The sequence below is a fragment of the Musa acuminata genome, chromosome BXJ2-4 (assembly GCF_036884655.1).
Source record: "Musa acuminata AAA Group cultivar baxijiao chromosome BXJ2-4, Cavendish_Baxijiao_AAA, whole genome shotgun sequence".
NCBI classification, from domain to species: Eukaryota; Viridiplantae; Streptophyta; class Magnoliopsida; order Zingiberales; family Musaceae; genus Musa; species Musa acuminata.
The window spans coordinates 23,642,620-23,714,708 of NC_088341.1; the positions used below are offsets into that span (position 1 = coordinate 23,642,620).

Here is a 72,089-nt window from a genome sequence, read left to right on the forward strand (position 1 = left end):
TGAACAAGTTTTTACATTTTCTTGACATTTCAAGCTAGCAATTATCGGTGATGTTCAAGATGGCAATTTCTTCTCTTTTGAGAAGTGTAATTTTTTTTTTTTTTACCTTTTTCTTGAATTGTTCTAGCAATCTATCTCCCCCTTTGTCATTGTCAAAAAGAAGGGAAAAACCCTTTACATCAATTTCTAAATCATGACAAAGGTAAGTAATCATTCTTATTTGTGCATCATTATAGTTTCAATGCACAAATTCATTAACATTACATTTCATTTTTTTTATGCACGATACCGAAAAATTAATCATCATCATGAGCATATCAAACATGATATTCAAGCATTCATGATATATCATTTTGGCAACATGATCATAGATATTCAAATGATGGTATCTAAATGTCAGAATTCATTACATCCTATTATGCATGATCATTAACTCCTCATTTGTATTTCATGCATTATTTCATTTCATCTCATAAGGAATATCAAGAAGAGTTATTGGATGATGAGATAAATATTTTATGAATACACGGAATTGTATAAAAATCATATCATAAGTGTTTCATGTATTCATATTATCACATGAAGCATATTATCATTTTTAAGATTCATAACATAAATAACGTTATTACTATTTCATCAAAATCAATTTCGAGATTCACACAATATCATGAAATCATTAATCTCGATAAGATGGGAAAAGCATTTTCTTTTTAAGTGATTCTTTTAACACATCATAAAAACTCATTCATAATTCAAGTGATTTACAAGATATCATAAATGAATTTATCACTTGTATTTCATCAAAATCGAGAACTCTAGAGATAGAAAATGATTGAAGCATTTAACATGATTGAAGCATGATTCATATTTAAAGTGTATCTTATGTCGTAAATACGAATCAAGCATTTGTCAAATCTGAAATCATCCTCAAAATTACATTCAATAAATTCAAATATGACAAGCATAGATTTATTGAAAAATCAATAAGATAGAGGATTACATTTCAAGTGTTTATCAATTGTAGCATTTCATCACATGGTAAGATATCAATGCGTAAAATTATGATACAAGTTCTTGATATCTTAACGCATGGTGCAACCATGGCATAATGCAAATTTGACAATCATAGCATCAATTCATATAAGCATTGCAAATATGGCAATCATATCAATTCATATATCTCTTGATGATGTAAGCATGGGATAATCATAGCATAGTGTTTATAGCATCAATTCATATATTTCTCTCCTTTTTTAAGTGTTTCATCTTAAGTGATCGATTTCATGTTAGCATGCCTTTTCATTTATATCAAATGAAAACATGCATCAATTTTTAATGCCACTGTTATTATCATGAAAATCGATAATCCATAATTATCAAGAATCATCATACATAATTTCAAAAATATATACTCATAACTTCAAATTAAACATGATTTAATATACTCAAAATCGAGAAATAACAATAGACATCAACATGACACACATTATTACTTCTTAACCATGATTTCATATTTTCAATTAAAATCATTTTGTTTATTTATTATAAAATATGTAATATTATCATTTTCGAAATTACTAGCATGATCATAATATATATATATTTTTAAAAAATATTAATTCTAAACTAAAAAAGAAAATACATCATGAAAGCATCAAGTAATTTTAAAGTAAATTAGGAGGATTTCGATTACCTCATCATTGAAAGTGGTTAAGGCGTAGTTTGCCACTTCGCCTTTCTTTTTCTCCTCGTCTTCGGAGGAACTCGATTCATCCCAGTTTGTGTTCTTCTTCTTTGGCCTCTTCCTTCGTTCAAGTTTATTGTTTATTTTAGATTTTTGTTTAATAAACTTATTAAGATTTAGTGTTCGAAGTTCAAGTTCATCATTGTCCTCATCACTTGAGTCATCGCTCAAGTGGCATTCATTTGTCCGGAGTTCCAAATCCTTCCTGTTCTTTGGAAGGTGATTGTGTTCAACATGTTCATCATGTGCATTGTGCACCATTTCATATATCATCAATGAACCAATTAGTTCTTCAAGTGGTAAGTTGTTTAGGTTTTTAGCTTCTTGTATTGCAGTTACTTTTGAATCTCACTTCTTAGAAAGAGAACGCAAAATCTTGTTTACGAGTTCAAAATCCGAAAAACATTTTCCAAGAGCTCTTAAACTATTGACGATATCCGTGAAACGGGTGTACATGTCGCCTGTAGTCTCGCTTGGTTGCATTCGAAAAAGCTCAAAATCATGCAATAAAATGTTAACTTTCGAGTCTTTGACTCTACTAGTTCCCTCGTGCGTGATTTCAAGTGTTCGCCAAATGTCAAAAGTCATTTCGCACGAAGAAATCCGATTGAACTCATTTTTGTCCAAAGCGCAAAATAAGGCATTCATAGCCTTTGCGTTTAAAGAAAAATACTTCTTCTCCAAATCCGACCATTTGTTCATCGGTTTAGAGGGAAGTTGAAAACCGTTTTCAATGATATTCCATAAATCCAGATTCATAGAAATCAAGAAAACTCTCATTCGAGTTTTCCAATAAGTGTAGTCCAATCCGTTAAACAACGGTGGACGAACAACCGATAAGCCCTCTTGAAGAGCCATTTCTCTCGGGTGTAAATCCGAAATGAGAAATACCGGGCTCTGATACCAATTGTTAGGATCGAGAGCACTAAGAGGGGGGGGGGGGGGGGGGGGTGAATTAGTGTAGCGGAAAACTTTCTGCGATTAAAACCGAAAGCTGCGTTCGAACGATAAAAATAATTTCTGTGTGAAAGTCGATTCTAAGCAAGATTAAAGTCAATCTATGCAGGGAGTTTGCAGCTATGATGAAAACCAGAATATAGACGCAAACTGAAATCCGACGTTCGTACGAAGAAACTGATTTACGTCTAAATGTTGATTCGTAAATCACTTGATTAGGCAAGACGCAGTTTAAGCAAGAGTATAAAGGCAGTTTGCAGTTGTGGTAAAGCTCAAAATGTAAATGCAATCTGCAATATGATGATCGTACGAAAAAGCAGATTTACGTCTAAACGCTGATTCGAAAAGTAAAAGGCTTGAAACCCAATCGTAAAAGCGTAGAAGGCAGTAAGCTTCAGAGGAGGTTTGCAGTAAAGATAATATGCTTAAAGTAAATGCAAACCGAGATTTAGAGTGGTTCGGTCAATCTTGACCTACTCCACTTTTGGCTTCCTCCACCGACGAGGTCACCGACGTCAACTAGAGGCCTTCCTTCAATAGGCGAAGGCTAACCACCCTTTTACAGTTTCACTCCTTTTGACGGGCTTAGGAGACAACCCTTACAGAAATTTTCTCTCCTCTCTTTACAACTCAGAACTTGGAAGAAAAGAGGGAGAAGAACTTTTGGCCTTTACAACAATTTTGAGCTCTAAGAATCACAGAAAAAGATCAAGATTTCGAGTTTAAGTCTGTGTGCTTTCTGTGCTGAATGGGTGGGGTATTTATAGGCCCCAACCCAGTTCAAATTTGGAGCTCAAAACTGTCAATTCCCGGAATTCCGGGATCAGGCGGTTGCACCTCCTGACTGGAGCGGTTACACCGCCTGGCAAAGCTCGAAGACTGAGCCTCTGGGCGGTGCCACCTCTGTCAGGGGTGGTTGCACCTCTCTACCAGAGCTCGAAGACTGAGCTCGGGCGATTGCACCTCCTGACTGAGGCGGTTGCACCGCCTGGCAGAGCTCGAAGACTGAGCTCAGGCGGTGCCACCTCTTGTCAGGGGCGGTTGCACCTCCTGCCAGAGCTCGAAGACTGAGCTCAGGCGGTGCAACCTCCTGACTGGGGCGGTTGCACCGCCCAGTCTCGCTTGGAGACTGCCTCCTGGGCGGTGCTACCTCCTACCCTGGCAGTGCTACCTCCTAGCACTATTTCAGGTCCGAATGGGTTGATCCATTCGGCCTAATTTGGGTCTTTCAGGGGCCCGATTGCCCCAAGATTAAGTTAATGGGATCACCTCCCATTTCTAACTTAATCATTGTGCTAACTACGATTATTTCCTAAGACATTTACTGCAACTTGCTCCGGTACGTCAATCGCTTCTTCCGGCGAACTTCCGTCGATCATCCGATGAACCCTCGGTGATGCTCCTGCGGACTTCCGGCAAACTCCTAGACTTACGACGATCCACTTGGAGAGTTCCGACGAGCTTCTTTGGCAAGCTCCTGGACTTCTCGGATTTGTTCCCGCAGAACCTCCGACGATCGTCCGAACTTCCGTAGAACTCTTGAACTCCCAACGTGATCATTGTCTTGACTCCGGCGCAACTCCTGCTGCATGTCTTTCTTCCATCATAGTTAATCCTGCACACTCAAAACAAAAACTTCGATCGAGACAATTAATCCTAAGCAATTAACCAAGTTGTCCGGCATGTCATTGGTCCCTCGACGCTTCGTCCGATTCTTCGGCGCATCGTCCTTTCCTACAGCCTATTGCCCAATCGGCCAGTTGACTCCGCAACTCCGATATCCTTGGCACAATACCCGCTCTTCTTGGCCCGATGCCCGAGTCCACGGCCCGAAGCCTTCTGTCGATACGTCGACCGATCCACCGGCCCGACATCCAATCTTTTGACATGTTCCTCCGGCACAACATGATTTTCCTGCTTTAATTGTCTCATCCTGATCGAAGCATCCTGCATCACTCAAAACGCAGATTAAATCATAAACATATATCAAGTAGTTTCATCATCAAAATACGAGATTCAACAGGGCGAAGCATGACTTAGGCAACATAGACTAAGTTCACGTCTTTGCCGCAAGGGTGCCTCATGACTTAGGCAATGCAAGCTAAGTTTGTATCTTTGCTGCAAAGGTAACTCACGACTTAGGCAATTCCAGCTAAGTTCGTGACACACGGGTGAAAATATTGTTGTAGATCAAGAGATAATTATAGATTTCTTCCTCCTCCCTCTTGATTATTATGAGACCGTGCTTGGCATCGAATGGCTGACGACATTAGGTGATGTTTCTTGAAATTTTATGAAACTAATTATGAAATTTTACAATAAGGGGAAACATGTGATATTGCACGGGAAACGTAGGAGTGACGTAATGACGATTTGCACACAATGAATGCAAAAAGTTTTGCACAAAGTATACAATAACTTTTTGGTACAACTTGAGCAATAATCTAAGGGAAAGCCAACATAATTTGAAGATCCAAACCTACTTCCTTTACTTGTTGAATTTTCAGATATATTTGATGAACCGTGCAACCTACCTCCTACCCGCCAGCATGATCATTGTATACCGATTCTTCCCGGTAAACCTCTAGCAAATACTCAATCATATCGATATCCACATCTCCAGAAGGATGAAATAGAAAGGATTGTAAAAGAGATGCTCGAAATATGAGTTATTTGGCCAAGTTGCAGCCCCTACTCTTCATGGGTGCTCCTCGTATGAGAGAAGGACAGAACATGACAAATATACGTTGATTACTGAACTCTCAATGGCATAACCATCAAGGACAAATACCCTATTCCAGTAGTAGATGAATTGCTTGATGAATTAAAGGGAGCATAATGCTAGTCATAGGTGCCCAGCAAGCCAATCACGTGAGTGATGGCACGTGTGACTTGATACAGAATCTTTTTGCTTATTATATTTTGGCATATATCACTTTATAACTATTGCATATATGCATATATATCTATAGTGATGTTCTTGGATTTGTGCAATGGGAATCGGATCGTGATGAGATCACGATAATGAGATCGATTCACCTTTAAACACATATCCTAAATAATTCCGGTCATAGGTTACTCGAGAGGGGCATCGTGATAACCGGACATACTGGTGTGCTGTATACCCGTCCATATGATGGATGCAGCTAGTTTTATAGCTGCTCGTGTAGGGACACTAAGGATACAGTACAGGTGCTCATTGGAGAATGAGTTCACTGATTGATCCGCTTACGGAATGTTGGATGGTTGATGATGCCTTATTGTCAAACAATGATTCCGTAGTCCTAGTGGTATATCTGGTCCTTAGACTTGAGACACCAAGGATGTCCTGTATGAGTGCTCCACTCTTTAATACCAGACTTATAGGTTTGACTGTCCCAGATCTAGTATAGCTAGTCATTGGGAGTGGTAGTCGACCTTACGAGGGCTATTGAGTGTCGATAGAGGATCATCCACTCTCGGCGTCATGAGAGGAATATCCCATGTGTTCTTGCTCAGAAAAATCCCTGGCCAGGGTCATTTGAGTTGAGAGAGAAAGAGTTCTCTGAGAGAATCCATTAGAGCGAGACTCGAGTAGAAATCGTATGGGTCTAACAACACCATGCTTGATATACGGTCTCAGGGATATTAGATAGATGAGGGACTATAGGTACACGGTAACTGAGGACAGACAGGTCCAATGGATTGGATTCCCTTGTATCGTCTGGGGACTACGGCGTAGTGGCCTAGTACGTCCGTAGTCGATGAGTCAAGTGAATTATTACAGAGATAATAATTCACTGAGTTAGAAGGAGTTCTAACAGGTATGACTCACGGCCAGCTCGATATAGGGCCTAGAGGGTCACACACATATGGTAGGCATTACGATGAGTAGAGGTTCGGATATGAGATCTCTGACGGAGCCCTTGTCTTATTGGATGCAGATCCAATACCCACTAGGGGAGGACCCATTAGGGTTTGACAGGGGACCTCTATAAATAAGAGGGATTCAGAGCCTCATAGGCTAGAGCCTTTGCTTGCCTCTCCTATTCTCCTCCCCCTCTCCACCTCAGAGTAGGCTTGGAGTTTTGAGGAGCGTCGTCGCAGCCCTACTGTGTGGATCACCGCTAGAGAGGAGGACGCTTGACCTCCTTCACCCTCTCCTAAAGATCTGCAAGGAAACAGGGATATATGATCTCCCTAGGTAACACAATCTACTCTATATGTAGTTTTAAGTTTGGTGGATTTTGCGCACCAATCTTCGCACGACGACGAACATCTCTTTGGGAATCAGGGATTTTATTTTCTTATTCTTCCGCTGTGCATGTGATGTCGCCCCCCCCAACACATGAGACATCCGGGTATCATTAAATATGAGTGTGCGAATAAGACATACCGAAAATCGCATTTCGAACACACAACGCCCACTACAAATTTTTGGTAATGCCCTTTAGTCTCACCAATGCTCCCTCCACCTTCTAAAGCCTTATGAATGATATTTTCTGGAATTATCTTCGTAAGTTTGTGCTGGTTTTCTTCGACGATATCCTTATTTATAACCCTTCTCTTGAAGGTCATTTTCAGCACTTACGACTTGTTTTAACGATTTTGTGAGAACATGTTTTTTTTGTCAAAAAATCAAAGTGCAGCTTTCTTCAACAGAAGGTAGAATATCTTGGGCATATCATATCAGAGGAAGGTGTGGCAGTGGATCCCTCTAAAATTGAAGCAATGCAGAACTGACCGACCCCAAGGAACATAAAATCGCTACGTGGCTTTCTCGGTTTAACAAGCTACTACCGCAAGTTCATTAAAAACTATGGAAAGATCAGTGCACCCTTTACTTCCTTGCTGAAAAAAGATGCTTTCCAATGGTCGGATAAAGCTATCACTGCCTTAAACGAACTTAAAAACGCAATGATGACAGTGCATGTACTAGCGCTACCCAACTTCGGCAAGACTTTTGTTATTGAAGCCGATGCCCCTGGAGTTAGAATTGGTGTTGTACTAATGCAAGATGGCCGTCCCCTCGCTTATACCAGTAAGAAATTATCTCCTTCCCATCTCAAGATGACTATTTACGATAAGGAGATGCTCGCGATTGTGTATGCGGTGACCAAATGGAGACCGTACTTGATCGAGCGACGCTTTCAAATTAAGACCGACCATAAAAGCATAAAATATTTCTTGGAATAGAATATATCTTCCCCCGAGCAGCAAAAATGAGTAACAAAGCTTCTTAGATATGATTATGAAATAACTTACAAACAGGGAAAAGAGAATGTTATTGCATATGCGCTTTTGCGGCTACCCGAGCAAGCTAAATTTTTTGTCGTTCCACTTTCGACCAACGACTTCCTCGACGATATTAAAAGGGAATGGCAAGAAGATTCAGAGACCAGTAAGTTCATAAAAAAATTGGAGGAAGCACCAAACTCTATGGCTCATTACAATTGAGACTCAAAAGAATTGTGTTATAAGGGACGCATTGTGCTTGTGCCAAATTCTACTTGCATAAAGACTATCCTTCAAGAGATGTATTCCACACCTGCGACCGGGCACTCCGGGTTCCTTAGAACCTATAAGAGAATTAAGCAAAAATTTTATTGGGTATGGATGAAAAATATTATTGCTAAATTTATGGCATAATATGACGTATGTCAACGACATAAAGGCGAGATAATGGCAAGCCCCGGAAAGCTACAACTTTTGCCCATCCCAGACTCAATATGGACTGATATATCAATGGACTTCGAAAGGCTTCCCTCATCACAGGGAAAAAGTATAATTCTTGTTGTGGTTGATCGCCTTACAAACTATGCTCACTTTTGCATTATTCGTAATCTCTATACTACTTCTAGTATTGCTCAAATATTTATGAAGAATATTGTAAAATTACATGAGATGCCGAGATCTATTGTAAGTGATTATGATAGGGTCTTCACAAGCAGATTTTGGACAGAGTTATTCAAAATGCAGGGCACTAAATTAAAAATGAGTACGACATATCACCCATAAACTGACAGTCAGACTGAAGTGGTAAACAGATGCTCGGAGACATACCTCAGATGCTTCACTAGTGACCGATCAAAAGAGTGGATAAAGTGGCTTCCATAAGTCGAGTGGTGGTATAATATAACTTATCATTCATCCACAAAATGTACCCCCTATGAGGCTATGTATGGCCGACCTCCCCTTATGATCCCAAAATATGTGTTGGGCACCTCTAAAGTAGAACAAGTAGACAAGGAACTATAGGACATAGATAAAATGCTGAAGTTACTAAAAGATAATCTCACTGCAGCCCAAGCAAGGATGAAACAACAATAGGATCAATAAAAAGGCAAAAGAGAATTTTCAATAAGCGATTGGGTCTTCCTACGGCTCCAACTATACAAGCAAACATCAATCCAGACTAGAGCATCTATGAAGCTTTCACCTTGGTTTTATGGACCCTACCAAATTTTGGAGCGCATCAGAGTGGTAGCATACAAATTGGACTTACCCGCTAGCTCCCCGAATCCATCTAGTCTTCTATGTGTCATGTGTAAAGCTCAAGCTGGGACAAAACGAGATAGCCCAAAGTCATCTACCAAATATGACTACCTAAGGAGAACTCTAGACCCAACCGAGTGCCATTATTGATCGACGGATCATAATTCGACGATGACGATCCACTACTGAAGTGATAATACAATGGGCGAACCTACCATCAGAAGATGCCACTTGAGAGAACTATGACGACTTGAAGATCAAATTTTCAGAATTCATGGATCGTCAGCCTCGAGGATAAGACTGATTTGAAGAGGGAGAGTCTGTTAGGACTATAGCTAAGATAGTCCTAATTGAATTTTATTGAAAGAGACATTCATGTAAAACCTGCCTAGCCGACCCCTATTAAAGAGGTGAAGAGGCTGGCTAAGGTTATGGTTAGTTGGGAGGTAGCTTCTTAGAGTATGAGTTTTATTAGGAGTTGGTTATAAGTAGGAGTCTTGAGTAGGAGTCCTATTAGGAGTTAGGGTTTAGAAGCCTTAAAAATAGTCATGTATTCATCCTCTTTTGACAAGCAATAGATGAATCTTCTTAGCAGTCTTTGAACAGTAACTTGGAGGAAGAAACCCCTATAGAGCTCCAAGGATGTCGATCCCCTAAAGAGATCAACCCCAAGCTTAGAATTCATTAGGATTCTAACATAAAACAGAAACGGTAGTGGGAAAAAGGTTAAGAATAATATCATAATTTAGAAAAATAAAATACTTTATGCAAAAACGAAGCAAAAATGAGAGAAAAAAAAAGAGGGTAGAAACTTAGATATTTTAAAAAGAAATTTTTTAAATTAGAATAAACCAAGAGAAAAAAATAAAAACGAATCAACCTCGAAGGTGCTATGCTTGATGCAAAGGTTTTAGACGGATGGATTAATAGTGGTAAATATAATTGAAGTATTATATAATTTGTTTTACTTAATTTTTAGGTGATATTTTATAGGTTATTAGCATTTCAACTTAGTCTAACCAATCAAGTCAACAGTGATTCAATGATCTATGGTTTGACCAGTTTATCTCTTGATTCGACTCTAATAACTATTCATGCACTGTTTTATTTTTTAAAAATATTAATGATTATAATTTTTGAGTTGAATCCAATTGTTGCAATTGATTGAAAAATTTAGGACAAACACGACCAAATCGGCACGCATTGGTCCCAAAAACACATTATTGGTATCCAAATTAATTAGCTGGGCCAAATTTGGACACATTGGTCCCAACTCACATTATTGCCATCCAACTTTGGTGGAGCCAAATTTGCATCTCCCACCTTCTTTTTTTCCCCATATCTATTGGAAATAGCATATTTGCCTCCATGAATTATAATATAACACTTATCTCTCTAAATATCTATCCAATAAATTTTAATAGATCACTATTAAGCATGATCATCGGTACATAATTTGAGTTGAATTTCATATAAAAAAATAAAACATCTAAAATATCATTACAATTCTCATTTTTTTTCATATATAATATAGATTTTAAATGAATAAAGATTATAATATCGATATGATTATATTAATTTAAAATAGTTAACCAATAGCTATTGATTATAATAGTGTATGTATAGGTTTTTGAGCATCATAGAGAATATTAAATTTAGAGGGATAAATGTTGAAACCACTGACTTTTCAAATGACATTACATATGAAAGGGGCAACCTCATATGATTGTTTGCTATAAATTTATGAACACGTGTTTTATCTCTCTCTCTCTCTCTCTCTCTCTCTCTCTCTTTCTACGCATATTGAAATCATATTTTAAATATATTTTGTGACTGAAGAGGTGTCCTATCATCTTCTAGAAACCATGACATTGAATTTGATATTAATGTTTGGTAAATGATGGCATCAATGTGTCCAACATGAAGCAAGCATGAAACATTATATAAAACACACAAATGCAAGTTGTATAAGCAAAGCAAGTTACGATGGACTTCGAAGGTTTATAATATTCGGTATAAAATGCCTCATCTTTCTCAAGTTCTATCCAAAGAAAGGAAGATGGAGAGGACAATCCAGCCATGGTGTTGCTAACGTGCAGCTTTGGGTCAACCGAGAGAGAGACATGGATGCTGCTTTCGTTTCCATGAAGTAGCAAGAAACACGACAGATGAGAGTGCACAAGAACTACAATTCCTTCTCTCTCTCTCTCTCTCTCTCTCTCTCTCTCTTATTCTTTGTTTGATAAAGAATAATATTATTATAAATTTAGATATTTCATCTATTTGAAGAATGAAAAGATTTAGTAATAATCACACAGTCTTAAATTACCTATATAAATGTCTTAGTTAATTATGTAGAGAACCCGGTAAAAGTTTTTTAAATCATGATTCCTATTATCGATAATAAGCTATCGATACGATATATTGAGATAGTATCGATCTTTTATCAGTGTGATACATATTGCCCGTATCACTCAAGTCTTATTTCAATTAATATAGTATTAAATATATATTAATTAAAATAATATAAATTTTAATTAATAAAATATTAAATTTATTAATATAAGTGTGATCCAATTAATATAATATGCTTGGTACTCAAGTCTTATTTCAATTAATATAATATTAAATTTATTAAATAAGTGTGATCTAATTACTATTTGCACTTTGTGCAATTATTAGTGTATAATATTTTTTAATAGAAAATTGGTGATTTTATTGTTTTTATAAATCATGATAAGGAGAAAAAAGAAAAAGAAGAAAAAAAAAAAAGAAAGGAAAACAAACAAACAAACAAACATTGATAAGCTGTTTTGTTTCATATGGTGAAAGCTTTATGGTGAGCCCACACCCTATCATTTCCTATCTAGTTTTTGTCACTCATCTTTGCTTTGTCAAAGTTATCCAATGAGCAGCTAAACAACAAGTCCAAGCTGTAAGCAGTGCACACACCACCAATCACCCCAACCCCCACCTCCCTGTAAAGTTGCCTCCTTTTGCCCCCTACCTCTCTTTCTCTCTCTTCTTCCCTTCCCCCTTCCATCTCCATCCATCAAATGCAGCGTGTCCTTCTCTGAAACCGATCCACCTACCCGTTTGGCCGAGCCCATGCCCGTGTGAAGTGGAACGCATCAGTGGGGGGTGAGCATGTGATGGGGAAGCAGCAGCAGGAGGAGAGGAGGAGGAGGAGGAGGAGGAGGAAGAGGGGGGCGTTTTGGTCCTGGGAAAAGGAGGTTTAGCCCCCACAAGAAGAGGAGCAGCGGCAGAGCAGAGCACTTGCGTGCAGGGCTTCTCCACTGTTCCACCTCTCCCTCTCTCTGCCTGATGGGGATGGGATTGCGGAAAGGTGCGCGCTTTGTGCTCAGCGGCGGTGGATGCCATTTGTTGATTCTGGATCGTTATGTGTTTTCTTTTCCTTTTTCCTCGTAAAAATCGGGCCTTTTTTTGGCTTGGTAGAGATAATGGCTTCTGCAATCGGCAGGGCTCTCCTCAACCCCTGCCTTGTTCCCCATCATTATTCTCTCTCTCTCTCTCTCTCAGGAATCTCCTTTCTCAAGGATCCCTGGATCGAGAGTGCTTCCGCTTCGTCTTCCGATCCCATCCACCCTAACCACCACCACCACCGCCGTCTTCGTCAGTACCATTCTTCCCCTGCTTTTCCTCTTATGAAGTCAAACCCTGGAGGCCACCGGCTTGGTGTCTCTCCCGTTTGATTCCAGGAGGACTGAGGGGGGGAGGGGGGGGGGGGTTTGGAGCTCGGTGTGAGGTTTTATGGTTTCTTTAAGCTCTCATTTTTGTTCAGAACCGAAAAAAGATCGGATCTTGCAGGTGATTTGTTTCTCCTCTTCTCAGATCCCGAGGGTTCGAACCGTAACTCCTCCTTCAGACGCCGTCCGTCGCCGTCATCCTCATCGCCGAACACGCAGTCCTCATTCCTCCACAGTGCCAATCATCACGGCCGTTCTTTTCCATCAACCGCCGTCGTGGCCGTACGTCAGGGCGGGCAGATCTCCGTTTCTTGGTGAGTTCATCGTCTTCCCTCTCACTCCATGTATCTATCTATCTCATCCCCAAATAGATGTCCATCGATCTTCCCCTTCTGCTAGGTCGCCAGCCTTCCTCTCAATCTATCTCGCTTCCTCCTCCTGGGATCCAAATAATACATCGATTTTGATGAACTCCAGGTTTCTTGTTCGAAATGATCATTGAATCACCAATCATCTTGCCCAGCTACAAACCATCAGTAATCTCACATGGTCCGAGACTTGCAACAATTAGCTCTTCCAAGAGGTCTCCTCATTCTAAGGAGATGACTTAGGACTAATAGAACGCTGCATATAGGTACGGACTGGTCCTTCGGTCATTCTGATGTAAATAATAAATCAAGAATAAGCAGAATGAGTGAGAGTTTAGGCACTAATAATCCGCAAGATTTGGAAGAACTGGAAAATCATATGAATGACAAGAACGGAGAAAAGAGGCATGTCATGTCCCTTCCTGCATATGGGATTCTTGGTTGTTTTATTTACATTCTTGACAATCAGCGTGTGTATATAAATTTCTTATTCGAGCAGTTGGGTGACTTCATCTGTGGTCAACTACAACCTCATAGGTGTGATTTATCCCAGAAAAAGAGAAAAGAAGAGATAAGACAAACAGAGCTGTGGGCTTTCGTATTGATCTTGATTGAAGGTAAAACAGAGAGAAGTTTTATGTAAAGATTTGTGGGTTTCTCTTTTTTCTGGAACAAAAATTCGAATCTGCTATCTCATTTCAAAGATCCGAAACAAAATTAGTAGCAACAAAATTCATAAAGAGACGAGACATTCCCCAACTAGATGCCTAGTTTCAAAGGAATAAAGTTTAGGGGACCAAAACTCAATAAACATCTCATCAACCATGGACTCGATGCTTCTCGAGGTGTTGGAAGAAACATTGTTGTCTTATTATCTCAATATGCACCAGCAAAACATCGCAAATCATTGCCTCATCTTTCTAACAGTAGGAGCCAAGCAGTTTACCTTTGTAGCCTTCAACAAACCAATTGAGCTTGGTGACATGCTAGAAGAGAAAATTTGTTGACAACAATACCTCAACCATCCTTGTTGTAGTGGAAGTCAAGGAAAAGGTGTCCAGTGCTCTCATCACATGCCAAGAAGATAGAGCACACAGGAGGGCTTGCTTGCCTTTGCGAATCAGCCTATCTTTAAAATGGAAAGCATGCTTCAAATTGAAGCATACATGTTTGCTAAGTAACGAAAGTAGAACAGTTAGTAGGTAGAATTAAATTTCTATATATGAATAATGGCAAGAGATTTAGAATCCTGAAGCTTGAGGATCTACATTCTTAAGAAATTAATTTTTCTCTGACAATCTCCATAAGAAATATATCTTTACAAAAGCTTCTGGTAATTATTTCACAGTTTGGCACGTTTATGGTTTTCAAGTTCTTAAAGACTTTGATGTAATCTAGGTCAGTAGTGAGTAGGAATTTTAGATATAGATTCATGGTAATAAGGTATATCTCATGTCCATGCTCGAATGTTATACACATATGGTAGTCAATTTAGAAGGGAAAGATGTGAAGCAGTTCGCTCCGTAGAACCCTCTCTATCTTTCTTTCTGTTGTGTGTCAAGCCGTGGACAATAATCAATCACTGGGCTCTTGTGGCCTTTATTTAGTCCTGAGTAGGGTCATTCACTTCCACTGTTATGATTTTTGTGAATATATAGCCTTTCACATTCTTTTCATCTTGTATTTGCATGCTGGTCACACAAATATATGTTCATGAGTTAGTATGGAATATAATTCATTATGATTTAAGAAAGATAATCAAGATTCACTATCCTTTGATGATATTTCCCAAGCTACGTGGTCACAAGTTGAAAACATCTAAATTAGTGCATCAACCTACCTATCTAGACAGATCAAAATTGGCACACAACATCCACAAGATGTGTTGCTGAAACACATTGGACATAGTTCATGAGTGTTCTCGCTATCATGTAAGTCCTTTATGAGGATTATGCTGGTAAGACTATGGACATCACGCATCATGCAATTTTTAGTTCTGGAATATGTATACATTTACATTTTAACTTTTACATATCTTAATATTTGTTTGTCAAGCTGTGATTTGAATGTAAGAATTGAATTAATCAAGGTTCCTGAGACAAGGTGTGAACCAAGTTGTGGACTATCCCTTTCCAAGTACTCCTTGCCAATTGCTTTGTTTTTTTTTAAGTATTAAACAATGGCCCCACCTCTCTCTCTCTCTCTCTCTTATGCGTGTGTGCAACACATGCGTGAACCATGATGCCTGGCGCCATTGGCCCGTATGCCCATTGCTTGCATCACCTGCCACCAGCCCTGGTACTCCTCTCCTCCTTTTCTTCTTTTTCTCCACCTGCTCCTCTTCTCTTTCTCCATCTCCTCCTCCTTGTGGTGTAGTGGTATGTATCAGTATACTAGGTGTTGGTATTCTGGAGTGTACCAAGAGTATATTGGTCTAGCCACCGGATCAATACATTGCCAATACCAAGATTTTGAACCATGCTTGAGAGTTGAACTAACTAGACCATTTGCTAAGCCTGCTGCCATTTGTGCACCCAGCCCAATTATTTACTATCTTGAAAAGTTTCATGTAAGAAGACGTAGATGTATCTAGTGATCAAATGATGTATTATGTTACTTTTGAGACAGAATTTGTGTTAATTTGGTATTGAGCTCAACTAGAACCAAGAGAACTATTTAATAGTTTGTTCAACTAGTACATTGGTAATTCGAGTTAAGACTAATAAGAAGCCTCGAAGGGAAAAATTTCTGTTTTCTTTTGCATCAGAGGATACAATCTTTTCCTCTTTTCCTTCCTCCATACAGCAAGACATTAATTAGTTTGGCTTTTGTTTTCAGTTCTCAGACTCAACAGTAGCATAAGAGTATGTAGCTGCTGCTTTGGTCCTTTGGATGAGTTATTTGCACAGATTTGGATCTGGATTTGGTCTTCCTGTACCTGGTTTTGATGGTATGGTGGTGGGGTTTTTCCGAGAAACCCATGAATTGGTTTATTGATGCGCAAATAATGGATCAGAAAACTGGTTATCTTAGTGATGAGTGCAATTCATTGCTGGAATGGTCAAAGATATTCCCGGCAAGGGATTGGAGGACTTACCTATACAACAACTATTTTGAATCAAAGAAGGTGAGGGGGATATGGTGGAAGAAGCTGCTGGCCTGGTGGGTAGCTGCATGGTTCCTGGGTTCCTTATCGATCTTCTGGTTTATGAACTCCCAAGCAGTGGATAAGAGGAGAGAGATGCTTGCAAGCATGTGCGATGAGCGTGCTAGGATGCTTCAGGACCAGTTCAATGTCAGCATGAACCATCTTCAGGCCTTAGCTATCTTGATTTCAACCTTTCACCATGCTAAAGAGCATTCTGCCATAGATCAGGTACCAAGTTTTCTTGTCTTAGGTCCAAATTACTTATGAATATGATGTCACTATGTTTTCATCTGATTTAATATTCTGAAAGTGGAAGAAAACTAAATGTATCACTATGGTGCAACCTTTTGCCATTTTAAAAGTTGCCAATCTGAATGATGACATTTGTTCTGCAGATAACTTTTGCTAGATATGCTGAAAGGACTGCTTTTGAGAGGCCACTGACGAGTGGTGTGGCATATGCCGTGAAGGTGCTGCATTCAGAAAGAGAACAGTTTGAGAAGCAACATGGTTGGAGGATCAGGAGAATGGATCCAACAGAGCAGACACCCGCACGGGAAGAAGATGCAGATTTTGACAACCAGGAGACATCCCCTGTTAAAGATGAATATGCTCCTGTTATTTTTGCCCAGGACACCTATAAACATGTGATTTCATTCGATATGTTGACAGGGAAGGTGAGACATAGATATTCCTTTCATGCTCATCCTTTTTTTTGTCATAATGTTTGTAAGTGCTTGTTATAATATATGTTACAATCATATATTCAGTTTTTGGAATTAAATAAGCTTATTTGTTCTATGGAGTTTAGATTATTTATGATTATATGATATCCAATTTTGTTGTCTCCAGTTAGACACATTTAATTAACATTCAAGCTATTATTTGATAAATGTATGTGTATTCCTATGAGTTGTTCTCATTAAAAATGCTTTAAGATAAAAAAAACCTTGATTAGATTTAAGAGTTAAAGTGTACAACTTTTCAAGTATTGTGAAAAATAAGATATATTTAATACTATGTTATTCTGGGTTCAGTTACTTTACCAAGGATGCATGCAAACAATGTTCTAGATGTTGTAAGCTCTCTCATAGAGTTGACCTCTCTTGTGGACTCTAAATCTGTGAGAGAGGTGACAACATTTAGGTAGTTGTTTGGATGGAAGCTTGGTACATGATGCATTATTATTTTATATTTTGGAAGATGTATATATTGTATAAAATTTTCATCCAACTTCTTGAAATCTTTTGGTGGTTAACTAGAAGCTGAGATTGATGTGTTGCATATTAACATATGTTATTATATCATTCGACTAAGATATATATGCTTTTGAATGCAGTTTTTCTTTTGTTAGACTTCATTTGAGCTATTGAGTTACTACAAATATTATTGGTTTAGATGTGACTTAACAAATCCTTTGCAGAATTTAGGAACCTTTTGCTGAATTATGTATAACTATTAGTTGTGATGTGCTAATGTCACACTTATTTGCTAATTCTAACAAGATATCAATTTGTTATAGTTATATTGTTATTCTGATGTGGCTAACTAATCATTCTTCACATGAATGACGATGCTTGTGACGGTTAATATTCTGGAGTTACATGCTGTAGCTGAGATGCCAAGAACCAACCAATTAACATGTGGAGCTACAGTGTTCATCATCTAACCAATTACAGTGGACCACCACTGCCACCTTAAGACTTGCTTCGTATTCCAACTATTCTAGCAAGTGAAGATATTTCCTTATGTGCAGGAAGATCGTGAAAACATCCTACGAGCTAGGGAATCTGGGAAAGGGGTTCTAACTGCTCCTTTTCAGCTATTAAAGTCAAAAAGGCTTGGGGTTATTCTGACATATGCAGTTTACAAGTCACAACTTCCTTCATATGCGACACCAGCTGAGCGTATCCAAGCAGCCATAGGGTAAGTTAGTATATAATCATGCAAAAAGTCCCTAAGCAGAAAAAGATACTCATCAAGAATGCATATGCTCAAGAATTCCAACAAATTTCAATTTGGCATGTGAAGGTACTTGGGTGGAATCTTCGACATAGAGGCTCTAGTGGATAAATTACTTCACCAACTTGCATGCAAGCACTCCATTGTGGTCAGTGTTTATGATACAACAAATCCTGATGCACCAATTAGTATGTATGGTTCAAACACGACTGGAATTGGCATGTACCATAATAGTACCCTTCATTTTGGCGATCCAGTAAGAAAGCATGAGATGCATTGCAGGTAACTGACACAACTTCCCCAAAGCAAATATTGCTATAAAGGAAAACAGTACCTTGATCTGGATGTGAACATACATGAGATGTATGATAACATGAGACATATGATACACTCATACACCATTTTTACCATCATTGTTTTTGCAGGTTTAAACAAAAGTCTCCGCTTCCATGGCTCGCAATAACAACTTCATTTGGAACTCTCGTTATTGCTTTACTAGTTGGATACATAATCCATGCTACTGTCAACCGCATTGCGAAAGTTGAAGATGATTATCGACAAATGATGGAACTTAAAAAGCGGGCTGAAGCAGCCGATGTTGCAAAGTCTCAGGTACATTATGTTGTCTTTATTATACGTATTGACCTTCTGATGCTTTAACATCACTGATCCTTTTGTACTTGGTTTTACACCCCCGATATTGGTTGTTCTCTTTTGTCTCTTCAGTTCTTGGCAACTGTTTCTCATGAAATAAGGACACCAATGAATGGAGTATTGGGTGAGTGATATGTTTCTGTAAAGTGAAATACATTGGAGAGTTTAATCGTGATCAAACATTAACAGATTCTGACTTCCAGGTATGCTTCAAATGCTTATGGATACTGATCTGGACATAACACAAGAAGACTATGTTAGAACCGCCCAAGCCAGTGGAAAAGCTTTGGTGTCACTTATAAACGAGGTTCTGGATCAGGCTAAGATTGAATCTGGTAAGCTTGAGCTTGAAGCTGTTCCATTTGACTTGCGGGCTGTGTTGGATGATATATTGTCACTTTTCTATGGAAAGGCTCAGGAGAAAGGACTAGAGGTATCTAAGAGTTTTTAGAATTCTGTTTAGAATCTATTTTCATAAACTAATTCTCTCTTCCTTAATTGCTGCTCGAACTAACTGCATAGTTGGCGGTATATGTCTCTGATCAAGTCCCTGAAATTCTCATTGGTGACCATGGAAGAATACGCCAAATCATCACAAACCTGATCGGAAATTCAATAAAAGTAAGATTTTAGCTTTGCAATTACTGGAAAGATGGATATTTTGTTTAGACAAATTCTTATTTTGCAGTTCACAGAGAGAGGTCATATTTACCTGACTGTCCATCTTATTGAAGAGATGAACTCACCTGATGTAGTTACAGAAGCTCATTCTACAAATACCTTAAGTGGCTTTCCAGTAACTGATAGAAGATGTAGCTGGGAAAGCTTTAAGATCTTCAATCAGGGACTTTCTGCAACTGATCCATCTCTTCCGTCAATCTCTTCTGATCTTATAAATCTGATCATATCAGTTGAAGACACAGGGTTGGGGATTCCTTTAGAAGCCCAATCCCGTGTGTTCACTCCTTTCATGCAGGTGAGACCATCAGTTTCTCGCATTCATGGCGGAACTGGCATTGGCTTGAGTATTAGTAAGTGTTTAGTTGGTCTCATGAAGGGAGAGATCGGATTTGTGAGTAAACCTCAGATTGGTTCCACTTTTACCTTCACAGTTGTGCTCACAAGGGCATATGCTATTTCAAATGATTACAAATCATCAGAATTTCATGGGATGGCTGCATTGGTAGTTGATCATAGACCGGAACGTGCAAAGGTCACAAAATACCATCTCAACAGGCTGGGCATATATGCTATATTGGAAATTGACCCAAATAAAGTTCTTCCTAGATTAACAAGTGGGACATTGACAACGAATATGGTGATTATTGAAAAGGAAACATGGTCAAATAATGCTAGTATCTGGCCTTCTATTATCAGCAATTTAAAGGGTGATCAGTTAGATATTCCAAAAGTTCTCCTTTTAGCAGGTCCTGCAAGTTCTGCCAAAGGTATGTCTGTTGGTTCGATGGAATATATCTCAACTATAATCTCAAAGCCGCTCAGAGCAAGCATGCTTCAATTATCTTTAAGACGAGCTATGGGTTGTGGAGATGGGGAACATGCACAAGATGAAAGGCTTCCCCGGTTATCATTGAATCGCCTTCTTAATGAGAAGCAGATTCTGGTAGTTGACGACAATATTGTAAATCTTAGAGTAGCAGCTGGTGCTTTAAAAAGGTATGGAGCTGAAGTAACTTGTGCAGAGAGTGGGAAGAAGGCTATTAAAATGCTCAAGCCACCACACAAATTTGATGCTTGTTTTATGGATATTCAGATGCCTGAAATGGATGGGTACGCCTCATTACTTGCTTTATGACATCATCTTATAACTGCTTTCCGTAATCATAGATTTCTTTTTCTAATTTGAATCTCTTACCATGTCAATCTTCTATTAGAGTTCAAAATGGTTGTACTTTATACTTTTTCTGGTATCCAACATGTTCTTTAGGATGAATTTTCTTTTCTTCTAGTCAATGTTTTTTCTTATGATGAATTCTGCATTAATTTTTTTGTTTACATCTCAATACACTTTTAAAACTAGTATATTAGTTTACAATTTCAGGTCATAATTTAGTAATATAATTTTTTGTTTGTTTAGATTTCAAGCTACTAGGAGGATACGTGAGATGGAAGCTGATGTAAATAATCTAATAAAGCATGGGAAGGTGCCATTTGAGTGTTACCGGGATGTATTACACCTGCATATTCCTATACTGGCCATGACAGCAGATGTAATCCATGCAACACATGAGGAGTGCCTAAGGTGTGGAATGGATGGCTATGTTTCAAAACCATTTGAAGGGGAACAGCTGTACAGGGAAGTTGCTCGGTTTTTAGAAACATCTGCAAAAGGGAATCAATAGAGAAGGGTAACTCTGGAAGATCCACTAATGATAGGATGTTGGCACAAGTTTTGGTACATTTGAGCTTCAGGCACTGTCTGATGAAACATATTGTTTCAGAAGTGAGCAACTCTAACTGACCTTATTGCCTATTTACAATTAAGTATTTTTTTTACTGCAAGTTCTTATAATATTGAATTATTATGGTATTATGAAACTTTACAGTGCAAACTTTCTGGAATTTGTAAAATCAATGAAATATAATACAGAAATACATTTATATGTCTTGTGTATGCTGTTAATGATCAGAAGACTCCTCAATGCTATTTCATCTTTTTTGTATCTTCAAACTTTGTTTATATTAAACTTTCTATATATTGTCATCGACTCAATGCAATGCAGATTTGCTAGACAATCTAAAGTACTGCCCATGATTATATTTAACAATAATTATTTGGAAAATGTTATATGCTAGCTAGACTATTGAATGAATACTTCCATCTGGCAGGTACTCTACAAAATCAGTTATGAGCCCCTCAAAAACGAAAAGCTACAACAGCTTTCAGAGAGTGGAAGGTGATGGGTACTCGGGAACAAGGTATCTGCAATCTGTATATTTTTTCTCTCTTATGTAAAGCAGTATTCCAAAGAAGAAAAGAAATTTTTTGGTCTCTTAGCCTATGTCTGTATGCCTTGTAAAGTTGTAACCTCTAAGGAAAAAATGATAATTGAATATGAGATTTTCTCACCCAACTAACTTTCAATCATATTTGATTGAACAAAGACAACAAGGACAGTAGGACCTACCTATGGAATAATGTATGACTGAAAATGAATAATTATGCTGATTAATGTTGTAATTACATCCCAAATATGTGAACATGTTGGAACAATTTGTCTAACAAGTCAATCCTTCATACAAATGACTGCAATATAGTTGCTCATTGAGAACCAAACTCTCCATGAAAAATCCTATGTAGTATTGATTTAATTGTGTAATAGCTCAACGAAATTGATTATCCATCCAATTGTGACTGGTTTTTGAGTAATTTGAGGCCTTTCCATCACCTCGCTATAAAAGTGGGCATCAATTTCAAAATCTTGTTATGATGATACCTTGGTCATACATGTTTTCTCCATGGCAATGCATCAAGTAGGTTTCTAACTATCTTGAATCTCATTTTAGACTTTTACCCTACCTATTTAAAGCCTGTTTGCCCATTCATGAATTCAAGTCAATTTTCCATATATGATCAGTTTGAATCAGTCAATCTTGGCAATTAAATGAATTCTGAGCACTAATTGATAAATTTAAAACCTCATACATCATGTGATATAAAACTTGTAATAGCTATTACCATCTGCTATTCCAAGATTGGCTAGAGCAAAGGACATCGTGTTTGTAACACAGGAGACTGCAGGTCTACAATACGCATTGTTTGGCTATCACTGGCACCAGACAAATATCTGAACTAAGCAAACTCTTAAAATTGCTTCAAGTAATTTTGGAACTCATGTCATCTTAGTAAAAGATACTTGCTATATCCAAGATGAGAAGCAATTAGATTGCAGTCCTCTATAACAGTTATATCCTCCTTTGAAACCAACTGTGAGTTTATCTTTTTTCTTTCCTGATATAATTGATAGAAAGATTGATGGTTTATGAAAACATCAAATACGTTTGATATAGAAAAAGGATATGCTTTCCACAGAAGAAAAGAATATGTGAAGTTCCTTTTGGAGGTCTACACATGGATTTAAGAATGTCAAGGGCTTCATGATTATTACAATTTTGCAAAAAAAAAAGAAAAAGATTGTAACACCCTTTTCCCCCTCCCAAAGTGACAATTATTGTTCTTAATAGGTAAAAAGCAAATTTCTTTTTTCTGGCTTGTCAAGTTTAAACATTAACATCTTTGGACTAATCATCATGTTCAGGGTTATCATGCAGAGCATGCAACTTCTGTGTTGACAATTTCTTGCTTTTTTGTGTATCCTGATGTAAACATCGTTTTTATAGTTTTCGTAACTAATAGTCACCTCTATTCATCTTCCAGGTGTGATAGTTGGAGATGGAGCAGATCCTTGTTTGTTCTCTATTCATTTGGTTGCATCTAACTTGTAGGATCCATCTATATCAAGATTAATGTGAGATGCATAACCATAGATGCAACTTTCATTCTCTGACATGTTATGGAGAAGAAACACCTTTTTGGACCTGATAACCACTGCTGATCCTCTGCCTGTCTTCAATAAAGTAGATCACAGACGATTGTTGATTTTCCTCCTGGAGCATTAGATGAGGTGTGTACATAGACTAAGAGTCATTTTAGATTTTTTATTTGTTTGTCAAATATGTGATAAAATATGTCTTCTACAGCAACACAAGTAACTCATGGATGTAAATTACATTAGTCAGAATAAAATATCACTGAAGTCAGATTCAACACTTGGCATCCGGTTGAATCCATTCATGTGTGGCAATTCGTGAACTTACATTTTTGTCATCCGGTAAACTCCGATCATGTTTATTTACATGATAGCTGCAGCATACTGTTGTTAAATGCTAAAAACATCCATTTTAGACAACCAACCTATCCATGAACCTCTGAGTTACAAAGTCACAGTTGTTATGTCTGGATTCAGTTGTTGGTTGCCAGGCTCAGCCAGAGCATATGATGATTACCTGCAAACAATTCAAGTAGATGATTTATTTTTTTCCTTTCTGGATTTTGCAGCATCTGAAGCCACTTTGTTGTAGTAAGATCAATTCTAAGGTGAGATTCTTTACTTGACATTGCAGGTTTTGTTTCAGCATTAGGTTATCCATGAAACTGCTTTTGCCACTACAAACATCCTCTTTGTCGAGTGATTACCTGTCTCTTTCTTCAGATCATCTTTAACAGTTGCTAGTTTCATCATTCATTCTTCTGTACAACATAATATATATATATATATATATATATATATACATATATCATTTTGTAATTGTATGATATAATAATGTGTTGGACTAGTTCAAGAACTTTGGGCTTAACACAGTAGTCAACAACACATATAGTTGTTAAAATGAGAATGTGTGCTAAGTCATACCCATCTGATGCCATTCTGTAAATAAAGAACAAAAAAAAAAAAAGGCTTCGAGATAAATCTAATCTATCTTTATATTTTCCTCAGTTCACTGTTCAACATCAATCATAACTGCACACTATTATGAAAAGTGCACAGTTTTTTCTAGTCAATATATTATTTAACGAATCTATGAATATGATTCAACGGTCGTTCACAAAACGATTTAATTAATCAAAATTCACTCAGTTATAATAATATTTTGTTCTAATCATATTAAGCCAAAGAGTGAACACAATTGAATTGTTGCATCTCCACAATAATATGCGATACATATTTGGAGTCCGAGTTCATGGATAATATCTTACGGGGAACACATGCTTTGCCATGGTTCGACCCACGGTCGCTGAACCGGAGGTCGAACCTCGTAGTTCCGGTTCAGCGACCGGTTGATCACTGTGCAAAATTATTCGAATTTTAATTTTCTTATAATACGAGAAAAAAAAAGTCATCGAGAATCCCGAAATAAAATGGTTTTCCTTCGATCTGCTTCTCTCTCGACCATCTCTCACTCCATTCCGCTCACCTGATCCGAGCCCGAACCCTCTCCTTCTCTCGTTCTCCATCCGCTTTCCTGCAAACCCTAATCCTGATCTTAATCCTAATCCCCCGAGCCGTCATCCCTATCGACCCCACGCTCTCTCTTTCTTCTCGCCCTCGTATTCTCCGGGTTTGTCTCCTCGGAAACCCTGATTCGGGCTCTGCGGTTCCGATCTCTGCGTTCTGCACAACCAGGTGCGGTGAGGATGGCGGGCGGCAACGTGGATCTGCCGGAGGATCTCCTCCCTTCGAAGCTGGCGGACGAGGCCTGGGCCGGGAAAGGTGGTTACCCGACGCTTCGTTTCTTTGTTTGCGTTTCCTGGGATTCGTGTTTGCCGATTTGAACGGGTCGATCTTGAAGCCGGGTCTTAGGGTTTTGTTCTTCCGTTGTCAGATTTTCTTGCCGACTTCATTCCATTGTTAGCTGTGTACTTTTTCATGAACATGTTGATCGATGAGCTAAATATTGTTGCTAGAAAGAAAAAAATAAAACTCTTTAAAAGCAGCAAACAATAAGGACCAAAAATCATCTACTTGCAGGGGTGATTAGTTTTGTCATATCCTCACTGATCAATGTTATCAATGATTTTTTCAGTTTATGAAGGGCCTGGGGAATCTGCACTATGCTGCTATATGCTATTAGTAGTAACAATGAGTTCTGTTTTAGAGTTGTTGAAATCCAAGAGGTTCCTCTAGGGCCCAATTTAGATATATGTATGTTCTTGGATTTTTATTTTCTTTGAGATATTTTTATTTTTTTGTTTATGTTGAATCATGCAGTCGTCTCTTTAGTTTCTTTTGTTGAATTGGAAGTTTTTTCTTGTCAGATACTCTTACTGGTGGAAATGGCAAGGAAAAAAAAAACTTATGGGGTTTCTTGATAAGGGGAAGGGTGATTTACTTGATGCTGGTTTCTTTGATTCAGTTAGGTGGCATGCTCTGTTTTAGCAATTGTTGTAAATAGTATCCATCTGGATTTGTGACACTGAAAGAGCAACTGAGCTTCCCTTTTGTAGGGCTTTTAGTGTCATATCTGGGTTAGACTTTGCTATAAGAATTGATTGAATTTGCTGCATTGCACAGAACTTATTTTAGTTCATAAATATTAGGAGCTTTGCTTTTGATGTGTATGCTAAGTTTGTCATCCATTGTTTATTATTTACTCCAGAATTTGTGAGCTTTTGCAGGACTTATAGTTGTAACCTGGTTCCATTTACTTGTCCGATGTATAGACTTGGAGTTGTATGATTCGGTATTTGCTTCTGCATAACCTATGGATTTTTTTTTGTGAAATTTCTGCCATTCTTAGTTAGCTTGCTGGTTAGTGTGTATTTAACAAATTTCAGAATCCTTAGTTTTACCAGAAACTTCTGGGAACTCTACCTTTCTGTTATTTTACATGCACATCAACTGACAAAGTCATTATGACTTTTTCCCATACATACTATTGCTTCTTATTGCCACCTTCCTCTTCGTTAAAAGGATCAAGATTTTCTGTATAAAATTCTGCTTTTGTTTCACTAACTTGTTAATATAATTCTAATGACTCGTATGTAATTCTGGTGCAGATCAAGTGACTTCTGAAAATAATATTCCTCTGTCTCCCCAATGGCTCTATGCTAAGCCCAGTGACAACAAGGTTTGGCATTTCTACTGTACTGGTAGCATCTTTCTTTTCTACTATATGGTGATAATTTATTGTATTTTTCTATTTAAGTGGGCTTCATGATTGCTTGTTTAAAATTTTCATTCTTCTTTTGTGTTTGACATATCTTCTCCTTGTTCACTTTGCTTCCTTGCTGGTATTTCAGAGTTTAGTAACTTAAGCTTGTCATTTTCATCATCGTTTCTTCTTAAAAAAATATGTTCAGTTAAGGCCATAATATTTTCTAGGTGGTTTAGTTTCAATCCATTGGTTGGCCCCTATTTTTTTTCATTTGGGTAGTAAAATTCAATGATTTAAATAGGTGCTCGGGCGCTCGCTTAAGTGCTCGAGAGACGCGAGGCCCGAGCGCCTTGTGTGTGCACTAGGCGACGCACTTCAATGAGGCGCCGCCTGGCCACTCGCCCGAACGCAAGCGCTAGGTGCTTCGGGCGAGCGCCCGACTCTTTTAGGCGAATTGAACCGGTTTAAGGTTGGTTTGGTTCATAGTTTCTTACCTCAAAATCATGCTTCACACCTGCGGGATCCCGAGGAACCCTAGCGCTCCTTCTGCCTCTGCCGCCGATGCTTTTTGCTGTTGCCTTCGCTACAGACGTAGCTAACCGAGCCTTCCTTTGTTGTCGACGGACGAGTCTGACCGTAGGTTCCTTTGCCATTGACGAACGACCTCTGGAGCTTCCGTCGCTGTCATTGTTGCTGTTCGCAGCTGTTGTCCGTAGCTTCCACTGTTGCCATTGCTACTGCCGGCAGCTTTCGTCGCTACCGCTGCTGCTGTCTCTGTGATTGTTAATATTTTTTTCTCCCCCCCTCTAACTTTAAGTAATATGCTGTTAACAATATATTAAACCGCTGTCGCTGCTGCTATCTCCTTCTGTTACTGTTAATAATTTTTTCTCTCCCCTCTAACTTTAAGTAATATATTGTTAACAGTATATTTTTAATTTAATATTATATTTTAATTTAAATAATTATATTTTTAAATATATTATTTATTTTTATATTTTAATATTTCATAGAATATTTTTTTTCCTCTTCTAACTTAAGTAATATACTATTAACAGTATATTTTTAATTTAATATTATATTTTTATTTAAATAATTATATTTTTAATTATATTATATATTTTTTATAGTTTAATATTTTAGAGCGCCTTGCTTCGCTCGAGCGAGCGCCTGCTACCTCAGGCATTTTGGGACTTTGGTGCCTTTTGGCACCTAAAACTTTTTAAATCACTAGTAAAATTTAGCATAGGACCTATGTGAATAGACATCATAATTGATTCTAGTTGCATGCTCTTATTTATACTTTTGAATATCGCTAGCCTTCACTAGCATTTGAATGGAAAACTCTTTTTTGTCTAGTGGTGACTTGCTTTGACATTTCAATGTGTGCATGGTATTTTAACTTACAATATATATGCAGTTCATTTTAGTCCTTAGGAATTAACTTGTGAATTTGTCAAGCTGCTATTATGGTATCATTGTCAAGTTGATGAAATGGGATAACCGTATCTATCAAACCATAAGAGAGTCGAGGGTTAGATATAGAAAATTCTGTTAAGATGCTGGTCATGAGCCAGATAAATATTGAAAGAGAAAAGGACAATCATGGCCATGCAACCTTTAGTTAAACAATTTTTAATATGTCATTAAAACATACTACATTATTGTAATTAAGCTTATATTTATGGGTTTGCAAACCAACATATATATGGAACAATATCTTCTGTGACTGGATTCTTCTAACCTCCCTGATTTATCTTGCTGTTGAAATCTTTTTAATTCAAATATGTGCTGATTTAAACAGAGTAGGATTTTAAATGCCATTGGTCAAATTCCTGGAATTTGACCAATGGCAACAACAAAACTGAAAATCCTAATCAAGAGATCTACTGTTCAACCATTTTTATTTGCTGAATTTCTTTTCAATGCAGATATTATTTGAATGATTGAAGTCAAATCAGCATCTGATAGCAAGATATTACTGGCGTCTGATCTCTTGTTCTAGAAAATGATATCTCCAAATTTGCTTTCTAAATATGAACTCCAAATAAATAAATAAACAAATAAATAAATATATATATATATATATATATATATATATATATATATATATATATATATATATATATATATATATATATATATATATATATATATTCCAATAAAATCTCAGTCAAGCAACAACTTTAAAAGATAATATGCCTATTAGAAATCTTTTGCATTTGGACTGCTAAGATCTAACTCAAAATAAAAGTCAAGACCAACTTAATTTAACCCAGCAATTCATTATAGACTTAATGCAAACACAAAACAGCACCTAAGCTAAGCAAAATATGACTTGATTTAAACCACTTTGATATTGATTTGAATTAAGTGAAACTACTTCAAATTCATGTATTTGAAGTTGTGGACTCTAATGATTGCTAATAAAATCAGTACTTCACAAACTCAATTAATTCTAACCAAAACTGGAATTGATCTTGTAGCTATGGCTGCATCAGAATTGCATGGCCATTAGTTTGCCATTTGATTTCTATGTACCATCGGTGGGTTGCATAAAATCAACAATTTGGAAAAGATGAAATTTCAACGATACCTTTTTGGCCTTAAAATTTTGAACTGTTCCAATTGAAATGCCAATCTAGTGCATGAGATTCTTGTCAATATGGGATCCAGGGATGATTAAGGTACACAACTAATAAGTAGAGCGATTATTTTTGTGACTCAAACCCTTGACACTAAGGTTGCAAACGAGCAAATTTTACATGGGCACAATAAGAATGAGAGTACTCAAATTTTGCATGCGAACAATATAGCACAATAATGCTATATTGTTATATGATAGTTAACCTGATGGCATCATATCTATTCTTCAGATTCACCATCAAGGTTCTGAAATGATTACTTGATTTATTTCACAAAAAATCATATCCTTGATCTGAAACGTGCTGCCCATGCCCGTTAATGGTCTATATGCTGAAAATCATGACTGTCTGAAGGATTTAGTTTCTTGAATGCTTTCCTTAAAACATTTTGTATTTTATGATATAGACTGACACTTGGGTACTCCTAAGTCTACTATGGTACTACGTAATAAAAGTACAGTGTGGTGGTATTTTGAGACTTGTGTATTAGCCTTTTTGAAAGGGTTCTTTTTAACACAGGTGTTAATGCATTAGCCGGTTGATTTTTCTTTAAGAATTACATCAAGTCTTTTCATGGGTTTCTTGGCCATGCTTGATATCTGCGCTTATATATATGCTTATGATTGTGGTTTTGGAAGTCTTAATGGTTTAAATGCAGGGCCTTCTTTTGGTTGTGCAGGTTGATACTAGATAACCTGTTAATGTTATGTGCTAATAGTGTATCATGTGGTCTTTTGTGATTTCAAACATCTATTTTTATTTGATATTTTCGATCATAAAAAAATTGGTGTGACAAGTGATTATTGGTGATCTTTACTGCTTTAGGAGATTTTTGGTTGCTATTAGAAGTATTAGAATTAAGCATGATGCTTTTCGTTAATGGAAATTTTTTGATGAAATATTAATAAAATTGAGAGACAAATTTATCATCTTTTACTTCTTGAATTACTTGATTATGAGATGACCTTTGTGCTGGATCCATTCCTGGGTGTTGTAGCTTATAAGAACTATTAAAATCATGTATGATGCTTTCTATTTATGCCAACCTTCTGGTGAAATATTTTTCATAAACAAGACAGGAATTTAAATAATCTTTTACTTATGAATCTATCAGAGTTTCGTAATTTCGTATCGTATCGGTTTTTCAAGTTTTGCTTGGTATGGTACGATACAAGTATACCGATGTTAGGGTTTACCGCTCGGTACACACACACACACACACACACACATATATATATATATATATATATATATATATATATAACCGGTCTTCTCCTTATTTGTGGCGTTCGACGAAGGCGTCAAAGGCCGCAGATGCCTCCGGCCTTCAGCGAAGAGTGCAGCGAAGGTCACAAGCATCTTCAGCCTTCGGCGAAGAACACGGCGAAGGTCGTAGGCATCTCCGGCCTTTGGTGAAGAACGCGGCGAAAGCCGCAAGTGTCTTCGGCCTTCGGTGAAGAACATGGCGAAGAAGCAGTCGAGTCGTCGCCTCTCTGTTACCTTTTGGATTGGGATCGTCGAGGGAGGGCAGCGCCGAATCGGGAAGCGTAAAGCTTCTCCCGATTCTCCTCCTTCTTTGAGCGCCTTCTCCCTCTTCTCCCTCGACACTTCTTCTTCCTTCACCGTAGCCAGGCTGATATCGACCGGTAGTAGGTGGCCATGTATCGGTTTGCTGGTGGATTGGTACGGTACCGTATGGTATCATTCAAAATTAAAATCCTTGAATCTATCAATTAAAAAGGGTCATTATCCTTGCACTTAATTATTCCACTTAACCTTCTTTGTCAGAGACTTTGTGCAAGTGGAATCGTAAAGTTATATTCATTTAGTTCCTTCAATTTGTTGCAGATTTTCTAGTCAGCTAGCATTCAACTGTTCCATATAGTTGAGTAGAAGAATAGCTAACAATTTGATGTGACGGTGGCTGAGACAAGACAACTTTCTCAAACTTTAATAACCTGTAGGATCTTTTTACTTAATATAAACTTAGAAGTGGCAATACTTTTCAAAAAATGAAGTACTATAGCATTATGGAAACTTAGATTCTTTCCGTGAGAAGCAGCTTTTGATCAAGAATGTTTGTTTGTTATTTCATAGTATTTGTTGTGATCAAGAAATTGCAAGATCTAATGTAGTGCATCATGCATTATATCTGTTTTCTGTTTGTTCATCATTTGCAGTCTTGTTGCAGTCATGTTTGTCTTAACTAATGCTTTTTAAATATTCTGACTATTGGCCGTATGTGTGACAGGATGCTCGGTCACCCAGCTTGGCACCTTCTGTAACCTTGCCTGACTCCTTTCAGAATGACATGCGGTGTTTTGATGGCTCACTGGATAAGAAAGAATGGAGAAGGAATGCCAATGATCTTGAAAGCAATCGCCGATGGCGTGATGAGGAGAGAGAAACTGGTTTGCTTGGTAGGAGAGAATGGAAAAAGGAAGGTGACCGAGAAACTGAGTATCGTAAAAATGACCGCCATCCTGACAATATTTCTATGAGAGAAGCTCCTGATTTGAGGACTTTGTCCTCATCTGATTGGTTGCATGAAGTTTCTAATCGTAGTGCAGGCAATGAAAGTCGCCGTGATAGTAAGTGGTCATCAAGGTGGGGTCCTGAGGACAAAGACAAGGAGCCACGGAAAGAAAAGAAAGCGGACGTAGATAAAGATGGTTCTCATGCTGAGAAACAGTCTTTTATTGCTAACCTCCGTCCCTGGTCTGGGTCTGATTCTCATGATAGATGGAGACCTCGACATCGTCAGGAAATTCATTCCAGTGGATCTTCAGTGCTCCGTGCTGCACCTGGATTTGGTTTGGAAAGAGATCGTGTTGAGGGTCCACCTGTTCCTTTCACTTCTGGTAGGGGTAGATCAAACTCTGTTACAGTATTGCAATTTGGCAAATCATCTGCTGCTGGCCCCATTGGTGCAGTCCCAATAAATAAAGAACAGTTCCGGTATCCCAGGGGAAAACTTCTTGATATCTATAGGAATCAGAAGATGTCTGTTGTTGATGCTATCCCAGATGGTTTTGAAGAAGTTCCTCTAGTAACAGGATCTAGTTCTCTAACTCCTTTGGCCTTTGTTGCACCTGATGTAGATGAAGAGGTAAGCTGAATTGTAATTTATCCACTAGATCATTGTTTTCTCTTGTCGCATTTGCAGCTAAAGTGATCCCTCCAAATCTTGCATATCGGAGAAGATTATACAAAGATTGCAAATACTTTTGTAGTTCTATTGCTTTATTTACTTATCTTATGTGAACATAGATATAGTTTGACATTGAAAGAGAACTTGTGGAAATAATTTGATTTTGGAAAGTAGAACCTGAAGAATTTATTTTGTATTGAATGATAACTTTGATACATATATTTAATGCGGAGAGGTTTGTTAACTTTGTTTATTGTTCTCAATAATAACGTGAAAAAGGCACTACGATATGATGACTTGTAAAATTATGATCTACAAATGACAAATGATACATGCTACAGTTAGTTTAGTGCCAAGTAACCATTACTAAAACCACAGCGCATGCCTTCACTTTACCTGCATGGTCATAAATTTTGGTTGGAAAATGTGGTCTATGAAGATTTTAGTTCACATTGTTTTTTGTGCTATTATTTTTGAAATTTCTAGTCAAGCTATGTGTTCTATCTTGATGGAGATAAATCTTTCCGATGGACATATATATTTTTTAAATATTGGCTGCTTGTCTTAAAGGTTCTTCTGAAAGATATTTGGAAGGCGAAGGTCACAAGCCGTGAACTCAGTTTAAGTCAGGAAAAGGCAGTGATAATTAATGAGACTGAGATTGGTAAGCAACATGCCATAATACTCAATTCAATCTGAGTAGTGAGTAAGCTTACTGAATCATGTTATTTATTAATTTTTTTTATGTAGATGGGGGCAAAACCATAGTTGAGAAGAAACATGATGAAAAGGGATCTATTACCACTTCTAGAGGTCATGAAATACTTGTGTTGCATATATATTTAAAGCTCTTCTTGACTTTTGTTGTTCATTACTAAAAGTTCTGTTGATTTTTCATTTTAGATCTGGATACGGACTGCAAAAGTGAGAATAATCCTGACATTCGGATTAACTTAGTGGGGCCTGCTGGTCTGGCTCCGGTGGTGGTAGACCATGATGTTGTTTATGATAAACCAGTTTCAGATGGTAACATTATTAATTCTGAGATTAATGTTGGTGAGATAGAACTGGTAAATGTTGATGGGCGATCATGTCTTTTGGACATTCTGAAGAATATCAAGTTAGAAGGAGAGGATTCAACTGTTTCACTTGATGTTAGTGCTATGTTACCTGATGAGTCATATCCTTTGTTTGATGCATCTTTTGAGATCCCAAACACCAACAAGCATGAAATCAGCAAAATTGAGAAAAAGCATTTAGAGCAGGGAACTTCTCTTGAGGAGTTGAGTTTATTATACCAGGATCCCCGAGGAGATATACAGGGTCCTTTTCTAGTTGTCGACATTATCTCATGGTTTGAACAAGGTTTCTTTGGTACAGATTTACCAGTGTGTTTATCATATGCCCCTGAGGGCACACCATTTCAGCCACTAGGTGAAATTATGCCTTACTTGAAACTGGAGACTCATACCATCTCGGATGCACCGTCTGCTGAAAATTTTGAAGCTGTGGACACTACAAGGGGAAACCTGGATGCTTGTGTTGCCTCGTCCCATTCTAATGGCTCTTTTATTACGAATGGTCAACAACGGGTGCTATCATGGGATGCTCTGGGTCGTCACATGAAACCCAATGTTGTTGAGAGTGAAGCTTCAGTAAATCCTAACAAAGAAAGGTTGTCTTTTTCCAATTCAGAAGCACCTCTGGGTACCGCATGTGTTGACGGAAAAATCTTCCAGGATTTTGCTGGGCAAGATGCAGAAGGTTTGTATTGCTTGAGCTATTTGCCTTATATATGGGTTGATATTTAATGTTTGTCAAATTTTGTAGTTGCTGAATAGAACTTTCTGTCTGCAGTTGTATCGTTTAGTGGTAGGCCTATGAGTGACATGGAGGTGTCAGGAAAGCTTGTTAATGACCACATTGCTCTATCAAGCTCCACTACTGGTCATCATTTTATGGTGGCGGATACAGGAAATACTAGTTTTTCCAGCCATAAGATTTCAAGAGATAATGACTTAAATCCTCTTGGATTGTTGTGGTCTGAGCTGGAAGCAACTCATGTGAAGCATCCCCTTTCATCAACTATTCCTCTCTCGTCTGAGAAGTTGATTGACAATCATGATGCTGCAAGAAATGCCTTTCTGTTTAGCCACAATCTGGAACAGTTTAATTTAACAAGTGACTACCCTGTTGCTAAAGAATCATGGGCCAACAACTGCAGAATGAGTAAGGGTTTAAACATAATTCATGATACCATTTATGCAAATAACTTGTCACGGTTTGAAGCCCAGCCCAACCAATTAAATTTAGAGCAACAATTGCTCTTCCAACAATTACAAAAGCAGCAACATGAAGAGCAATGCTTGCTGGCCCATCAAGATGTTGAGTTTGCTGGAAAATTCTTCAATCAGATGCATAGATCTGTCCACCAGCACCACCTTGTTAATCAACGATCTATGGAGGATCTAGAGCACCTACTGAAATATCAGTTTGAACAGCAGCGTTTTCTTGATCAGTTGCAGCAGCAACATCAATTGCATCAACGACAGCAACAACTGCAAGAACATCAGATGCAATTACTACAACATCATCTTCAATTTCATGAACCTCAACAACCACAGAAGCAGATTCATCGTGAAGATTTGTTGCATCAGCATTTACTTGAACCTGGTTCTGGAGCTTCAAATATTGATTCTCATGAGATGAACATGTTTGAACAGGTTCTTTTAAGGCAGCATCTTTTGAATGAGACATACCAACAGTCTCATAATCTTCTGCTGCATCATGACGCAACTATTGAGCAACTTCTCCAAGCAAATGTTTCCCGGAGCTTGCAGAGGCAGAATCATAATGATCTATTGGATGTTCTATCTCATTCCAAGCAGAGGCAGGTGCCTCCGTTAGAACAACAATTTCTTTTAAGGCTTCAGCGCGAGCAGCTTCAAGGACAAAAATACTCCACTGCTTCAAGGAAGCTGCCTGGCATGGAAGAAGAGAGACATGTAGGAGGGGTCTGGTCGGTTGATGAATATGGTCAGTTCATCAGAACTGCAGCTAGTCCCCACCAGAGCCATTCTGCCAGACTTAGCCACTTGGACATTTTGCGGACACCACAGTCACTTTCATCACCTGAACAGCCGAGCCATCTTCATCGAAACTTTCCATCACATGAGAGAATGCAACAAGGTCCTTATGAACGAGGGCCACATCCTATAGACAGGTCAATGCATATGCATGCAGTTACTCCTAATTCAAACTTGAAACTCTTAAATGCCATAGCACGAGCTCAAGGTCCAGATGGACAAGGACATCTTGATCATTTCCATACTCCTGGTCAGATAGGACAATTTCCTTCTAGTGCTCACCCTTGTCAAAGTGACATATTTGAGTTCACCGGCACACACTCGGATGCAGCAGAGAAGCTCTGGTCTGAGCCAAGCAGGCACCAACCAGCTGATTTAATGCAATCCCATCTGAAGCAGTTGCAAATAGAAGCAGAAAATCAGAGGAGGGGCATCAATATGATTGAGGACCCAAACACATGGGCATCATATGTAGAAAATGATGGAAACTCTGAATATGGGTTCAGAGACTTAATCCATCGAGAGATTCCTCAATCTCAACATACTAAAGGGTTGGTAGTTGCTACTGCTACGCCATCCTATGAACAAAGAGATTCTTCTTGGATCTATTCTCAGCCTGTTTTTGAACATGCTTTTAAGCTTGGCCCAGATAGAGCAGGATTGAGTAGTTCTTTCTCAGAAGGTTCTTTATTTGCTCAAGTAGGACAGCCACCAAATGAACAACTTGTAAACAATAATTTGGAAGATGGTGTCAATAACTTTGAAAGTAGCAGGTCAACTTTGAGATCTAATTCTACAACATCACTTGAACAGAAACATTTCCAGTCAGATATGGATTTAATTGAAAGAGATAAGTTTGTTAATTATGTTGGTGGTGCTTCCTTGCAACGGTTAGGTTTCTCCAATCTGGTGGAGGGGGAGAGAGGGAAAATGCAGGGTCTAAAAGGTACTTCTGGGACTCAATCAGCTATGGAGACACAGGAAAGTGGGGTCATGCAATTCGAAGGTGGAGGTCATGAAGAGCAACACATTGACAAGCCTTCCAGACATGATTCATCTGGCAAGGCTGGTAACTTGTCTAACAGTTTTTTCTATCTCTTGGTTAATTACTTTTCCACTTGGATGATTCAGATAGCTATTGTCTTGATTTTCTGCAGGTGGAGGATTGGTCTTCTACAATTATGAAACGGGACTTGATAGTGCTAACCTTGAGGAGACCAATAACATGTAAGAAGTTCCCTGCCAATTAACTAATTTATTGAAAAGGATGATCAGTGAGAATGTTTTCTTTCCCTTATGAGTCATGAGAATTTGATGTTGGATTATTTTTCACTGTTTAATTAAGTTCCATATATTTGATCTCTTTCTTGCTTATTACGATTTATGACCTATGAACATTTTTCAAATGGATGCTGATTGATTTATCGTTAGATCTTTTGGTGATTGAGTTTGTTTGGATTTTTGTAGAACATTATTTATTTATTATTTCTAGTAACCTACTATACTTGTGTGTGCATACATATGTGAACTACATTACTAACTGTTCTTGATCATGACAAAGACTGATGCTAACACTTTGAGATCATCAATCCTAGTGACAAGATTTTTTTACTAGCTCTTTGTGTGTTAGGATATACATCCATATGTGTTAAATACTTGAACATGCAAATACATGTACACATTTTTAGATGCATATATACACAAGTTTATCAAAAGCAATCTGGAACAGGCGCTTCTTACCTTCCTCTGCCTATTCCTCTCTACTCTGTCTCTCCTCCTCTAGCCGTCCTCTTTGGGCTAAACTTAGGGTGTTTCTTAAGAACTTTTTAATCCCTCCCCATATCTCTCTTAACTGATATTCTTGCATCTCGCACCGTTGCCTCCCGCTGTGTGGTACTGCTTCTCATCCTTCACTGCCTCTTCTTCCTTGTCCAACCTTGCCTGGTCTGCTCCTCTCTTTCTCCTCTTCTCTCCTACTTCTCCTCTTCGTCTTTTTTCCTTCTCCTCTTATGCCCTTTTGGATGCCAATTAGTATGTACTGACCCAATTACGATGGCACTAACCACCATCATGTGCATGCAAGTCTTAGAATAGACAAGTTGCAATTAGTGTTTCATTACTGTGATGTGAAACTTAGAATAGACAAGTTGCAATTAGTGTTTCATTACTGTGATGTGAGACTAAGGGATGGAAGTATTGGCATGATATTAGGTATGAATCATTCATTTGGGTCTTGAGGACCCATTGGTACCTTGGAGTATGATGAGGGAGGGAGAAAATGGATAATTTATTAGATGATAGAGACAACTCTGGGCTAGAGGTCTAGTAGAGTGTGACCTTAAGGTTACTTGGATATTCATCATACAATAGTTTGTGGTATCAACCAATTCTGATATGATAATGCTGATCTAATATTTGCTGATTTATTGGTCTTATACTGAAAAATTAGTTGGAGTTTGTTATCATCAAACAAACATAAACCAGAATCAGTTGTTTTTGACCAATTCTAGCTTCAAAAGAGGAAATGAGTGAGTAGAGGAGTAGAGGGAAGCTGAGATAAGGGAATTTAAAAAGGAAACCAGTTACTATGATTATAAAACAGAAAAGGCAATTCTTGATATTTGCTGTCAGTTGGAACAAGCCATAAATTATATTGCATTTGTTATTCTCCATAACCATTATATTTGTTGTATGTTAAACAAGAATATTCATGCCATATTGGGACATGCTGAAAACAAGAATACTGTAGCAATGTTCCAGCATACCATATGTTCGTATGCCAGTATGAACTGGATCTGGTATTCTTGTTGATCTTCCAGAAAAGGCAACCCTTGGGTAAAATGCAAATTTGATCCTGTTGATCCGGTTTGTAAAGTTTAGGTACCAATCGGAAAGAATGACCGTTTTGGAGCCTTGCTTGTGATCGCTTATGCATTCATAAAGATAAATGACAGCAGATGCAGACTGTTAAACTTAGTCTTCAATTTTGTTTATGCTGTGCTGTTCCTGTTTTGCAGGATTTCTGGTGATCTGCCAAAAGGAACTGACAAGTTGTTCTCGAAACATGCCTACGATCTTCCTGCTACATCACCTGCAACAGTATCAGACCTGATCTCTTCTCGACCTCCCGAGAGAAGGAATCCTATTACTTCTGGATCTTCCAAGGGTAATGCTATTCCTAGTTCTCCCCTACCTTTTGTCCGTTTCTCTTCTAATTATGGTACCTTGAAGACTTTTGGTCCTTTGCTGTAGATCATCAATTCTCTAACTCAACTCTGATTTGAAAAAAAAAAAATGCATACAGAGGGAAAGCGAGAATCTGCAGGGAATCCGGCATCTCAATCTATAGAGACGTCAATCTCCAACAAGAAAGACTTGCGATTTTGTCAAACTTCCTCGGGCAATAATGCAGATGTTATAGAACCTTCATTCAGTGAGATGCTAAAGAGCACTAAAAAGCAGATGCCTGAGCTTGTTGAGACTCTAGAAGCCGGTTCCATTGGTAAGAGTGCGAAAAAAAGGGGGAAGAAAGGGAGGCAAATCGATCCATCGCTCCTTGGATTTAAAGTGCATAGTAACCGTATATTGATGGGTGAAATCCAGCGCCCAGATGATTGAGTGTTGCACCCATTCCAAGCAGTATATGAGGTGGTGCCATTCCAAGCTTTGTACAGGCCCACGTGATTCTTTTCTTCTTCTCTCTTGGCAGATAAAGTTGTAAAGCATGGTTCAGATTTGAAATTCAAGAGTGGCCTCTTTGTATCGGCGGCATGAAACATGTGTACCGATCAGTGAGATCAATACAAGTCGCATCCTGCAGTATAGCCTGCCTTGGAAGTCGAAACTGGCCTGGGCGATCAATAGCCGTGACATTGCTCCCCTCTGCAGTTGATTCACCGGTTCTTGAAAACAGATCCGAGGCTCCTGTCTGCGTTGAAACATGTCTCTTTCACTTCATGACTCTGCCATAGGGACGGGGGTACCTGTGTATAAAGCTCCCGACAATATTGAAATTTTGATGAGAGTTTAAATTTTATTGATGGGAAGGACCGGTATACGAATCGATCTGAACAAATGCCTAAATGATACATCAAATTATAAGTATGTCGTTAGGAGACCAAGCAAAAATTATTTTTGAATTAAGTCGTAGAAGAAAATTAATGAGCTCATTTCTTGGACAGCGCAACATCGATTTTAGTTGTATGATCAAACTAGGATGTACCAACGAGAAGCCTCGCTTGTATCTAGCTACAAAATCGATGGTGCTACTTTCTTGGTGAGAGATATTGAGATTAGATTTACAAGCTACGAGTGCTACTTTCTTGGTGAGAGATATTGAGATTAGACAATATTGATGACACTTTCGAGGGTAGCTTCGAAACACATCGATTTCTCTCGTATTGGAAAACGTTAGTATCATGTAATAAGTTGATATTATTGTACGAAGTCAATTAAGAGTAAGTCACCTACCAATGATGTAAGTTGAAGGGGTATCTACCACTAAAAACTTTGATTTCATAATCTTTGAGCGGGCTCCGTAGAGTTATGTGATCCCAAGGGGCTTGAGTGTAAAGGATATGGATTGTAAGTTTTGAGAGTTAAATAGATTTTTTAAAATGAAATAAAATATAGGATATCAATTAAAATCCTCACATATATCAAAATCCGAGGGCATTCAAGATCTTAACTAAGACCATTAACACATCATCATGATCTTAACTAAGATCATGGTTGGGCATTCAAGATCTTAACTCAGCCTCTTTTCTTGGAAGGTGATATAAATCCACGCTATGTAATTTATACAATCATAACTCCAACCATTTACTACAAGTTCATATCATCGTAAACTAGACTTAACATTCCGAAATTCCAAATAAGAGAGATCTTTTAACACTTTTACAAGGTATATTCATTTCGGTTCATCGACAACATTTCATTACGTACAAAATATACTTATACAATAATAACATAATAACCAATAAGACTTGCCCATAATTCTAAATAGCTCTCCACTGCCTCAGCCCAATTCAAACATCTCAAAGAACGACAAGCTGACTTGAAAGATTTTATATAATAATGGAGTGAGCTAAAAACAGCTCAAGTGACAAAGCATATTCAGAACAAAAGGAATGATTTCAAACAAATAAGATATCATAATGCAAGGCATAATTCAAGAATTTTCAAGATACTATATCATTATATACAAAATCATATGTGTCATGTCATTCGAAACCTATTTGGTTCATAACAAATGGAGCATGGAGTAATTGGAGCATATCAATAGCGTATGAAATGTTCCGGAGCATATCAACGACATATGAAACATTTAGGAACATAACAATAGCAAATGAAACATTTTGGAGTATATCAAAGGCGTATGAAATGTTTCGGAGCATATCAATGACAAATGAAACATTTCGGAACATATCAATGGTATGTGAAGCATTTTGAAGTATATCAATGGCATAGGAAACATTTTGGAGCATATCAATAACGAATGAAACATTTCGGAGCTTATCAACGGCGTATGGAATGTTTCAGAGCATATCAATGACAAATGGGACATTTCAAAATATATCAATGGCATATGGACCATTTCGGAGCATATCAAAGAACGAATACGTAATAGAAGCTCAAACGTCGAATTTGACGTTACATTCATATCATTCTTATCCAAAGCATATATAGAAACACATAACCAAAGCTCTGGATATCATATCAAACATACATAAGGTGAAGTGGGACTATAACATAATATGATACATCCACCAAACATAAGTCTCCCACGTTTGGGAGTTCCATCCACTCACGTCTGCGTGAAGTCATAGGGGCCGACAGAACATCACAAGCTCTATGCATAACTCCCTTTACCATTTCTGGCAAAGGTTCACAATATCCCACAAACACCAGAGTACAAAAGGATAGTATGAACAATTAATAGCACATATCGGAAACACACGCGAAACAACAAAACATACATGTGCCTTTACGAGTCAATACGAAGTAAGCAATAATCTTTCACAATTGTATTCAGATTTGAAAGAAAATGAAAGCAAGAGCATTCAAGGATTCCAAGCAATCACATATAACTCAATTCAAATAAGAAGGTTAGATGAAATCAATTTCCAAAGGAATGAAACCAGAATATACGAAATCGACCAAAGCTTGATTTCTGGTAGAATTCAAGAGACACATTGAATAAATGATTCAAACTATCAATCGTGCTCTAATTTTACTCAGAAAATATATCATTGGAAAGATATTTCAATCTAGCTTCTGATGAAATAAGTTTCGTATGAATCAAGGTTTCCAACAAGGAGTTACCATTGATTTAGTAACCAAAGGTCAAAAACAAAATTACTGTTTTGCAGAATCTGTAGGCTCATTTGAAAACAGAAGTTTGGGCAGGCAAACTTACTCCGAATTCTGAAAATAAGCTATCAAAAGAAATGTTTATGAGTCTATATTTTGATCAAATAGTTTTGTCCAAATCAGAGGTAAATACATGAAGTTATAACCATAACAAGGTAGAAAGGTCAGAATCTCAGAATCTCAGAAATTATTCAAAGCAAATGTAGAGATAAAATTACAGTAAGGAAAGATCAAGATACTTGCAATAGGAAAGATTAGAAAGCTTGCAATAGGAAGGCTCGGAACACTTGCAATAGAAAGGATCGAAACATTTGCAATAGAAAGGATCGAAACACTTGTAGGAGAAAGGATCGAAACACTTGCAATAGAAAAGATAACACTTGCAGGAGAAAAGATTGGGACTTTTACAATAGAAAGGATCGAAACACTTGCCTTTCAAATATTTTGATCCGAAGATCCAAAGAAGGTGTCAGCCCAAATCCTTCGACTTTTCCTCCGTGTCCTCTCCCTGTTTCATTTTCTACATGTCTTCTCTTTTTCCTCCACAACTGTAGCTCATGCAGAACATAGAGGCATAGTCACCTGCTCTCTCTTACTCTCATTCCTTCGTTTTCTTTCCCAAACGCAGCTACCACAGCCATCGCCGCTATCGCTGCCACAGTCACCGCCCCTTCCACCGCACTGCCTTCTTCCTCCATTTCTTTTGCAGACACAGCTGCTGGATACGCAGTCGCTGTCGCCGTGGCCGGAATACCGTCCGCAGCCCCTTTTTTCCCCTTTCCTTTCTTTTCTTTCCCAGCTGCAACTGCCGCAGTCGCAGTCGCAGCCATGGCCGCAGTCACCACAACCGCAGCCTCTTCTTCCTCCCCTGCTTATCTTCCTCTCCTTCTCTTCCAACTGCAGCTGCCACTGCCGCAGCTGCCTCCCCTTCTCCTCTTCCTCTCTTCTTCCCTTTTCCTTTCTCTTCTTCTTCCTTTCCTTCTCTTCTTTCCCAGCTGCACTGCTGCAGTCGCAGCCTCAGCCACGGCCACAGCCTCTTCTTCCTCCCCTGCTCATCTTCCTCTCCTTCTTCTCTTCCAACTGCAGCTGCCATTGCTGCAGCCGCAGCCCCTTCTTCCCCTTCTCTTCTTCCTCTCCTTCCCTTCTTCCTTCCTCTTCCTCTTTCCCTGCCACAGCTGCAGCTGCCACAGCCGCAGCCGCAGATACTTCTTTCCCTTCTCCTCTTCCTTCTCCTTCCTTTCTTCTTCTTCTCTTCTTCTCCTTCCTCCCCTTCTTCTCCCCGATGAACAGCACCTCCTTTCCTCTGTTTCCTCCTGCAGGAAACATAGGTGCCACCTCTTCACCCGCTTCTACTTCTTCTCTTCCTCTTCTTCTTCTTCTCCTTCTTCTTCTCCTCTTCTTCCCTTCTCCTACCCGACACCCCACACCTTCTCACTGCAGCCCATGCCGCAGCCATCCTTCTTTTTTTTTTTTTTTTTCTTTTTTTTTTCTCTTCTTCTTTTTCCTCTTCTTCTTCTTCTCCTCCCCAATGCCCCACACCTCGTCTCCTCTGTTTCCGCCTGCAGGAAACAGAGGTGCTGCAGCCCTAGCTGCTGCCACCTCTCGCTCCTCTCCCACTACCCTCTCTTTTTTTTTCTTCTTCTATTCTTCTCTTCTCCCTCTTCTTCCTCCTCTCTTCTTTTCCCTCTTCTTCTTCTTTTCTTCTTCTCCTCTTCTTCCTTTCTCCTCCCCAACGCCCCACAGCTCCTCGCTGCAGCCCTTGCCGCAGCCACCTCCTCTTTACTTCTTCTTCTTCTCCTCTTCTTCCCTTCTCCTCCCCGACGCCCCACACATGAACTCCTCTGTTTCCTCCTACACGAAACAGAGGTGCTACAACCCTAGCTGCTGCAGCTATCTCTCTTTCCTCTCTTCTTCTTCTTTTCTTCTTTTCTTCTTTTATTCTCTTCTCCCTTTCTTCCTCTCTTCTTCTCCCCACGGTTTTTTTTTTTTAACTTAACAGTTTAGTCCTTAAAATTTCTATATTTACATATAGGTCCTCTGATTTATAAATAAATCTTTATTAATAATGTTCAAAAGTGAGGGATATTACAATGACCTATATCTACTCCACCGATTCCTCTTCCGTCGAGGCAACTGGCATCCATTAAAGATCTTCTTTCAATAGGCGAAGATCAACTATCATTTTACACCCTTTTTCTCCTTTTCACAGGTTTAGGAGACAATATTTTCACTCCCACTTACTCTTTTCATAAACTGCACTAACACTTAGAGCTTTTAGAGGAGGACTCATAAGATTACAATAGCATTTTTCTTTTTTTTTACGCTCAATTCTTGTGTAAGTTAATTAGGGATGAAAGGAATATTTATAGGCCTCAAGTAGATTCAAACTTAGAGCCTAAATGTGTCTCATCCCTGATTTTCAGGATACTAACGGTACCACCGCCTGTAGCACTGACATTGGGTGGTACCACCGCCCAGTCTAGTGGTACCACCGCTTGACACCCTACCACTGGGTGGTACCACCGCCTACAGCACTGATACTAGGTGGTACCACTGCCTAGTCTGATGGTACCATCACCTGACACCCTCCCACAAGGCGGTACCATCGCCTAGTCTGGCAGTAACACCACCTGATAGTTATCTAATATCTGAACCTCTACTCGACGCAAAACCTACCATATGTGTATGACCCTCTAGGCCCAATATCGAGTTGGCCGTGAGTCATACATGTCAAAACTCCTTCAGGCTTAGTGAATTATTATCTCCATAATAATTAACTTTACTCATCGACTACGGACGTACTAGGCCACTACGCCGCAGTCCCCAAACGATACAAGGGAATCCAATCCTTTGGATCTATCTATCCTTAATTACCGTATACTTATAGTCCCTCAACTATCTAATATCCTAGAGACCATATATCAAGTATGGAGTTGTCAAGCCCATATGGTTTCTCCTCGAGTCTCGCTCTAGTCGGATTCTCCCGGAGAATTCTTTCTCTCTCAATTCGAATGACCTTGGCCAAGGATTTGTGTGAGCAAGAATAAACAATATATTCCTCTCGTGATACCAAGGGCGGATGATCCTCTATCGACACTCAATAGCCCTCGTAAGGTTAGCTGTCACTCCCAACAACCAGTTGTACTAGATTTGAAACTTCCAAACCTATAAGTCTAGTATCAAAGAGCGAAGTACTCATATAGGACATCCTTGATGTCTCAAGTCTAAGGACCAGATACACTACTAGGACTACGGAATCGCTATCTAATAATAAGGCATCATCAACCATCCAGTATTCCGTGAGCGGATCAATCGGTGAACTCATTCTCCAATGAGCACCTGCATTATATCCTTAGTGTCCCCACATGAGTAGCTATGAGACCAGCTGCCTCCATCATATGGACAAGTATACAGCACACCAGTCTATCCAGTTATCTCGATGTGACTCTCGAGTAACACTTAACAAAAACTATTTGTTTTTGTTAAAGGGCCTACATTACATGTTTCTCTTGAAAATAAATGTAATTTTTGTGGTAGACATGGTCATTTTGCATATAAATATTTATTTAAAAGGTTTAACTTGCATAAATTGGTTTGGATTCCTAAAAGAATTATAAATGACCATATGCTAAAAATCAAGAAATATAGATATAATCATGAGGGACCCAAAGCTAAATTGGTATATAGAACAAACCCACCCTTTTTGTAGACATCTCTAAAATTGAAAGTTAGGAGCAAAATATGATTTTTTTTATTGTGGATTCTCAAGGCTTATTATCGGAGATCCAACATACTTCACAAAGCACACTAGCCGAAACAAAATGATTTTGAAAATACTTTATGTTTAAATCATGTTTGATGATTTAATGATTTAATTATGCATGATGATTTGAAGTAATAATGATTTTTATGATTTATGGTTTATTGATCTAGATAATTTCTATGACGAAATTTGCTCTTTCGATTTTAAACGATGATGCATATTTTAATTTGGCATAGAAAACTTGGGCATGCTTGTATGAAATCAAATCACATAAATTGAAACATATAAAAAGGGAATACATTTTGAAATTTTCTCTTTCTCTATCTTATCGATTTTTCAATGAGAGATTGATTAATTTATTTATGCCATTTTGAATCTCTTGAAAGTGATTTTGATGATTTGATTATTTGAATTTGAATGAGTTTTATTCTAATCATGATATTGATTTTTCGATATTTGATACTTGAGATATTTTTATAAATCAAGATCTCTTACTTTTTATTCTCGTATGATTCTTGCGTTTTATTTAAGAGGAGATTTTCTATGTGAATCATGAGATTTCTTATACATGAATCAAGATATTCTACCATTCTATTCTCCTATATTTCTTTTCACTATTTGATTTATCCAAATGAATTATAATTTTTTTCTTGATTTTTTCGATATTTGATTCACAACTTGAAAGTTATTTTAGTACTCCCTTATATTCATGAAGTATATATCTCATCACCAAATTAATTTTTCTTGATATTCTTTATGTGATGATTTGATAATTGATATAAAGGGAAATGAACTATGATATTGTATTCTTCCCTTCTTTTTTACAATAACAAAAGGAGAGAAAGTATTGCTCGCTTATATATTTCAAGGAGAAAACTTGCTGGCTTGCATGTTGTAAAATGATGAAAAATTTGCTAGCTTGCATGATGTAAAATTTACTAAAATTGCTAGCTTGTTCATCTCTAAAGAGAAGCAAAGTTTCCTAGCTTGCACATTTCAAGAAGATGAAAAACAAGTTATCTTGCACATATCAAAAGATGAAAAAAAAAAAAAATTTCTGCTAACTTTCATACGTGAAAAACTTGCTAGGTTGCATATTCAAAATTTGCTATCTTACTAGCTTGCATATCTAAAAACTTGCTACTTGCACTTCTCCTTTTTGTTGATAATAAAGGGAGAGAAGGTATGATGATAATCATGCATATTATGTCTAAAATGATTTGAAATTATGTATGATGATTTGGAATCATGCATATAAAGATGGTTTTGAAAATATACATGATAAATAGGTATTATGCATGCAATACTCATGATTTTGAATGATGTATACAATGATGAATGTAATGACTTGTTACACATGATTATTTTGATATGACATGTTTGCTAGTCATATGTGCCCTGCAAGCTAATCACATAAATAATGGCACATGTGACTTGACACGTAATCTTTTTACTTATTATTATTATATGATATTTTATTACTTTATATTGCCTATTGCTTGAATATATTGTGATGTCCATGGATCTTTGCAATGGGAATCGGATCATGTTGAGATCACGATAATGAGACCGATTCACCTTTAACACGGATTCTAAATAATCTCGGTCATAGGTTACTCAAGAGGGACATCTAGATAACTGGACAGACTTATATGCTGTATACCCATCCATATGATGGATGTAGTTGGTCTCATAGCTGCTCATATGGGGATACTAGTGATACAATACAAGTGCTCATTGGAGAATGAGTTCACTGATTGATCCACTTAAAGAATATTGGATGGTTGATGATATCTTATTGTCAAACAGTGATTCTGTAGTCCTAGTGATGTATCTGGTCCTTAGACTTGAGACACCAAGGATGTCCTATATGAGTACTCCACTCTTTGATACCATACTTTTAGGTGTAGAGGTTACAGATCTAGCACAACCGATCATCAGGAATGGTAGCCAACCATATGAGGACTATTGAGTGTTGATATAGGATCATCCGCTCTCAGTGTTATAAGAGGAATATTCCATGTATTCTTGCTCAGACAAATCCCTGGCCAGGGTCATTCGGATTGAGAGAGAAAAAGTTCTTTGAGAGAATATGATTAGAGCGGGACTCAAGTAGAAACCGTATGGGTCTAATAGTGCCATGCCCGGTATACAGTCTCTAGGATATTAGATGGATGAGGGACTATAGGTACACGATAACTAAGGACAGACAAGTCCAATTGATTGAATTCTCCCATATTTTCTAGAGACTACGGCGTAGTGGTCTAGTACGTTCGTAGTCAATGAGTCAAGTGAATTATTATGGAGATAATAATTCACTGAGCTAGAAGGAGTTCTGATAGGTATGACTCATGGCCAGCTCGATATTGGGCCTAGAGGGTCACACACATATGGTAGGTATTGCGATGAGTAGAGGTTCGGATATGAGATAACCTTTGGAGCCCCTATCTTATTGGATATCCAATAAGCCCCTGAATTATTGGATCCTATGGATGAGATACAATAAGAGCCAATGAGAGATTATTGGATAGAGATCTACTAATCTAATAGGCTTGGATAGTTGGATAGAGATCCAATACCCAATAGGGCAGGATCCATTAGGGTTAAGTTTATAGGGGACCTCTATAAATAGGAGGGAACCAATGGTTCATAGGCTAGAGCCTCTTTTGGATTGCCACATCCTATTCTCCTCTCCCCTTCTCCTCCTCAAATAGTAGGTCTGGAGACTTGAGGAGCATCGTCGCAGCCCTATTATGTGGATCACCACTAGAGAGGAGGATGCTTGACCTCCTTCATCCTCTCCTAAAGATCTGCAGGGATTCAAGGATATACGACCTCCTAAGGTAACACAATCTTTAATATTCACAGTTCTAAGTTTTGTGAGTTTTGCGCACCAATCTTCGCACGATGACGAACACATCGATGGAAAATTTTGGGATTTTATTTTTATGTTCTTCCGTTGTGCATGTAATGAGGCCCTTTAGATTCCTTACAATATTGAGGTTCTATCAATATGGCATATTGATAGAGGGAGTTTAGTTAAACTTCATCATCAATTGGTTGTCATCATAAAAAAGGTGAAGATTATTGAATCTCGAATTTTGATGATTAAATCAATTGATAAGTTTATGACCTAATATGTATTGTGAGTAACGCAGGACTAACTTCGATCATGGAGAGACAATTTGACTAAAGCAGAAATAATCAATGTTGGGCCGAAGTGAAACATGCTAGAAGATTTGATGTTGAGTCGAAGGATCGGTCGACGTATCGACAGAAGACTTCGTGCCATGAGTTCAGGCATCGGGCTAAGAAGATCAAACATTGTGCCAAGAAGATCAAATGTTGCGGGAAGATAACATGCCGATTGGGCAATATGCCGAAGGAAAGGATAATGCGTCGAAGGGTTGGACGAAGCGTTGGATGAACCGATGACATGTCAGATAATATATGATTAATGCTTTGTAATAATTTGTCTAGATCAAGTTAGTTTAGGTCTAATTGAGTTGATATTGGGGTGAAACAATTCCAACTCAATTAGAGGCCGATTGGATCTAAATCAGGACTAAATTGGGCTTACTATTTGGCCCATTCAGTGTCATATAGTAGGGTCTGGCAGTGGTACCACCCAGACATAGTCTTCAAGATTGTGTCAAGGAGTGGTACCGTCGAATTGGGCGATGGTACCACCCAGATACAGTCTTCAAGACTGTGTCAAGCGACGGTATCGCTAAACTAAGTGGTGGTACCGCCCAAACACAGTCTTCAAAAACCTAGGGATTTAAATTTTGGCTCCATGTTTTGAAGCCATTTAGAGTCTATAAATGCCCCTCAAATTTTTGGTTGGAAAACACATGAAAATAGAGCAAAAACTCTATGATTCCAAGGTTATAAACTCTTTTAAGTATAGAGTCCCCCCTCCTCTAAGAGCTTAGTGATAGTCCTAAGGGAGGTGTGTGAGGGAACACTTGTAAAAGAGGGGTATAAAGGTTCTCTCCTGAACTTGAGAAAATGAGAAAGTGTGTAAGGGTAGTTAATCTTTACCCATTGGAAAGAAGATTGGTAGTGGAAATCGGTGGTCTGAGTGAAGAGATATCGGGAGTGGACATAGGTCATGACGATTGAACCACTATAAATCCAGTATACTCGGTTTGCATTTCTGTTTTACTTTTTATTCTCATATTACAAACTAATTTACTTACTACTTTCACTATACTTACAAATGCGCTTTCAAGTTAAAGTCATCTTTCTGATACGATTTTATCGGATAAGATTTTCGAATCAACGTAACTTTTACGAAAGCACTAATTCACCCCCTCTCTTAATGCTGATTTGGTCCTAACAGAGTTATCTATATACTTCATATAGCGATCGATCTCATCCTCGCTTGCCCCTTCCTCAAGCGTAAGCATCACTGTATCAAGTAGGTACATAATTTTCGAAGCTAATCTGTATAATTTAGACCAGTGAGATTGTTGACATCAAGTATGCTAAAAAAGGGATTTAAAAGAGATTTTTTAAAAAAAATAAATATGTAGCAGAAATAAATAACATATAAATTTTATAAAAAAAATAAACAATCAAGATATGAACTTTTATCTTAATATACTCCCACTATTTTCTCGCAAAACATATAACTCCCTCCAATATGTGAATCGGAGACCCCCGGCAGATCTCTAATGTGGATCGGGATCCAATCGACATCTTAACGTAACCTTGAGAGACTCGACCAATCACGCTAAGCCCGAAAATGTAAGCAACTCTTGCCAATCACAACTCCTTGTGACTCATGTCCTGTTCGGCCTCCGAACCACCATGGTCAAGAGAGACTCGACCAACCAAGATGTTCGATTAAGTCAACACCATCATTACAAGATGAGTCTAATTCGATGATATACCCTCAAGGGACTCGACCAAGCATTCCATGTCCTCAGGTCACCGATAACATGATATTCATCATTGTGCAAAGATTAGTGTGAAAAACCCGTAAACCAAAATTAAGTATATAAAAGATTATATTTTACCTAGAGAGATAGTATATCCCTAAATCTCTGCATATTTGTAGGAGAGGATGAAGGAGGTCAAGCGTCCTCCTCTCTAGTCATGATCCACACAATAGGGCTACAACGACGCTCCTCAAATCGCTGCCTAAATCTCCACACCTGCTATCTGAGGAGGAGGAGAAGGGATGAGGAGAATAGGAGGTGACAACCAAGAAGCCTCTAGCCTATGGGTGTTTGGTTCCCTCCTATTTATAGAGCCCCCTATCAACTTAACCCTAATGGATCATACCCTATTGGGTATTGGATCTGCATCCAATTACCTAAGCCTCTTAGATTAGTGGATCTCTATCCAATAATCTCTCATTGGCTCTTATTGGATCTCATTCATAGGATCCAATAATCCAGGGACTTATTGGATATCCAATGAGATAGGGGCTCTAGCGGATATCTCATATATGAAGCTCTACTCATCACAACGCCTACCATATATGTGTGACCCTCTAAGCCCAATATCAAGTTATCCGTGAGTAATACCTATCAGAACTCCTTCTAACTCGGTGAATTATTATCTCCAAAATAATTCACTCGACTCATCGACTACGAACATATCAAGCCACTACGTCGTAGTCCCCAGATGATACAGGGGAATCCAATCCATTAAACCTATATGTTCTTAGTTACTGTGTATTTATAGTCTCTCATCCATCTAATATCCTAGAGATCGTACATCTGACATGGTGTTGTCAGACCTATACAATTTCTACTCGAATCTCGCTCTAATTAGATTCTCCTAGAGAGCTCTTTCTCTCTCAATCCAAATGACCTTAGTCGAGGATTTGTCTAAGCAAGAATACATGAAATATTCCTCTCATCACACTGAGAGTGGATGATCCTCTATCGATACTCTATAGCTCTTGTAAGATTGGCTACCACTCCCGATGATTGGTTATGCTATGTCTAGATCTTCCAAGCCTATAAGTCAAATATCAAAGAGTGGAGTACTCATACATGACATCCTTTGTGTCTCAAGTCTAAGGACCAGATATTTGGTACTACGAAATCGATGTCTGACAATAAGGCATCATCAACCATCTAGCATTCCATAAGCAAATCAATCAGTGAACTCATTCTTCAGTGAGCACTTGCACTATAGCCCTAGTATCCCCACACGAGCAGCTATGAGACCAGTTATCTCCATCATATGGATGGGTATACAGCACACCAGTTGGTCTGGTTATCTTAAGTTACCTATGATTAGAATTATTTTAGGTCTATCTTTTAAGGTGAATCGGTCTCATTATCGTGATCTCATCACAATTCGATTCCCATTGCACAAATCCATGGACATCACAATGTGTGATAAAATATATATATATATATATATATATATATATATATATATATATATATATATATATATATATATATATATATATATATATATATATATATATATATATATATATATATATATATAGTGATAAAATATCAAAATATAATAAGTAAAAAGAATATGTATCATGTCACATGTGTCATCACTCACGCGATTGGCTTATAGAGTACTTATGACTAACAATACACATATATATCTAGTAGGTGTATCGATAATCATATATCATATGAGCAATCATACTAAATGATCATGAACCACAGTCTAATATGATCAGGCCTGAGCTAGTAGGCCTAATCTCTCACATCAATATCTATGTGTGTAGCGGCGTATTTTCATGCCCTGTAATCATCCATCTCGTCCTCGTCGGTTCCATCGGCATCTCGATGCATCTCCATGTATTGTGATCGTCCGTCTCGGGTGTCCCGCTATCGCTTCCATGCTCCCTCTACACCTCCTTATGTAATTACAACTTAATCACAAGCACGCAGACTCGATAATAAACGAGAAATAAATTGGATGCTCGTAGGCCCCAATAATAATAATCATATCACATATACACACACATCACATAGTCTATGATCATCCATCCAAATCACACATTACATATACACATCACCATGTAGGACTACTAGATGATGATAATAATGATAATAATAATAATAATAATAATAATTAATTAATTAATTAATTAATTAATTAATTAATTAAACTACTAGTTCATCCGTCCACATCACCTTGAGGTTTGGCTGAAGGCTGCTTGTAGACTTCGCCGAGAGCATAACATGCTGCTCTCGGCCTGGCCAAAGGCAACAAGGCCGAGAGTAGCAAGGGGGCTCTTGGCCTAAGGGTTGGTAGCCCTTGCAGTCAAGAAACCCTAGCCGTAGGACTACCTTGGGCGGCCAGGATTCCCTGGCCCCCAAGGTTACCTCTACAACTAGGAAACCCTAGCTATAGGGTGAGCATGGGCGACTAGGAAACCCTAGCTGCCACCTTGTCCCATGGGGCTAGGAGTCTTGGCCGCCATGGACTCTTGGTCAGCTAGGAAACCCTAACGGCCTATGGTACCCCCTACAGCGAGGTTTCCTAGCTGCAAGGGCTGCCAACCCCCAGGCCAAGAGCCCCTTGCTACTCTCAGCCTTGCTACCTTTAGCCAGGCTGAGAGCAGCATGTTTTGCTCTCGACTAAGTTTCCAAGTAGCCTTCAACCAAATCGCAGGGCAGCAATAGTTGCTACCCTTTTCCCTCTATTCTGTAACAACAAATTTACTAACAAATCATTGATTTAAAACACCTTTTAACAGGGAGAAGATGTGCAGTTCAGATATCAAAAACTATGACAAAATTCACAACAATTGAGTAAAACAATTTTATGCGATTGAACACAACACATATAGTTTAAAAGTCAATCTTTTGCATGAGCAACCTAGCTCTGATACTACTGTTGGGAAATCTTAGTTAATATTACATGTGCAGTGAAAAAACAGAAACAAAAAACATATATTTCCTGCAGAAAAATGTTTCTTATTGTCATAAAAAATTGGTGCATAAAAACCCGCAAAATCAAAAAATTACGCGTACATAGGACATTCTATTACCTAGGGAGATTGTATATCCCTGAATTTCTATAGATCTGTAGGAGAGGATAAAAGAGGTCAATAGTCCTCTCTAGTAGTGATACATATGGTAGGGACTACGAAGACGCTCCTCAAATCGTTGCACAATCCTTCTCGCAATATGCACCATGTAATCAAGAAGGGACTACCCCTTCTTACTATCCACACACCCCAAAGAGGGGCTGCAGGTTAAGGAGGTGAGAGAGAGAGGAGAGAAAGATGTGACAACAAAAAAAAACCTAACTTTTGGCCCTTTGGTTCCCTCCTATTTATAGAGATCCCCTATCAACTTAACCCTAATGGATCCTGCCCTATTGGGAATTGGATCTCTATCTAATTACCCAAGCCTCTTAGATTAGTGAATCTCTACCTAATAATCTCTTATGAGCTCTTATTGGATCTCATATATAGGATGCAATAATTCAGGGGCTTAATGGATATCCAATAAGATAGAGGCTCCGACGGATATCTTATATCTGAACCTTTACTCATCGTAACACCTACTATATATATGTGACCCTCTAGGCCTAATATTGAGCTAGCCATGAGTCATACATATCAGAACTTCTTCTAGTTCAGTGAATTATTATCTCTATAATAATTCACTCGACTCATCGATTGCGGACGTACTAAGCCACTACACCGCAATCCCCAAACGATATAGGGGAATCCAATCCTTTGGACCTATCTATCCTCAATTACCATGTACCTATAGTCTCTTATCTATGTAATATCCTAGAGATTGTATACCGAGTATGATGCTATCAGGCATAGACGGTTTCTCCTCAACTCTCGCTCTAATCGGATTCTCTCGAAGAACTCTTTCTCTCTTAATCTAAATGACCTTGGCTACGGATTTGTTTAAGTAAGAACACATGGGATATTTCTCTCATGATACCGAGAGTGGATAATCCTCTATCGACACTCAATAACCCTCATAAGGTTGGCTACCACTCCAGATGATCAATTGTGCTAGATCTGGTACTTCCAAATCTCAATGACCTTGGCTACGGATTTGTTTAAGTAAGAACACATGAGATATTTCTCTCATGATACCGAGAGTGGATAATCCTCTATCGACACTCAATAACCCTCATAAGGTTGGCTACCACTCCCGATGATCAGTTGTGCTAAATCTGGTACTTCAAAGAGTAAAGTACTCATACAGGATATCCTTAGTGTCTCAAGTCTAAGAATCAGGTATACCACTGAGATGACAAAATCATTGTCAAACAATGAGGTATCATTAACCATCCAGCATTCCGTGAGCGGATCAATCAGTGAACTTATTCTCCAATGAGTACCTGCAATATAGCCCTTGTGTCCCCACATGAGCAACTATGAGACCAATCGCCTCTATCATATGGACGGTTATACAGCACACCAATCTATCCAGTTATCTCGATGTTCCTTTTGAGTAACCTATGACCAATACTATTTAGGGTCTGTGTTTAAAGGTGAATCGATTACATTATCGTGATCTCATCATGATCTGATTTTTATTGCACAGATCCATGGATATCACAATATACTTATACATCAAGCAATATAAAGTGATAAAATACCAGAATAATAATAAGCAAAAAAAGTGCAGGTCATGTCATATGTCTCATCACTCATGTGATTAGCTTGTAGGGCACCTATGACTAGCACATATATCCCTTAAAACCTACAAATCTGTGAGAAAGAATGAAGGAGGTCAATTGTCCTCCTCTTTAGTAGTGATTTATATGACAAGGGCTACGAAGATGCTCCTCAAATCATTGCATAATCCTACTTTCCACGCGATCAAATTGCTACACAATCCTCTTTTCCTCAGATTATTGCATAATCGTTGTGAACTCATACTCATTGCAGTACATATCATATGTGTATGGCCCTTTAGGCCCAATATTGAGTTAGTTATGAGTCAAACCTATCATAACTGCTTCTAGCTCAGTGAATTATCATCTCCATAATAATTCACTCGACTTATCGATTACAGACGTACTAGGCCACTACGATGTAGTCCCTAGATGATATAGGGGAATCCAATCCATTGGACCTATCTGTCCTCAGTTACTATGTATCTATAGTCTCTCATCTATCTAATATCTTAGAGACCATATACTGGGCATGGTGCTATCAGGCCTAATCGGATTCTCTCGGCGAACTCTTTCTTTCTCAATCCGAATGACTCTAGCTAGGGATTTGCCTAAGAAAAAAAAATATAGGATATACCTCTCATGACATTAAAAGTGGATGATCCTCTATCGATACTTAATTTCCCACGTAAGGTTGACTACCACTCCCGATGATCGACTATGCTAGATATAGAACCTACTGACCTATAAATCTAGTATCAAAGAGCGAAGTACTCATATCGAGCATCCTTGGTGTCTCAAGTCTAAGGACCAAATACATAACTAGGATCATAAAATCGCTATCTGATAATGATGTATCATTAACCATATAGCATTCTGTGAGTAGATTGATCAATGAACTCATTCTCTAGTGAGCACTTGCATTGTATCCCTAGTATCCCGACACAAGCAACTATGAGACCAGCCGCCTCTATCATATAGATGGGTATACAATACACTAGTCTGTCTAGTTATTTCGATGTCTCTCTCAAGTAATCTATGACTAGGATTATTTAGGGTATGTATTTAAAGGCGAATCAGTCTCATTATCATGATCTCATCACAATCTGATTTTGATTACATAGATTTATAAATATCACAATATATGCAACATGCAATATAAAGTGATAAAATATCAATAATAGTAATAAGTAAAACGACTACATAATATGTCACGTGTGCCATCACTCACGTGATTGGCTTGCAAGGCACCTATAAATAGCATTTCAATATCCATACAAATACTTCAAACTTTACTATTAAGGGAGTTCTTATGTAGGAGGATTACTCGATGGCCTATAAGAGTCATAAGCTCAACAAGACTAAGCAACGATATCCAATACATGAGAAGTATATGACAATAGTGGTTCATTGTCTTTGAGTTTGGCAGCACTATCTTCTCGAAATATGAATTATGCTAAAAATGGATAACATTGCATTGAGTTACTTCCAAAATCAAAGGAAGATCTCTCTAAAGCAAACATGGTGGTGGGATTTCATGATTGAATTTGATATGGCAAAAGAATATAAGCTCGAAAAAAAAAATATCATGGCCAATGCATTGAGTAGGAAAGTAAAGTTGGCGAATGCCATGTAACTAGAAAATAGAGGCCAAGCAAATCAGCTGTGTTAGGATCGGAGCGGCACTAAGAGGGAGGGGGGGGTGAATTAGTGTAGCGGATTAAAACTTGTAAGTTTGAAAATGATTTCGTAAATGCGTAGAGATTTCGATTCAACAAAGAATGACTTGGTAAAAGTAGCTTGAGTAAAGTAAGGAGATGAAAACCAAAAGCTTGCTGCTATATAAATAATGGTTTCAGAAAGGTAAACACTCACACATTCAAGGAACACACCAATTTAAAGTGGCTCGATCAAACGACCTACATCCACTTGCGAAGCCTTCTTCGATGAGGCTCCCAACTTCTACTAGCAAATTACTTTGAAGGGGAAGGACAAATACCCCTCTTACAACCTTTTACAAGTGGTTCCCACTCTTACAAATTTTTAAAGAGAAAGAGGAAGGTGAACACTTAAGCTATTGAAAACAAGACTTGCTAAAGACTTTGCTGAGGCTTTATCTCAATCTCTAACTTCTCAAAGGTTGTGTTATCTACTGAGAATTAAGGGATATTTATAGACCCCAAGAGGATTCAAATTTGGGCTCCAAATTTGAATTAATTTTGGGTTTCTCGGTGCTGGCGGTGCCACCGTTTGTCAGTGGCGGTGCCACCGCCTGTCAATGTCTAACACTGATAGTGTACTGGCGGTGCCACCACCAGACCTCTCGGGTTCTGGGTGATGCCACTGCCTAGTCCAATAGTTTGCTGGCGGTGTCACCACCGGAACTCTTGGGTTCTGGGCGGTGCCACCGCCTAGACTATTTTAGCTCACTAGTTAGGCTCCAAACATGGCCCAAACCAGTCCAAACTTGGGCCCAATTGGCCCCTAACCGGGTTATAGGATTAACCCTTAATTCTAACCCTAATTACATGTAAACTATAAAATTAAGACATAGTCCTAAGCAAGTTTGTAACTAGCAACGTCGAGTTTCCTTCTGGCGAGCTTTTCGGTAAACTTCCGACGGACTTCCGATACACCCTCGGATTTCTTCCAGTGGACTCCCAACAGGCTCCTGGTCTTGTGGCGAGTTTAGCGAGTCTTTGGCAAGTAGCTGACCTTCTCGGTGATCTCCATGAACCTCCAACGATCTCTCCAGTGGACTTTCGAAACTTTGGCAAGTCCCCAATTTCTTCTCGGTTGGTTCCGACAGCACTTCTGACGAATCTTCAGACTTTCGGCGGACTCTCGAACACCCATCAAACTTGACTCCGGTAGACTTGCTTTATGTCTTCAAACTATCATAGTTAATCATGCACACTTAACTCAATAATATGGATTAGATCAATTAACTCATCAATTGATTTCATCATCAAAATCCGAGATTCAACAATCTCCCTTTTTTTGATGATGACAATCAATTGATGACGAAGTTAAACGTAACTCCCCCTATCTACATGCCATATAATGAGAAGATAAAAACTCTTGAATTCAATTTCTTTGAATTCAAGCCTAAACCGATAAGTTCTATCCATTGAACTTATCGTTATTTTCTATAAGCATGAGCAAATACAAAACTTCTTATTTCTCATAATTTTAAGCTATGAAAATTATTTTCAAGTCGAATGATAAAAGACAATTATCATTTCGACAAGAGATATGAACTTTCATCATAAATCTCATGATATAAATGTAAGGCATGATTTCATATGCTCATGAGATAAAATGACAATCAATCTAAAAACTTTCATATTGCGATATTCTCAAAAAAGTTTTGCAATGCATATAAGACATTTGCATTACACAACATATTAGCTTTTGCAATTCATATAAGTCATGCTATCACATTTGTGATGCATATAAGACATTTGCATTACACAAGCTTTTGCAATTCATATAAGTCATGCTAACACATTTGCGATGCATATAAGACATTTGCATTACACAACATATTAGCTTTTGCAATTCATATTTTGCACAAGTCATCAATCTTTTGCATATTCTTCTCCCCCTTTGTCATCAACAAAAAGGAGATGAGGTTTTAAGCATAAAACTCGTGATCATTGAAGCCATTCATAAAATCATCTCATAAGAAAAAAATCATGAAAAGGAGATGACAAAATTGACAAAGCTTCAACTTGGCATTAATATTGATCATTCAAGGAAGACATCAAATCATCCAAAATAACATGAAGGAGCCATCAAAATATTGACAAAATTTCAGAAAGAAACATCCAATATCAAATACTAGGATAATGTCAAACGCATGTCAAGGTAGCATAGAGGTTTGCAATAATAAGAAAGAAGTCAAATCCATGAAAATCGAAAAGATGATGAAAATTTTTTGAAAAATATATACAATCAAGCTCATTCACAAGGATAATTCAACATGCCTAATTCCCTTCTAATAAAGTCAAATTGATCTTCATTTAAAGCTTTTGTGAAAATATCCACTAATTGATGCTTTGAATATGCTTAGTTCTAGAGTGTTGAATTGGATTTTTGGTTAGACAAATAGCACTTGTATTATCACATTTTATGGGAATGTTCTTTAAGTAAATTCCATAGTATTCCAATGTATTTTTCATCCAAACAACTTGTGCACAGCATGCACTTGTAGCTATGTATTCGGCTTACACCGTAGATAGTGCAACCGAATTTTATTTCTTAGAAGTCTAAGAAACAAGTGCATGTCCTAAAAATTTACATGTTCTGGATATGCTTTTTGTATTTATGCTACATCCGCCAAAATCGGCATCTGCATAAGCTATTAAATCAAAATTATCGGATTTTGGATACCATAATCCTAAATTAGGAGTTCCTTTAAGATAATCTAAGGATTCTTTTAACACTTTTAAGATGAGACAATTTAGGATTAGCTTGAAACCTAGCATAAAGTCCTACACTAAATATGATATCCGGTCTAATTACGGTGAGGTAAAGTAAACTACCAATCATTCCCCTATATATTTTTTGATCAAAGCTTTCACCACTTTCATCCATGTCTAACTTAGTGAAAGTACTCCTAGGAGTGTCTATAGCTTTTGAATCATCCATGTTAAATCATTTTAACAATTCTAATGTATATTTAGATTGATTAAGAAATATACCATTACTAAGTTGTTTAATTTGCAATCCTAAAAAGAAGGTTAATTCACCCAATAGACTCATTTCAAATACATGACTCATACACTTGGAAAATAATTCACATAGTGATTCATCCGAAAAACCAAAATAATATCATCAACATAAATTTGAACAATAAGAAAATTATTTTCAAAATGTTTGATAAACAATATAATATTAACCTTACCTTTTATAAAATTATTTAAAATAAGAAAGGAACTAAGCCTTTCATACCAAGCTCTATGAGCTTGTTTTAAGCCATAGAGAGCCTTAGTCAATCTAAATACATAATTAGGAAGAAGATAATTTTCAAATCCGGGAGGTTGTTCAACATACACTTCTTCATAAATAAAACCATTCAAGAAAGCACTTTCGATATCCATTTGAAATAGTTTAAAATTATTACTGCTAGCATAGGCAAGGAGCATCCTAATAGCTTCTAATCTTACCACAGGAGCGAAGGTCTCTTCGTAGTCGATACCTTCTTCTTGGTTGAAACCTTTGGCCACTAGTCTAGCCTTGTTTCTAACCACGATACCGCATTCATCTTGCTTGTTTCTAAAGACCCATTTAGTACCAATGACTAAATGATCACTAGGCCTAGGAACAAGCTTTCATACCTCATTCCTTTCAAATTGGTTCAATTCCTCTTGCATTGCAATAACCCATGAATCATCTTTCAAGGCTTCGTCAATGCATTTAGGTTCAATTTGAGAAAGAAATGTGGCGTTAGCACAAAAATTCTTGAAGGAAGAATGAGTTTGAATCCCTTTTGATGTACCTCCTATAATTAGCTCCTTTAGATGAGCATCTACATACTTCCATTTCTTGGGTAAGAAAATTTCGAAAAAAGATGCATCCAAGTTGCTATTTTGAGGAGGGGGTTCATTTAAATTCAAATTATCAAAACCAAGATCATCATCAAAATTATTTTTCTTTAACTCAGAAATTTCATTAAAAACTACATGAATATACTCTTCTATAACTAAGGTTCTTTTGTTAAAAATACGAAAATCTTTAGAAACGGAAAAGTAACCAAGAAAGATGCCTTCATCGGATTTAGCATCAAATTTTCCTAAGGCATCATTTTCATTCAAAATAAAACATTTGCAACTGAAAACATTAAAATAAGAAACATTTGGTTTTTTGTTATTCCATAATTCATATGGAGTTTTTAATAGAGATTGTCTTATTAGAACCCGAATCTGAATTAACGGCTTCGGCCCAAAAATACTTAGGTAGACTATATTCATTTAACATGGTTCTTGTCATTTCTTATAAATTTTTATTTTTTCTTTCAGCTATCCCATTTTGTTGAGGATTTCTCGAAGTGGAGAATTTGTGATTATATCCATTGGATTCACAAAAACTTTGGAAGTCACGGTTTTGAAATTCGCCACCGTGTTCACTCCGAATTGATGAAATCATGAAGCCTTTTTCATTTTGAGTAAGTTTACAAAATTTAGAAAAATATTTGAAATAATCACTTTTGTAAGCCAAGAAATAGGTCCAAGTGTATCTACTATAGTCATCTATAATTACGAAGGCATATTTGCTTCCTCCTAGACTCGTTGTGTCAATTGATCCAAATAAGTCTAAATGGATCAATTGCAATGGTCTAGTGGTGCTAATTTGATTTTTTGGTTTGAAACTAGTTTTTATTTGTTTTCCTAGTTGACAAGCATCACACACTTTGTTCTTAACAAACTTTATATTGGGAATCCCTCGTACTAACTCTTTAGATGAAATCTTAGATATTAGTTTCATACTTGCATGACCTAATCTCCTATGCCAAAGTCAAGCATCATCATTTAAAACGGAAAAGCACATTTCATTATTAAGTTCATCAAGGTTGATGGTATAGACATTATTTTGTTTTAAGGCAATCATTGATATGTTATTGTTTGGTTTTTCAATAATTCACACATTAGATTCAAATCTAACGATGTAATCTTTATCGCATAATTGACTAATGATTAAGATATTATGTTTCAATCCATCAACTAGCAACACATCATCAATTGAAAAACTTAATTTGTTACCTATGGTTCCCTTGCCAATGATTTTACTTTTGTTGTTGTTTCCGAAGGTGACATACTCTTATTCTTTGCTAGTGAGCATAGAGAAATGAGATGGATCTCTGGTCATGTGCCTTGAGCATCCATTATCAAGACATCATCTCTTGCTCCTAGCTTGTGAGTTTGTCTACAAAAGAGGATGGTTTCTAGGTACCCATTTGATTTTGAGTGCCTTAAAAATTGATCTACTAATTTTGTCATTTATCATTGAATTATTTATAGTTTCTTTAGGAACCCATATCAACTTATGTGGACTAATTTTCCTAGATAGACATTTGTAAGCAATATGTCCAGATTTACAACAAAAGTTACATTTCAAATGAGGTGAAACATGTAATATGGGTCCTTTAATGAAGGTGGTAGGATTTTGGTGAGATTCTCTCATAAAACTAATTCCACTTCTATTTACGACGTGACCCTTGTTTGCATGGATCATGTCTAAGCCTTTGCTACCGACCTTAAACTTGTTTGAGGTCTCTTTAAGTAGCAAATTCTCATCTTTTATTGCTTCTAAGTGTTCACACTTAGTACATGGAGGAGTTCGAAGATTATCAAGCATCTTTTTTAGTAAGGCATGCTCTTTCTTTAATAGATTGAACTTTTACTTATAGTTCTACACTCATCAAATCACATACCTCTCCTCCTAAAGCCATTAGCGTAAAGTTTGCCTCCTCTTTGTTGCTAGCTTCTTCATTCTCGGAATCACTTGAGTCATCCCAAGTCACTTTTAAAGCTTTCTTCTTTTTCGGTTGCTTCTTCTTGGCTTGGGGGCATTCATTTTTGAAGTGCCCCGGCTTCTTGCATTCATAGCATATTACTTGGTCCTTTTTATGTTCAAGTTTATTTTTGGTATCATTTTTAAATTTGTTCTTTCTTATAAATTTTTAAAATTTTTAAGTTAAAAGTGCAATGTCATTATCACTGTCCTCATCACTTGATGTTCCTTTCAAGTGATCTTCTTGTGTTTTAAGTACCATATCCTTCCTGTTCTTTGGAAGGGGGTTCTCGAGCTCTTCATGAGTATATCACGTCATTTCGTAGGTCATTAGAGACCCAATAAGTTCTTCGAGAGGAAATATTTTAAGGTCCTTGGTCTCTTAAATGGCCGTAACTTTTGGATCCCAATTCTTTGAAAGGGGTCTTAAAATTTTAGTTACTAGTTCAAAGTTAGAAAAACCTTTACCAAGAGCTTTGAGTCCATTGATGACATCTGTGAAATGGCTGTATATGTCTTTGATGGACTCACTTGGTTTCATCCAAAAAATTTCGTAAAAATGCACAAGTTATGCCTTTATGAGTGACCTCAAGAGTTCTCCAAATATCAAAAGCCGAATTACAAATCGAAACGCGATTAAATTCATTTTTGTCAAGTGCACAAAACAAGGCATTCATAGCCTTTGCCTTTACAACAAAAACCTTCTTCTCCGATTTATCCCATTCGCTCATCAGAAGAGAAGATTTTTGAAATCCATTTTCGACAATATTCCAAAGCTCAAAATCCATGGAAATAAGGAAGATCCTCATACGAGTCTTCCAATATGTGTAATCTGACCCATTAAACATAGGCAGACGTGTAATAGAGTGACCCTCTTGCATGCCGGAGTAAGCCATCTCTCTTGGGTATTAAACCAAATATGAGAGTGAGCCTCACTCTGATACCAATTGTTACGATCGGAGCGGCATTAAGAGGGGGGGGGGGGGGGGTGAATTAGTGCAGCGGATTAAAACTTGTAAGTTTGAAAATAATTTCGTAAATGCGTAGAGATTTCGATTCGACAAAGAACGACTTGGTAAAAGTAGCTCGAGTAAAGTAAGGAGATGAAAACCAAAAGCTTGTTGCTATGTAAATAACGGTTTCAGAAAGGTAAACACTCACACATTCAAGGAACACACCAATTTAAAGTGGTTCGGTCAAATGACCTACATCCACTTGCGAAACCTTCTTCGATGAGACACCCAACTTCCACTAGAAAATCACTTTGAATGGGAAGGACAAATACCCCTCTTACAATCATTTACAAGTGGTTCACACTCTTACAGATTTTCAAAGAGAAAGAGGGAGGTGAACACTTAAGCTATTGAAAATAAGACTTGCTAAAGACTTTGCTAAGGCTTTATCTCAATCTCTAACTTCTCAAAGGTTGTGCTCTCTGCTGAGAATTGAGTGGTATTTATAGACCCCAAGAGAATTCAAATTTGGGCTCCAAATTTGAATTACTTTTGGGTTTCTCGGTGCTGGCGGTGCCACCGCTTGTCAGTGTCTGACATTGACAATGTACTGGCGGTGCCACCGCCCAGTCCAGCAGTTTGCTGGCAGTGTCACCGCCAGAACTCTCAGGTTCTGGGCGGTGCCACCGCCTAGACTATTTCAGCTCACTGGTTGGGCTCCAAACTTGGCCCTAACTACTCCGAACTTGGGCCCAATTAGCCTCTAACCGAGTTATAAGATTAACCTTTAATCCTAACCCTAATTATATGCAAACTATAAAATTAAGACATAGTCCTAAGTAAGTTTTTAATCGGTAACGTCGAGTTTCCTTTCGGCGAGCTTTTCGGCGAACTTCTGGCGGACTTCCGATACACCATCGGATTTCTTTCGACGGACTCCCAGCAGGCTCTCGGTCTTGTGGCGAGTTTAGCGAGTCTTTGGCATGTAGCCGAACCTTCTCAGTGATCTCTACAAACCTCCGACGATCTCTCCGGTGGACTTTCGAAAACTTTGGCAAGTCCCCGATTTCTTCTCGGTTAGTTCCGGTAGCACTTCTGACGAATCTTCAGACTTTCGACGGACTCTCGAACACCCATCAAACTTGACTCTAGTAGACTTGCTTTATGTCTTCAAGCTATCGTAATTAATCCTGCACACTTAACTCAATAATATGGATTAGATCAATTAACCCATCAATTGATTTCATCATCAAAATCCGAGATTCAACAAGCTACACTCCAACTTTCTTTCTAGGATTAGGGATGGACTGTATAATGATCCCCAAGAAGTAACCATGATGCAACTGATTAAAATAAATAATATTGAATCTCATATTTTGATGATGAAATCAATTGATGAGTTTACGATCTAATTTACGTTTTGAGTGATGCAGGACTAACTTCAATCAGAAAAGGCAAATCAATTAAAGCAGGAGAAAACGGATGTTGGGCCAGTGTGGAACAAGTCAGAAGATTGGACATCGGGCTGCAGGATCGGTCAACATATCGACAGAATGCTTCGTGCCATGAGTTCGGGGATTAGGCTGAAGGATCAGACATTGCGCCAAGGAGATCGGAAGTTACGAGAGTCAACAAGCCAGTTGGGTAATATGTTGAAGGAGAGCACGATGCGCCGAAGGATCGGACAAGTGCTAGATGAACCAATGAGATGCCAAACAATGTAGGATTCATGCTTGTAATTATGTGTCTAGATCAAGTTAGTTTAGGACTAATTGAATAGGTTTTGTGATGAAACAATTTCAACTCAATTAGGGGCCAATTGGGCCTGAATCAGGGCTGAAATGGTCTTACTATTTGGCCCATTCAGTGTCCTATAGTAAGGTCTACCGGTCGTATTGCCCAGACATAGTCTCCCAGACTATGTCAGGTAGTGGTATTGCAAGATTGGGCGGTAGTACCACCCAGACATAGCCTCCTAAACTGTGTTAGGTGATGGTATCACCCAGTGTCAGAGAGTACTGGCGGTAGTACCACCAGTTTAGGTAGTGGTACTATCTAGTGTCAATGTCGCATGTGGTAGTATTGTCCAGTACAAACAGTGATACTGTTAGGACCTAGAAAACCCGGGATGAGATATTTTTTGCTCTAATTTTTAAGTCATTTGGGGTTTATAAATACCCCAGTTATTCTTATATGGAGATACAATAATTGAGTAGAAAGGGAAAAGAATTCTAAGTTAAAAAGTATTATAATCTTTCTAAGTTTAGTGAGTCTCTTCCTCCTAGAGTTAAAAGGTTTCTAAGGGATGAGTGAGGTCTAAAAGAAAGAGAGGTGTAAAGGTTCTCTTCTAAGCCTGTGAAAATGAGAAAAATAGTTGTAAGGGTAGTTGATCTTGTTGGAAAATCTTAGAGGCGACATCACATGCATTACGGAAGAACATTAAAAATAAAATCCCTAATTTTTCAAAGATGTGTTCGTCGTCGTGCAAAGATCGGTACGAAAAATCCATAAAATAGAAAACTACATATATTAAAAATTACATATATTTGTATCAGAGCTACGTTCTTTCTCGTTTAGTTTAAATCCTAAGATAAATTGCTCTTTTCGACTTTCAAACTAGATTTTCTATTATTCGTCCTCCTATGTTCAATGGGATGGACTACATATATTGAAAAACTTGAATGAGAGTTTTCTTGCTTTCTATTGATTTAAATCTATGGAACATTGTGGAAAACGACTTTCAAAAATCTTCTCTTCCAATGAATGATTGGAATGAGTTGGAGAAGAAGACTTTCTTGCTAAGGCTATGAATGCCTTATTTTGTGCTTTAGATAAAAATGAGTTCAATCGAGTGTCTATTTGTGAAACAGCTTTTAATATTTGGCACACACTCGAAATCACTCACGAAGGCACGAATAGTGTTAAAGAGTCTAAAGTCAATCTTTTAATGCATGATTTTAAACTATTTCGAATAAAGCCAAGCGAAACCATTGTTGACATGTACACCCGTTTTATAGATATCATCAATGGCTTAAAAGCTCTTGACAAATGTTTTTCGAATCTTGAACTTGTTACTAAGGTTTTACGATCTCTTTCTAAAAATTGGGATCCTAAAATAACAGTCATTCAAGAGGCTAAGGATTTGAATACTTTCCCTCTCGAAGAACTTATCGGGTCTTTGATGACCTACGAAATGACTTATGTGGTACATGATGAACTTGAGAATAACCTTCCAAAGAACTGGAAAGATTTTACACTTAAAACAAAAGAAGACCACTCAAGTGATGATGAACTTGAACTTCATATAATAAAGCTTAAAAAATTCTTAAAACAAGAATCAAAGAATAAAAATAAACTTAAAAAGAACACAACTACCTACTATGAACGTAAGAAGCCAGGTCACTCCAAAGATGACTATATAAAACTAAAGAAGAATTTGCCAAAGGACGAATCGAGCTTATCTGAAGATGAATAACAAACCAACAAAGGCAAGGTGGCAAACTACGCCTTAACGACTCTCGACGATGAGGTAAATGACTCACCTGAAACCCCCTTAGTTTATTTTGAAATTACTTGATGCTTTTCATGAGTTATGTTTAAATTAGTTAATAAAAATTAAATAAAAGGGGATTATGCTTTTCTGTTTTTGAAAAGTTCAAAAAATTGATCATGAGAATTGCATGTTAACTCCTAGCACTAGCATGAAAAGTTAGATTCACTTAAAAAGAAAATTACATTACTATAACAAACAAAATAATTTTGATTAAAAATGTTTCATGTTTAATGAAATCATGCTTAATGATTTAATGATGCATAATGATGTAATGATGTAATGGAAATGTTAAAAAGTCTTGGTATCATGCTTGACGATTTTATAATTATGCATGGTAATTTGAAGTAATGATGATTTTTGGGTAATTTATAGTTTATTGAGCTTGATGATTTTTATGATTTCCGTATTGCTTTTCGATTATACATAATGAAGCATGAACTTTGTATAAAATACTTGAATATGAAATCAATCACAAAATTTGGAACTAAAAGAACTTGAGATATCTTTAATCTTATAGGAATCTACCTAATTGAATTTTCCGAAAAGTGATTTTATGATGATTTTGGATTCTTTTTCGTATGATTCGTTTTAATGATCAGATAATATATCCAATCGAATCATTTATCGATGTTTGTGAAATGAGATGCATTTTATATGAAACATTTTTTCTTGATTCACGTATGATTTACTTATCTAAGAGAAGATTTATCCAAATGAATCTTGATTCTTGACATTAATAATTTGATATTTATTTGAATCAAGATATCTTATTTGATCTCTTATGATTCTATTCATTATTTACTAAAAAGGAGATTTGTTAAGATGAATCATTCACGAATTGATCTTTCATATTAATATCCTTCATGTCATGATTTTTATATAACTCCTTTGTAATTATGATTTGTATATCTCGTAATATAATTGAATCATTGATAAAAAAAAAAGGGGAGAGATTAATAAATCAATCTATGTCTTTTTTATGAATCTCTTGAAAATGATTTTGATTTGACGATTTGAATTTGAATGAGATTTATCTTGATTTTTTGAGATTTATAACTTGAGATTTCTTATGCATGAATCAAGATATTATATAATTTGATCTCCTATGTTTCTTTTTGCTATTTATAAACGAAGAGATTTATTAAAATAAATCATGTCTTGTGGCATTCATGATTCGATATTAATATCTTTCATGTCATAATTTATTAATTATATTCCTTTGTATTCATAAATTGTATATCTCATCACCAAATTATTTTTTTTTTTTGTGATGACTTGAACATTTACACCATTATGTTCTTCCCTTCTTCTTTCTTGTTTACAATGACAAAAAGGGGAAAGAAAATAGCTAGCATCTCAAGAGAACCAAATTTGCAAGCTTGAATGATAAACTTAGACATGTTAGATCTCCTAAATGCATAAATTATTCTCATACATTTTTCGGATCATGATCTTGATTTCTCGATTTTTAGACTTGAATCTTCTTTTTGACACAAGATCGTTTTCTTATCATTCCCTCTATATACAAAAGAAGAGATGTCAAAAATCATGACTTGATCTTTCATTTTTTATAATTGAAAAAATAATTGGAATATTGATGTAAATTTGTTATTTATCTTTGTCAAGTTTTGAAAATTATTGTAAAGGGAAAAAGAATTACAAAATTATATTTTTCCCTTCTTTTGGATAATGACAAAGGAGGAGTAAAATTTACTAGCTTGCATATTCTAAAAATGATGCATTGCTATCTTGCCAACTTGTTATCTTGCATTCTTTTTTAAAAACTTGCTAGCCTTCATACTTTAAAGAGAAGTAACACTTGCCAAATTTCTAGCTTGCATGTTGTAAAATGATGTAAAATTTTGCTAGCTTGCGCTTTGCAAAGGAAGCAAAAAAATTGCACTTCTCAAAAGAGAAGAAAGAACTTGCTATCTTGAACATCACCAAAAATTGCTAGCTTGCCTATCTTAAGAAGTAAAAATGCAAACTTACAAAATTTGTAATCTTGCGCATCATTTAAATTAATGATGATTTGGTGATTATGCATGTTGTAAAGTGATGAAAAAATTTGCTGGCTTATATGTTGTAAAACTTGCATATCTCAAAAACTGGCTAGATGCACATCTCTTTTTTTTGTTGATGACAAAGGGGGAGAAGTTATGATGACAATCATGCATGGAATGATGTATTAAAATTTTGATTATGGATGATTTTATGATGACATGTTGCTTGGATCCATGATTAAATTTGCCTTGACTTGAATTTAATTTGAATTCAAGGTCTCTATCAATATGGCATAATGATAGGAGGAGTTAAGGTTAACTCTGTCATTAATTAGTTGTTATCATCAAAAAGGGGGAGATTGTTGAATCTTGGATTTTGATGATGAAACCAATTGATAGTGTTTATGATCTAATATGCATTTTGAGTGACGCAAGACTAGCTTCGATCAGGAAAGATAATTAAAGTAGGAAGAATTATGTTGGGCCAGAGTAGAACTTGTCAGAAGATTGGACGTCGAGCCGAAGGATTGGTCGATATATCGACTGATGGCCTCGGGCCATGGGATCGAGCATTGGGCCAAGAAGAGTGAAAATTGCATCAAGGAAATCGGAGTTGTGGACGTCAATTGGTCGATTGGGCAATAGGTCGTAAGAGAGGACGATGTGTTGAAGAATCAGATGAGGCGTCGATAAACCAATGACATGCTAGACAACATTTTATTATATTTATAATAATTATCTAGATCGAAGTAGGTTTTAGGCGTAATTGGGTTGGAATTGGGCCAACTCAATTAGGGGCCAATTGGGCTAAAGTTTGGACCATGTTGGGCCAAGTAAAAAGGCCCAAACAGTGTCCTAATAGTTGGAACTGTTGTGGCACAATCTCCGAGACTATGTCAGGCGGTGGTACTGCCTAGACACAGTCTTCGAGAGACTATCAGGTGGTAGTACCGTCAGTCTGGGTAGTAGTACCGCCTAGACACAGTCTTCTAGGTGGTGGTACTATCAGACTGAGCGGTGGTACTGCCAGGACCCGGGAAACCTGGGATGAAACCTTTTTTTGTTCTATTTTTTAATCCAATTGGGGTCTATAAATACTCTAGCTATTCCTACATGTAATAGCAAGAAAGTGAGCAAAACTCTATGATTCTAAAGTTGTAAACCATATTAGAAAATTGAATTCCCTCCTCCTAAAGCTTAGAGAGAGTTCTAAGGGAGGTGTGTGAGGGATACCTTATAAAAGAGGGTTATAAAAGGTTGTCTACTAAACTTGTGAAAAGGAGAAGAGAGGTGTAAAATGGTAGTTGATCTTCGCCTATTGAAAGAAGATCGTTAGTGGATGCTGATGGCCTCGACAGAAAGGGAATCAATGGAGTGGATGTAGGTCACGATGACCGAACCACTATAAAAATCTGGTTTGCATTTCTTTTGTGCAATTTACCTTTACTGCAAACTACTTTACTTTCACTATGCTTCCTTATGCTTTCAAGTTAAACGTATTACCTATATAGGCTTTGTCGGATATTAGATTTAATCGAAACGAAATTTTAAAATTGAGGTTTTTACCGCTGCACTAATTCACCCAACCCTCCCCACTCTTAGTGTCGACTCGATCCTAACAGTATCCCTAATGTCCCCACACAAGTAACTATGAGACCAGTTGCATCCAGCATATGGACAGGTATATAGCACACTAGTCTGTTTGGTTATCTCGATATCCCTCTCGAGTAACCTATGATCAGGATTCTTTAGGGTCTGTGTTTAAAGGTGAATCGGTCTCATTATCATGATCGCATCACAATCTGATTCCCATTGCATAAATCCAAGGACATCATAATATATACATATGTATATGCAACAATCAATATAAAGTTATATAATGCCAAAATATAATAAGAAAAAATATTATGTGTCAAGTCACACGTGTCATCACTCACATGATTGGCTTGTAGGGCACATATGACTAGCAGATCTTCCCTCGTTGAAAGAAGATCAATAGTGGAAGCTGGTGTTCTCGAGTGAAGAGGAATCAGGAGTATTTGTAGGTCACGACGACCGAACTACTATAAACTCGGTGTGCAATTTCTATTTTGCTTTTCATTATCATTGCTATAACTTTTTGTGTTAATTTCTTAGTTCACTTACTCAAAGTCAAGTACTCTTTTCCAATATCGGTTTTTATCGAATGTAATTTTTCAAACCAACGTGATTTTATCGTAAGCACTAATTCACCTCCCACCCACCACCCACCACCCCTCCCCCCTCCTCCCTCCTTAGTACCGACTTGGTCCTAACAGTTTGTATCAAGGCCACGTTTCTCTCCGTTAGATTAACACCCAAGAGAGATGGCTTCTTTCGGCTTTCAAGAGAGTCTTTCTATCACTCGTCCTCCTCTATTCAATGGGATGGACTACACGTATTGAAAAACTCGAATGAGAGTTTTCTTGCTTTCTTTATATTTCAATTTATGGAATATCATTGAAAATAATTTTTAAAAGTCTTCTAATCCAATGAATGAATGGAATGATTTTTAGAAGAAAACTTTTCTTTGAATGCTAGAGCTATAAACGCTCTGCTTTGAACAAAAATGAGTTTAATCATATTTCTTTATGTGAAACTGCACATAAGATTTGGCATACACTAGAAATAACTCATGAAAGTACAAATAAAGTTAAAGAGTCTAAAATAAATATTTTGATACATGATTTTGAATTGTTTCGAATAAAGCCAAGCTAAACCATTATTAACATGTACACTCGTTTTACG

The 72,089-nt window shown here is 37.5% G+C and overlaps 2 protein-coding genes across 7 annotated transcripts; both read left to right on the forward strand.

Annotated features, from left to right (window-relative positions):
* The first annotated feature begins 12,133 nt into the window (after window positions 1-12,133).
* LOC103981771 (probable histidine kinase 3) lies at window positions 12,134-23,803 on the forward strand. 3 transcript variants are annotated; one of them, XM_065104269.1, is made up of 15 exons: window positions 12,134-12,521; window positions 12,716-12,941; window positions 13,028-13,196; window positions 16,089-16,626; window positions 16,794-17,075; window positions 18,155-18,324; window positions 18,430-18,642; window positions 18,786-18,972; window positions 19,087-19,138; window positions 19,218-19,447; window positions 19,537-19,635; window positions 19,703-20,805; window positions 21,113-21,478; window positions 21,865-21,954; window positions 23,414-23,803. In XM_065104269.1, exons 4-13 carry the CDS (start codon window positions 16,198-16,200, stop codon window positions 21,375-21,377), a joined length of 3,030 nt encoding a protein of 1,009 aa, XP_064960341.1. In that variant the 5' UTR covers window positions 12,134-12,521; window positions 12,716-12,941; window positions 13,028-13,196; window positions 16,089-16,197; the 3' UTR covers window positions 21,378-21,478; window positions 21,865-21,954; window positions 23,414-23,803. The 3 variants fall into 3 exon arrangements, with proteins under 3 accessions (XP_064960341.1, XP_018680646.2, XP_009396781.2); XM_018825101.2 differs by lacking the exon at window positions 12,716-12,941 and having other exon boundaries at window positions 13,004-13,196; XM_009398506.3 differs by lacking the exon at window positions 12,716-12,941.
* Window positions 23,804-24,970: 1,167 nt separating this feature from the next.
* Window positions 24,971-39,395, forward strand: LOC135610143 (uncharacterized). Of its 4 annotated transcripts, none has more exons than XM_065104266.1 (10): window positions 24,972-25,307; window positions 26,594-26,686; window positions 31,588-32,445; window positions 33,058-33,151; window positions 33,238-33,300; window positions 33,391-34,251; window positions 34,345-36,642; window positions 36,731-36,800; window positions 38,591-38,739; window positions 38,878-39,395. In XM_065104266.1, the coding sequence occupies exons 2-10, from the start codon at window positions 26,642-26,644 to the stop codon at window positions 39,189-39,191; spliced, it is 4,752 nt and encodes a 1,583-aa protein (XP_064960338.1). In that variant the 5' UTR covers window positions 24,972-25,307; window positions 26,594-26,641; the 3' UTR covers window positions 39,192-39,395. The 4 variants fall into 4 exon arrangements, with proteins under 4 accessions (XP_064960340.1, XP_064960338.1, XP_064960337.1 ...); XM_065104265.1 differs by having other exon boundaries at window positions 26,594-26,664; XM_065104267.1 differs by lacking the exon at window positions 24,972-25,307 and adding an exon at window positions 26,235-26,277 and having other exon boundaries at window positions 26,594-26,664.
* Window positions 39,396-72,089: the final 32,694 nt, after the last annotated feature.

Excerpts from the sequence above, each read along its gene's own strand:
- LOC135610143 (XM_065104265.1), top strand. The coding sequence starts at position 25,232 with ATGGCGGGCGGCAACGTGGATCTGCCGGAGGATCTCCTCCCTTCGAAG. Across the intron at positions 26,665-31,587 it reads CTAAGCCCAGTGACAACAAG|GATGCTCGGTCACCCAGCTT; the intron begins GTTTGGCATTTC and ends TATGTGTGACAG. Across the intron at positions 32,446-33,057 it reads CACCTGATGTAGATGAAGAG|GTTCTTCTGAAAGATATTTG; the intron begins GTAAGCTGAATT and ends CTTGTCTTAAAG.
- LOC103981771 (XM_065104269.1), top strand. The coding sequence starts at position 16,198 with ATGGTATGGTGGTGGGGTTTTTCCGAGAAACCCATGAATTGGTTTATT. Across the intron at positions 17,076-18,154 it reads TCGATATGTTGACAGGGAAG|GAAGATCGTGAAAACATCCT; the intron begins GTGAGACATAGA and ends CCTTATGTGCAG. Across the intron at positions 19,636-19,702 it reads TGATCGGAAATTCAATAAAA|TTCACAGAGAGAGGTCATAT; the intron begins GTAAGATTTTAG and ends CTTATTTTGCAG.